The 72,089-nt window shown below is 46.2% G+C and overlaps 1 protein-coding gene across 1 annotated transcript; it reads left to right on the forward strand.

Moving 5' to 3' along the window:
• The first annotated feature begins 16,374 nt into the window (after positions 1 to 16,374).
• Positions 16,375 to 58,819, forward strand: LOC8043228 (homeobox protein Nkx-6.2). Its single transcript, XM_029971359.4, has 3 exons — positions 16,375 to 16,962; positions 53,552 to 53,721; positions 56,502 to 58,819. The coding sequence occupies exons 1-3, from the start codon at positions 16,440 to 16,442 to the stop codon at positions 56,730 to 56,732; spliced, it is 924 nt and encodes a 307-aa protein (XP_029827219.1). The 5' UTR covers positions 16,375 to 16,439; the 3' UTR covers positions 56,733 to 58,819.
• The last annotated feature ends 13,270 nt before the right edge of the window (positions 58,820 to 72,089 follow it).

Genomic DNA, 72,089 nt, shown 5'->3' on the forward strand with positions numbered 1-72,089 from the left:
GTTGCGCACGACTGAAGTAACGCGGTGAACCGCGGGAGAGAACTGCTGGGCCACTCGGGCCCGTCCAAACTCGGCGAATTTCCGTCCGGTCGGCAGTTATGACAGTGTGCCGAAACTTGTCCCATCCAATCGAGGGATAAAACCACCCTCGTCAGGAGGCCAAAAGGTCAGCTCCCAAGGACAGGTCCCACGGCTAGAGCTCAAACATTGAGACATAAGCTCTGTTTGTTTATGGTCGGAGAAAGTAAACGGCCGGACTCCGATGATTCTAGCTACAATCGCCAGGATGTGCCTCATGGGGAAAACCGTCCCGCAGAGTGTGAGCATTAGGTGCCTTAAACCCAATAGATAAACGGAAAGCGCAGCGAAAGATCACGCCGGATTCCAAGAATACGGGAACCACCCCGAGGGTTCACCCGATGCTGCGTCTACGTCTCTGCGTAAACCTCTGTCGCGTTCGGGACCCCCTCAGGCAGTCCCCACAACCACTGGAACTTAACCCGCGGTCTTCGCCGGTGCGGCCTAGGCCCGAGATCCACGCGCGGCCACGGCACTTCGTCTAGTTTATGAAACGGTCTGCCCGTTGACAAGTGCACTTGGGGGTTATGCTGGCCGTGTAGGTTTGTGTGTCAGGAGGCAACGGCCCTTGGGTTAGAGGGAAGACTTGCGGGCAATGGCCTGCCGTGGGAAAGAAACAACCTCACCGTTGGTGGAAAAAAATGTTATGTTCAACACGTACCGGAACGTATAAACACATTCTTTAAAATGATGCTGAACCAAAATCTGAATTCCACAAAGCACGGCGGCAAAAGCGTGCAACGGGATGCTACAAACATCAAAACATCACTCATACAACGATATATCGAACAGATTACCGTATTTTTTTTTTTTTTTTGAAAAAAAAAGGAGTCGCATTTGTCAGATATGTTTACGTATTGCTTCTCCGAGGAGGAGAGGGAACGGCCTCGCGTCTTTTCCGCCTCACCGCCTTGAGGGGGCGAAACGAAAAGAGAGGAGGAAACGAGATATCTTGACGTCACGCGCCTTGTCGGCCTCGTTCAATCTCAACCTCTTTTTCCAAAAATACTGCCAGCCATTCGAGATATCGCCTTACGAGCACTTTTGTAGAGATCGTAGCGTCCCGCCTACAGCTCCTGCATTGTTTTCCGAAATCCAAGCTTCGGGTCACCATCCCTTTAAACAAAACGGCGTACCGGCGGCGCGCAAAAATGCGACCACGTCTACAGTCCCCTTAGCCGAAACGTTTGTAGGCCCCTGGCTCAAAATATTAGATAGCATAAGGCCGTGTCAAAATGACTCAAGTCGGGACGTTCGAACGACTTTTCATTTCGATATCGCCGTCATAAAAGAAAGAGGATGAGGAACGGGGAGAGCAAAATACGACGGCGCGGCAATCATCTAAGCGCGATTCCGAGGCACCAAAGCGGGCAAGGGCACGCCGGGGTTCGAACCCTGCCGAGGGCTCCGACGAAGACCCGTCCCAAGCCAGCGGCAGCCAGGGAGACCCAGTGCCATCCCTAATAGTCGTCTCCCGCGGCTTGTCACGCTCGAGGAAAGGTTACGCGGGGAGCCGCCACCAGCCCCTCGGGAACGCGACTCGACCAAGCCGCGAGCCCCAATAAAGATAAGTGGATGGCTAATGAAGCGTGCCTGAACATCTCTTTAGCTTCTCGGGGGACGCCGCTCGGAGGAGCACATTTCCCGTCATGTAGGGAGAAGCGGGGAAACCGCCGCACTCATGTCAGGGATCCGTATACCCGAGGCGTCCGGGAATAGAGACACTGAGGCCCAAGTGTTCGGGGCTCGCGATGCGGCGTTGTGTGTGGTACGCGAAGGCAGTTTTCTGCGGGTGTTTAGCCTCTAACATTATGGATGTTGAGTACACGTCTTTAGCGAAACTTTTTTAATGAAAGAACTGATATACATCAGCCAAAAGTTTAGCCTTTCGTGTCATAGCGAATATTGGGTCAACAAAACAGATCTCGCCCCCCCGCCCCCTCCCCTCCCCAAGCACGACCCATAAATCCGCCCCTGGAGTGAAGCAAGGCGTTGGTGGGCAGAGCCTTCCAGTTTCCTTGCCGTCTCAAAGAAGAACCAAGAGAGAATAGACGGCTCTCTGGGGACTGATGCGGTCTGTAACACGATGAGCTGGCATGATGACAGAGTTCTCAACTGTGTGTGATAAAATTTGTGGAAATGACAAAGTCTCAACTATTTGCGTCGTAATTTAATATTTCGTAGATTAGCTCGAGATTTAGGTTCAGTGACGTCGCTACGCTATGAGTATAGTCAGAGTATAGATGAGCCTTGCTGCCCGATTTCGAACAAGTTCGAGAGTTCTACAGATATAAGATTATCTCATTTATATAATTATGTTGCTTGTTCGTATTATTATGCTCAATGGTATAATTCCGAGGCAGGCCTAAGTCCAATCGATGAACCTTAGAATTCGTTTATGCATATATTGATACGGCTTAGGTCTGTTTCGTACTAGCTGATTAAAATTTTACTAATGGAGCTATTGCGATCCTGGATTTTTGCGACGACAGCGTAGCCTCACATGTTTTGCAAGTATTTCGTGGCCATATTTCGAATGTCCCAAACTTCCTCATATAAAAAAAGAAACGGAGAAGAAAAAAACGTAAACCGGCTCATGTCGCTTAAAATGGCCCCAGACTTTTCACTTAGGCGTACTTGGGAGTGCGTGAGCATTCGTACGGCATCCAAAGGGGGAGGGAGCGACGTCAACTCGCCGAGGAAGCGAACGCGTTTCAGCCAAGTCGAATCGTTCATCTGCACACGTTTCTCGGCGAGCCCATCGCGCATGTAAATAAAGCGCAAAGTCCGCGATAACAAAAGAAAAGAAAACCCTTCTTCCCGTCCAGAGTTCCGAGCTCACATCCCCCCCAAAACTCAAGCGCGCAATTCCACTTTCTTTTGTTTTCTTTTCAGGCACACATTAAACGTCACCCGAAACAAAGCTCAAAGACCATCGCTCGGTTAAAAAAAGAAAGGGGTGAAAAAAAATATATATATGAATACGATATGTCGGCTTTTAAGCGCCCTTTTTGCTACACCGCTTAAAAACTCGGGCAACGTCCCTGGAGAGGCAAAACAATCGCGAGGAAGCCTCGAGCAAAACGCATCAGGGATTCGCATTATTATGCCCCTTTTTGACGCTTTCCGCAAGGCGCCGTCCTTTTCTTCCTGTTTCTTTTTTCCTTGGGCGAGGGCTGCACCCGTTCCCCGTCGTCCGCAAGGCACCGGCGTTTCCTTCTGCCTGTCATCTCGGGCGCTGGGCCCGCGCGGATCCGCTAAAAGCATGGCGCGGCTCTTGTCATCTGTCACGGCTACAGCGGCGTTATGATTTGCTGCCGTCCCGCCGAGACCCAACGGGTAAATGTATCCGGCACCCTTTTGAACCCTTGATGGCGTTTAAACCCTATCTGGAGTGGAGTTAAAATGCTCTCTAGCGCGCCAGCGGCCCGGCCACGCTTGAAGGGAGCGCCGAGAAATGGCGGCGTCCATGCGGAGCTGCTTCCGTCATGCATGCTGATGCCCGCAGGCTCGTCCACGAGCTTTCAGGCTGGCGACGAGGCGAGCAGGGCTGCGCTGAACGGCGTCAAGGGGGGGGGGGGGGGGGGACGTCCTTCCTCAAACGCCGTCCATTTCGGAGGTGTGGCAGGACCGTTTGGAATCATTGTTTTAGTTAGGGAATGGCAACTTCTATCATGATGCTGGGCCGACGTCTTCCTAAAGCTTTTCCTGCCGTGTCTTTTTTTTTTTTTTTTTTTGCCTTTTGAGAACAATTGGGGAGGACCTTAGGTATAAAAATAATAGTTCGATTAAGTTGGCCACAGGAGTCATTTTATGAGCGATACGACGTCCCAAGCTAAATTTATTCAACTTAATTTCAAAGCTTATCAAGTTGAAACAAGTTGGGGTGCATGTAGCATTTACACGCTCGTAGGGTATACCCACGCATTAAGCCTAAATTTCTCCCAAACGCCCGCTATGTTCGTCCGCATGGCGAAAACATTTGGCACACTGTTCCTCGCCAAATGTATTCTAAGCTCTGGACTAAATATTCATTCTGTCATCCATGAATAACACAAAATATGCCGTTCATATTAAACCGAAAGCAAAATCAACGATCGCACCTGGTGTTTGCTGAAGCAGTGTCTGTTAGTATAACCGGTGTACGTTCATTCTCTTCCCCCCATATCAATACGACAGCTTCCATAAGGAATTTCACTAACAACTGCGCCGTAAGAGTTTTATGAATTTACTGTGGTACTGTCATCTGTTACATCTGCAATATTTATTTTAGTTACTTTTTCCTTTCGTGTCTCTTAGCACCTCCTATATCATAACAACTCGCGTTTCCTATATATATATATATATATATATATATATATATATATATATATATATATATATATATATATATATATATATATATTAATTTCAAGTTCTGAAGTAAGAATGTCGACCTCATATGGTTGAATGAGCCTGCAGAAAAAAAAAAGATTGTTTATCAGTAGGCTTTTTGGCGGACCTCACTTCAGATCACAGAACGTCGTGAAACTTCTAGACTGCATCATGAACCACCTAGGCCAACAACAAGTTTTAATAGATCACAGAACGTCGTGAAAATAGGGTAAACTATGCTAACAACCAGCGGACCACACACACACACACACACAAAAAAAACATACACACACAAAAAAAAACGTTGCACTCATTACTACTGTTTTTTTTTTTTTTTTTTAAATAAAGCAAACCCGGGAGTGCGACGAACCTCGGCTTGTAACCACTCTCCACAAAACACCCAGGCCAAACAAGACGTTTCGGAGTCACCTTGGGGCTTTAAATCCGGCGCTTCAGCAGTTCCTTCACGGCCCGACTGATTTAGAGTCATTTCCCTCGTACACAATAACGTGTCGACCGGCGCCAATAGCCCATGCAACGCAGCAGTCTCGGCAGCAGCACGATATAACGCAGCGCGAAAGCCACGGCCCCAACCAAAACGCAAGGTGACCGACCGTACCACCGAGAGCTCAGATCGGAAACTGAGAACACCGTAAATACCTCGGGCGTATCGACGCACCGAACCTGGCAGGGGAGAGAATGGGGTTCGCTCCCCGTTACAGCCCGGGGTCGCCAATATCGGGGCCAACTCGGACACCGGAGCTGCCGCCGGTTGCCGCCATAAAGCGGACCGGGCTCGGACGACGGGTTCGGCCGGCCCAGGGTCCTTAGCCTCGGCCGTGGGAGACGCCAAGCGTCCCGCGAGGGTGCTGCCGGGAGCTCGTAAAGAGGGCGTTCGCTGACCAGCAATATCGAGTCTCCCGACAGGATTGATCCGATACGCACCTGGCGCGCCACTGGCTGTAAAATACAATGGAGGGGTCTCCACGTCCGCACTTTCGCGCCGAGTCCTTCCAATGTGCCTTTTGTTTTGTTGCTGTTGTTTCTCTTGTTTTCGCGAGGCCGCAACCAATGTTTCCTCCTTGTTTTTACGCCCGCTCCGCTGTTGTATACGTGTCAGACCCGCAGGGTAACTGCGATAGCACGGGAAAAGGAGGGCTGTTTTCGCGCCGGGATCGGGACTGTAAACTATACTGCCCGAAGACTGCGCGCGGTGGCCCTATCCAAGTGCGAGTCGAGTCCTAGTATTGATACCGCTGTCGATGGCGTGGTTTTCGTGCAACTTTAAGACTTAGGTCTCGCAGAGCATGTCCCGTACCCGAGTTCTTCCTTCAATGCGTGTTGGCCTCAAAATTGAGGTCGATTCGGATGCTTCGACTCGGCAAGCAGTAGGAAATCACAAACATATTATTTATTATTATTTTTTTTTTTTTTTTTTACAAAGCGGAGGGCAATTGTTTTGTCCCTAAACTGCCACTTATACAAGACCAATCAACTCTGCTATAGCTTTCCAAGGCACCAATATACCGACAGTAGGTGTTACCGTTTTTTAACATTATTTCCATGACTTTGTCAAACTATTGCAACGGGTGTGGCACTGCGAACTTTTCTTACCTATCCTTATCACTTAAATTATGTTTCTTAAACTCGCAGTTTCGAAGGCGATATGCATGAGATTTGTGTTTTCTCTTTAGAGTATTAAGGGTAGAACATGTTTTGAAATCACATTTGTACTTCGCTACTACACCTGATGGCATTCGAAAACTTTTAAATGGTGCGTGCGACTAAGTTTGAGCTTGTGGTCGCGTCTGAGTGCGTCAAGTCGGGTGGCGTCTCACTTAGGATTTAGGTTCTGGTTTTTGTCCGTCGCCTCAGGCTTGAGAGGGCCTTGGCTTCGATCGGACATTCGATTTATCTCGTGAGAAAATGTCGGAAGTACCTAGAAGATGCCTCAGAGGAACCGTACATCCAACGAAGAAGGAGTGTCCGAGGTCAGATAGGCAAACTGTAACGAATTATCGCTTCATTTCTGCACTGGTCAATATATTGCAAGAAATTACAGCTGAATTTTATGGGTTCATTCTTATATATAATATCTCACACTGCGCTCTTTCACAACGTGTCCCGCTAATACCTCTTTTTCGGGTAACCCTTGTTACCAGAGTTCCTATAAAAAAATAGGAGCACATGGTTTCTGTTTTAACGAAGGATCAATTTTCCGAATCTTCAAGAAGGCAACTTTAACTCTTTTGCAGCCTCCCACAGATTAAAAACACAACGTGTGCTTAGTCCCTATTATCTAATTATTGCTTTCTAGCTAACGAGATTGCGTCATTAGATGATAAGAAAGTCGAACAACAAATTAAAATTGCTCGTTCTAATTCGTGAAATATAATGCAGGCAACTACCGTAAAATTAATAGCCGCGAAGTAAAACTCCCTCGGTTGGTTTAATATTAGTCAAGTAATTCTGGGGTTTTACACGAAATCCGGGAAAGCGAAAATTTCTGAAGTCAAACGTACAAAAACAAATCGGGCTTCTAACTCGCTGACCGAAGCAACCAAACCCTGCTATAGAACCTAAGAGGTATACAACCGAATGTTCCGTCCACCCCGCGGGATCCTTTTAAAACCTCGGTAAAGTGGAGGTGAGCTGAAACATTATGCGAAAATAAGCTTCCCTATAGTGCCCAAACATTTTGTGTGTGTGTGTGTGTGTGTGCCATGGGGGCAGCAACGTCGACAATACCATCAAAGCATCGTGACAGAGTGCACAAAGGCGCATAAGCGCCCGAATGGATACCAGCGTAACCTTTCCCTCGCCGATGAAAGCGGCGGCGGGAGATTTGCTGCTTGAGAAAGTGCGGGCACAAAAGAACACGCTCAGAACTTGAGTCGCCAACACACACACACACAAAGGCAGAGAGCTGCAGCGCGCGCGGACCCCGACGCTCGGAGTCCGCGCGGCAAGGATTACAGGCCCGATGGGCAAACATCTCGGCCGCTGCGCATTGTGAGCGAGGGACCACTTTGTCTGGTTTAAAAAGTCTGCGGACACAATGGGCACGGCCGTATATATATATATGTACAGATGCACTCCCTCCCTCCATCGCTTCGGAGCCGAGACAGCCCAATGTATCCCTGCAAAATTGGGATTTAGGGCCCGAATCGCTTCCAAAAATGACGAAAAAAAAAAGAAGAGACAACGTCGCACAGTTGCGCTCGCTACGAGCCCTGCAGGCGAGCAGTGTGAAAGCACGCGTGAATGTGCGCGCATTAAAACGCTCCGTCTATAAAGCTGTATATATTGGGGAACATAATAACGGAGCCAACAATCACCATAATAGGCTAGGCGCCGGCGAGCATGATCGGTAAACAGAGTTCTTTTGGAGGGGGGCGGGGGGGAGAGGCGAAGGCCCGGCGAATATACTTCCCGCAAGCCATGGCGGCGAATGAAACTGACTCTATACCGCCGTGCTTCCCAGGGACACGGTTAACTCGGGCGACGCGCCTTCCATCACGTTGCGCTGCATGCGCGGCTGGGTGACTCGCCTGCGCGGTGGGCTTTCCCGAAGCACACACGCACACACGCCGAGCGTGTCGCCACCAGTTATCGCCGACGCAGTGCCTGCATGTGGCAGGGGCCCACCCCGCTGTGCGGACCGTGAGCAAACAGCGCCCGTGAAAAATGGTTCAGCTTTGCCGCGACGTTTATGACGGCTTCATTTACCCTCGGCTGATGGCGGTTAATGAAATCTTCGAGCCGATCTGGACGATTCCTCAGGTGCCGAAACGGCTGCAAGTGTTCGGCAGGCCGGAGAAGGTGTCATGCAGTTCACCTGCGCGGATACGACCGCATTGGGAAGCGAATTCGTGAGCGAATGTCCTTGGGTGTGTGTGTGTGTGTGTGTGCGTGCATATGTACCTGACTGTCTTTGTTCGTACGCCTTTTGGTGTTTTTTAGGTGTAAGAAATCTACACAAAACAAAAACAAGAAAAGAAGGAAAATGAAAAGCACGATGTATAGTCTTGATTGCAATGAGTTTGTGTTCGTAATATAGGTAGGGACCTTCGTTTACGGGTAAAACTGGATATCTCCCTGCTAGTTACACCCCGGGTTCAATCGGGTTCAACCAACACCACCTAGAGTAATCAAAGCCCGTGCATTAGAATTCTGACGTCATCCGAGTGAGATCGAGCGAAGACGCAGATTGGACACGAATGTTGCGTCAGTGCTCGGCTGACACTCGTGTCCAATGAACGCGTTGAAGGACGCTCGGCTTCGGGCTCGGGTCCAATTTCCGAGTTGGCGCCACCCGACTGCGATGACGTTCCACGGAGGTAGACGGTGGGGCGTTCGGAGGCCTTCATTATTCTGGGTGGTGTTGGTGAAACATGAATTTTTTTTTTTTTTTTTCGAAATTTAGAAACTAGGTTTAACCATGTTTCCTAATCACTCTCCTCAGAAAATATTCTCTAGGAAGCAAAGGGTTGGTAGGAACAGGAGCGTTAGCTCCAGACCTCGGAAACGAACCTTTAGAATCTGCTGGCCTCAAGATCGAGCAGGTATGGATGCTTCGACTCGGCAAGCAGTAGGAAATCACGATTATTTTTATTTGTTTGTTTTTTCATTTGCAAAGCAGCGGACAATTTTCTTGTTCCTAAACTGCACGTATACAGAACCAAACGACTCTGCTATAGCCTTCCGAGGCACCGATATACCATGTTACCGTTTCGGGGAACTGCAGTGACCATAGATTGAGCCCCAAAATGTCGCTTTTTACGTCTAATGTGATGTATCCTTTGCCATTCTTTTATTTCCCTTTCAACCACCGAATATTTAAAAAAAAAGGTTGATAAACATTTTTCCAAGCTTCGTTTCGAAGGAACAGCGGATATTTTGTTCCCGTCGAACTGAAGGGATATTGTTGTGCATTACAAATGTACGCGTAACCTGTGATGTTGAGATTCTGTTCTCTCAATTCAGATATGTCCAAAGACCGGACGGGACGAGAGAAGTGCTGCGCATGTAGAAGATAATGTAAGAAACTCGGATTATGAAAGATATAAAAGATCGGGTGAGCCCTTATGCCACATTCTAATGCTATAGTAAGAGAAGTGCTGCGCATGTAGAAGATAATGTAAGAAACTCGGATTATGAAAGATATAAAAGATCGGGTGAGCCCTTATGCCACATTCTAATGCTATAGTATGTACCTTAATGACTTATTTGTGCAAAGAAATCCTTCCTTTATTGAAACCGATAATTGCTCTTTATTGTTAATTATACCTATATATTTTTAAACACATAAAAAACCTGAATCCTAGAATAACGCTTTGAAAACTCTGATTTCTCCCCGATTACCAGCTTGGAAAAAAGTGCTCCATTTTTACCCCCCGATTTTTGAAAAATATAAAAACCCGAAAAACGAAACCTTTACAAAAATAAAAAAATAATGTTTTTAACAATGTATGTCTAAACTTTGAGATAAATACCTATTTTTTGTGGAAAGCTCTTCAAAATTATAGGCACTTCAGAAAAAAACAGCTCTCGGCGTTGCTTACTTTTTCCAAACTATATTTTTTAAACTCTGCCAGTTAACAAGTACGGTAAAGAAGCACATACACACATATTGCGTGTTTTAGAGTGCAAGCACGCACACAATCTCGCAACACCGCCGTCTACCTCCTCAGATTGTAGTTATTAGTTTCTTTGGGTGACCACTCACCACAGGACAACAAAGCGTCAACTGAATAATCGCATGAGCAACTCAAACATTTAAACATCAAACACCCGACGCTAATTCCTCAGCACCTTGTACGCTACCTTAAACGCAGGCACGCCGCCGGCAAAGCCGAGAAGTAGCTCGAGAAAACCATTTCGTTAATATGCTTGGAAGTCTTGACCGAAACTGATGAATCATACAAGACGCCTGTTATTTCGACTCTTCTATAAGAAATATATTAAAAAAAAAAACAAAAAAAAAACAGAGGTTCTAACAGATGTTCGCAAATCCAACTTATAATCAAACGAATTTTTTAAGCATGAAAGAATAATTCCACGCAATTTTCGAAAAAAAAGGAAAAAGAACAGGTTTAGCTATTTATGGTACACAAATCGAAACTTCTTTTAGCAAAACCATATGTGCAATTTAGAAACACTAAATGCCCTCGTTGAAAAAAAAAAAAAAATAATAAAGACGCACAACGATTTTGGCATCTTCACAATTTCGCAACATTTTCGCCTGTTCTTTTTTTTTTTTTTTTTTGTTCCCATTTACACGTCTGAAAGTCCCCCCCCCCCCCCCCCCCCCCCCCCATTTTGCTCGTAAAATAATATTATTGTGGAACCCGTTGCCTTTTTAGCTCAGCAATGATCCATCCCGTCACCCCAATTCACAATTAAGTTACAGGTGCCGTGTAGTCGGAGTGTATGTACTCAAGTAGACAAATAAGGGGCGAACGCGATCAACATTTGAGGACGGAAACGAAACGTCTACCACATTACATACGTGTTTCCCTCGTCGCTCAGAAAAAAAAAAAGAAGTCGTTGCATTTGCCGCCACGTAATGATGTTGTTTAACCAACACGCCCCACTTATTCCAGCCATACTTGTTTACCGACGTTCGCACTCCTCCACCGGAAGAGAAATAGTGTCGCGCGGAGCGCGTCTCAGCAGCACTCCGAATACAGATGGACTGTCGGGGCGGCGCACTCCTAAGCACCGCCAGGATGAAGACGCCCGCGGCTGGACCGATTGTCCGCGAATGAATCTTATTTATTCGCGCCAGTGGCGCTCGACCGAAGCCAGGGCGCCGCCGTATCGACACCGAGGAGCCCGTGGCGCGCGCGGTGTGTCAGAGCCTGCGGACGGGTTTGGCCGTGAGCAGCGCTGCACCATTAGTCAGAGCAATCCCCCTCCTCAGTCAGCGCTTCCTAATGTCCGTCCTTCCCGTGATTGCCGCCAATGCCCTACGACGCGACTGATTGACCAGAAAATCGGATTTAGCAGTCCATCCGACGGCCGCGGCTTTGCGTCGCGGAGAGATGCAGCACCGCGTGGACGTCTTCGCGGACGGATGCGTCTCGTCCGCGAGAAGAACGGCCCTTCTCGGAGCGCCTGATTTGGTTTGCGGCTAAACCAAATCAGGGGCCCATCAGCCGTCGGGTCGCCGATGAGTCCCTTTGAGTTGGGAATGGTTTGGAATAGTTGCGTGACTCGCAATGCGCGGTGGCCGCCCGGGGCTTACTGGATGGGAAGGTATATGTGTTGTGAGGGCCGACGTCTCCCAATTGTTGCGGCGAGAAATCGAAGAAGTCTATGTTTTTGGGGGTACTGTCGTATGCACTCCACCTCTCGGTTAAAGCCTGCGACTTTCACGCCAAAATCGGTTATTCAAACTAGGAAAGAGTGGATGCTAGAAGCTTGCTAAAAAAGTGCGCTTCATCGCTTAACTGTAGGACAGTGAGCCAGAAGAGACGTAGAGAGGAGATACGAAGGGGGTCGCCTCGTTTTTTCAAGCAAAAATAGAAAATTGCAGTTGTTCGGAAAATGACACTGCGCATTCTTCTGGTTCCCTGATTCGAGCTTAGCGTTTGCCACCAGCTCTAAAAAACAAACAAAAAAACAAACAAAAAAAAAACGATTGCGAGTGAATTCTCCGCAGAATACGGAGACAACCAGTCACGGTTGTCTTTTTAGTTGTATTCTGAGCTATACGGCATTCAATACATTTCTTACTTTCTTTTTTTTTTTTTTTTGTGCCGTGATTGACTGCTTTTGTATTCTTCAGGAAAGTGAACCTAGTCAACCCACAGGTTTTTGTTTTAGAGTGTCCGCTCCTTTGTTTTTAATGGCAGTGAGGCAGTTTACATTTCTGGAGTCTAAGGCATAGGCTTTAGTCGTATAGTGGAGGCTAGAATACTGTGCAGAAATTTAAACCCGGAGATGTCATAAATAAAATTCCGTAGCACTTCTTTTTATAATAAACGTAGTTTTTAGGGGCCAATGCAAACTTCTTTCTTTCTCTAATCCCTAGCTTCCCTTCCCTATTCCAAATCGATGGCGAACTGTTTTGGAAGAAGGAACCCTCAAAACAGCGATTTGGATTAACCCACATCAGGCCGGATGCTGTGCTTTACGGCCATTGGTGAACGAGGAAGATATATTTGCTCTCGTTTACCGAGAGATTGAAAGGAAAACAACCGGAAAACAGCCCGTGCATGAGCACGTGCGCACAACGTCCAAAGAAAAGTTCTGCTTACACTTTGCGTTTCTCACAAGTGCCAGCAAATCATTTTGCGTCAAAACAACGTGAGACGAGCGAGTTCTCGAAAAACAACATGACATCTCCATAGCTTAGATCAACGTCGCGCTATACACGCTTTGCAGCAGGTGTGCATGGGCGCCGCCATAACTGACCTTCAGTTTTTGTTTCCTCTTATTGCGTTTACTTCACTTCATCACTACCCTAGCAGGGCAGGTCATTGCCATTTTAGATTTTACCGTGTCCTCCTCCCTAGCATTGGCGTTGGTGGAGGCTCGTCAACGCTCACTTCAGTGGCTCGGCATCTGGCTAAGACAAGAGAAGGTCAGCAATGGCGGCCTCTAATTTGGAGCGTGTGCAAAGCGTCCTATACCATGGTCTCTGAACTCGCGCACGGAGCACAAACCTCGTGCACTGGCACACTTGTCACCTACAAAGAAATGGATAAAAGAGGCGTGGGACCGGTGGAGCAACTCATGGAAGGCGCCAGATGCTGCCGCGATTCCGATAGCCTGGTGCACGTGCGCCGACCTTATATGTCCGCAAAGATAGGCATGCCCCCTCCCGTGGAAACACGTAAATCGCCTGTTCCGTAAGGAACAACAAATAGGTGCACTGAACAGTGTCTGCGCAGTACAATACCATTTAAGTTTACCTCATTTCGTGTGTATGTATTTGGAGGTGCTTTGTTCCTTTTTGTTGTTGCTTTCTTGTTGCACATTCGTGTTTCATTATTCGCCGAGGAGTGAGTTGTTTTTATTGAATATTTTGAATTGTTTATTGTGTGGTCACTTTTTCTCGACTCGTTCAAGTGATTTAAGGTGTTTTTTTTCGTTTATTTTACTAAATTTGGGCTAAATCAGTATTTAGTGTTTGTACAAAATTAAAGCCGGAACATATGTGAGAAAAACGAACATAAAACAGCACGAAAATCGGAACATGAAAAAACAGACCCACCCTATTTCTTTATATTAGTTTTTTTCTCCCTAAAGAACAGCGCCCGGGTATTTATGTAACACATACAGCAAATGATGTTTTTTTGTTTTTTTTTTCGTTTCTGAGCTTGCCATCCGAAGGGTACTACCGAAACAACATTATGGGTGCTTAGGCAACTTACAGGTACATTGTCTCTCGAACGACACCAAGTCGGGCAGTCCAACAGCGCAACCACCACGGAAAGCTTTCATGGGTTGCATCCTTTCCATATGAAGGGGAACATAATATTCAAACGCTTGCCCATCTCATCTAAAAGCTGCTGCATGATTCACAGGAAAGAACTCGGGTTAGCTGTCGTACTCTGCGCTGGCCAAACTGCCCCTCCGCAGGCGAGACATTAAACGCCATTTTAAATGCATGCAGGCTATAAGGTCCCATACTATCTGAAAGGCTATACCGCAGATTTAACTTAAAAGCATACCAGGTAAAATGTCGTGCTACAGAGAGGCTAAACGTACGCAAGAAACAAAATGGTCCTGGTAAATTTTGGTTACTCATGTACATCGTTGGCTTTCACACGGCCATCTGCAGAACTGAAGAAGGGAGGCTCATTTTGGGCCTCTGTCTCTGTCTCCCCCCCCCCCCCCTTGCCTCCCAGTTTTCCTTTCTTATTGTAAAAAAACAAGCAAAAGAACTAAGATTATTTAATTAAACCAGAAGTCACGTTTAAACATCGCCAAGCGTTAGCGAGGCGCAAAAGTTCCTTAGAAAGAAAAGAAAAAAAAAATGAAAAAAAAGAACGATGAAACCTTATTTTGAGACATACCCGTAACACGCTCATATGCGATTAAAAAAAGTGTAAAAAAAAAATTCTGAAACGCTGAGGCCAAGAAAGCTCCCAAAAAGTTCTACTAAGATGGCTATACACGCACAAAAAAAAGAAAGAAGATAAGAAATATGTGAGTTCACCTTTTTGCAGAACACGCAGACAGACAGTCAATCAATGAAAACAATGGACGGATCCTAGTGAATGACGACGTTCAGAATATTAGACCGGAAAGTTACTTATTTTTACCCTCAGAGATTGGGGGGGGGGGGGGGGGGGGGGGGGCTGACCCAGTATGCCAGTACTTGGAAACGTCAAAGAAGTCAGCAATGATGTTCCTCAAGTCTCCGAGAAAGGAAAAAGAAAAGCCTCAAGAAAGGAAAAGTTTTCTTTTTTCTTTTTTTCGTTGTCTATTGAATGTGCAATGACCATTCAAGCTTTAGTATGTTTTCGGGCCTAGCCAAACTCGCTCCAGAAAGAAACAAGTGCGACACCCGCGGAAACTCTCATCTTTATGGTTAGCTTCGCTTCAATGCTCGGTTGAAAAGTGGAGAAGCAAAATGCTCTTTGCAGGGCACCTGTAATCTTTTATGTTCAGGGGTTGAAGACAGCAAAACAATGGCAACTTTGGAAACAAAGGAACAAAAAGATAAATGGTAAATCGTTGGTTAGTATTTGAGTAGTGAAACATGAACTTCTTCCTCAGATTTGATATATTTGCTTGACTTCTATTGCATTGTTAGAGGTCAGATAGCTTACTATTTATTTATTGATCATTTTCTAGCTTAAATGACTACCCCTATAGAGAATGATGCGTTAATTAACCAACTTCCGAAAGGGAATACGAACACTTGTGTAGCGAGCGCCACGGGAGAATCTCGTGGATGGATGATCCTCTTGGCTCACGTGGGATTTAAATTAATTTGAGAATTACTCATGGTCAGAGTTCGAAACGCACGTTGGCCGCGGTGGTGACGATTTCCGCCGTAACAAAAAAATCGCCAGCTGGCTTTTTCCTTTTTTTTTTTTAGCTTTAAGCCCAGATTTTTTGTCTCGGTTAATTATTTTGAGTGCAACAACACGCTCGATTGACCGTTTCATTAACTAGCACTATAAATACAAAATCAATGTACGAAAATAAATGTTACTAGTTCTTTGTGAATGACAGTTTAATAAGTAACATAAAAAAAACAGCAGCGAAAGAGGTATTTTCAGAGCGCATCAAAAATGGTTCAATAAAAAAAAAATTAAAAATTTATGACGTTCTTTTCTTTCTTTGCGTTTGATGTTTTCATGAGGAACTGGTTGAAGTTTATAATACCTTTGCTCTCCCTCGTGCTACGAGAATGGGCCGAATCTCGCAAAATAATGGAGCACCAACGAAACCACTTTCAAGAGAAAGCACTTACTGATCACTGGATAAGGCACTCTGGGAATCGTGGTACGAGCTCGGCCCCCCGCATTCTAGCTTCCGCAGCGACGCGTACACGGCGGAAGCATGAATGCCAGTCGATCGTCGCCGATTGCCGTCGGAACAACGACAGAGTTGAAGGCATAAACGCGATGAGAAGACGGAGTACGCCGAGGAAAAAAAAAAAAACCAGCCTCCCTTCTTTTCCCAGTCGGGACTCGGCGGGGGCTTCCCCGGTGTTCAAACCGTGCTGCCGGAAGCGCACACACTCTCGATGGAGCCGCCGAGGAGCGTGTGCATTCTGCGAGCAGCTGACGTCGTAGATATCGGGTCGGCGGCGGGCCTCCGATTGGCTCCCGTGCACGGCGGGGCGGAGCCCGACGGATGAGTGGCAGCGGCCGGGCCCGCCCGTTTCCGCCCCCGTGGCCCCCGAGGTCTCCCCGACGTGGCGGCGGGGCGCCCGAGGGGTCCTCTGGGCGGCACTCGACGTGCGGCGACGTCCAGCAGAGGTCGCATGCCGTGGCCCTAGGCAGAGCGGTCGGCGTGCCATGCTCGAGTTGGGCGGCGGCGCCTCGTCCACGCAGCCGGCGACCAGCGCCTCGTGCATGCTTTCCATGCTGAACATGGAGTCCTCGCGGTCCAACGCCTTCCTGCTGGGCAACCCTCCGCTGGCCGCGCTGCACTCGATGGCCGACCTGCGCGCCACGGCGAGCCAGGCGTCGCACGTTTACCAGGGCGGCGCGCAGCCGCTCAAGGCGGCGCAGGCCTCGATGGGGCTGTCGTGCGCCTACTCCACAGCGTCGGGCACGCCGCACGGCATCAACGACATCCTGGGCCGACCCGTGGGCCAGGCGGCCGTGGGCGCCGCGGGCGCCGTGGGCGCGACGGGGCTCGGAGCCATCGGCCTGCCTCGCTTCGGGCTCGGAGTCGGCGCGGGCGTCTACTTCAACCCGGCCAACGGGGCGCTGCACAAGATGGGCCTGGCCGACCTGCCCGGCAGGCCGCACCTCTACTGGCCCAGCGTCGTGCAGAACCCCGCGCTCTGGAGAGACCGCCTCGCCTCGGCATCCGGTGAGTCTCCGCCAGGACTATATACACGCGGGCGCCAACGTCCGCCGACTCCGCGCAAACCGCCCCACGCGGCGGGTGCTCCGAGCCGTCCCGCTCACCCCCTGTCATAGGCTCACTCGGACACTCAGACAGCCCGTAACCAGCGCGCAAGGAAACCCGATTCGAAGGCCAATCTTGGGTGGCTCAAAAGTGGATGCCTTTCCCGTTGACAACGGAGCAGGCAAAATGCCAATCAGATGCGCGTGCGACGAATACACAGACGATCTCCCGCTGAATCTGTAGCTCAGTGCATCATACTGCGGCGTTCATGAAATGATTGGTGTCGAATAATTGAGCGGTCAAAGATTGCAATCTCTATGCATTACCAGCGAGCGCGGTGTATGTTCCAATCGCTTGCAATGGCGCTGTGCGAACGCGCTGGTGCAATGTATTGGAGCGTGCAATCGAGCTCGAACCCCGCAAACAGGTGACAACGCTAACATCCCAAAAACGGATTCTCGGTTGGGGGCGTCTGAATGCCTGCGCGTCAAACGAAAGACGAGTACATGCGATACGGCGGTCAGGTTCAATGGCGGTTCAGACTGATGCGATTCATAAGACGATTTGCAATATGTTCCCTGTCTCTTCGCTTTGAACATGCATATTCGAACTGAAGCCCGTACGCGTAGCAGCAAGACTAATGCTACGCTGAAAGCGTAAGAATTCAAAGTCATATTCGACGAAATGTGTTAGAAGTCCGTTTTCAGGTGAGATCGAATAACCATGTCCGGAGGTTTTGGCGGTTACCGCCGCCAAACTCCCGTCCCAATAAAGAAAGGGACAAGTGTAAGGGAGCCTCTTGATCTCGTTCCCACACCGGCTTTTTGTAAACAAAAGAGAGAGGGAGAGGTTCGCAGAATCGAGAAATCGGTACAGTATTTTTATTGTTCACTTGTGTTTTGTTATCAACTTGTGTTTTGTTATCAACTTGTGTTTTGTTATCAACTGAAATATTTTCTAAGAACAGTTAATTTTTGACAAAATCCTGCCACAGTATACAGTCTGCTGACAGACTTGTTATATTTTTTTTTAGGCCACTTTCTTGCCCTTGCTTGAAACCGGCCACGTCTTATCTTTCTGTACTCCAATAACGGCAGTTCGGCTAATTCGGTCCCATTAAGTGCGCCGTAAATGGCAAAATTTAAAAAAATATATATATATATTGCAATATGTTTTTAAAGCGCCCAATATGGCAGAAAAAAACTTGATTTTCGAAAATTAAAACAAGATTGAAGATTGTCTTTTTTTTATGATTTTCAAACTAATACAAAATGGGTAACCTAACTACGTTTAACTAATTAAAAAAAGATGCGCGTTTTTAATTTAAATGAAAAATCATACGAACGTTAAACACGTATTCCGAATTAAAATATATTTTTTATAGTTTCGGATACTCTTTTAATACGGAGTTACAACGCTGTAAATTTGGGAAAAATTTTATATTATATGTTACGTTTGTACTTTTTTTTACGAAATAAAAAAAATGCTTTGTAGTCAACGAGAAATGTTTAACTCGTGATCCCGTATGTCCAGTCTCTGCCCAAAATATAATAAGCCCACAGCGACAATAGTTTATGTTTTAAAACTATTCAAAATGACGGCTTCGGGCAAGGCACGAAACGCACACATGACCTACAGCGACTTTGTATTTCTGTTCCAGAAAATATATTTTATTTTTCACACACACACCAAAAAAAGTTTGAAGACATTTTCCCGCTTGCACAAGCAACCAATTTTCTTTTCTTTTTTTTTTTTTAGAATTAAAAATATCGACAGGGACATGGTTGTTTGATGTTATCTGAAAACGCCCAGAAGAACCTTCATAATCCAATGCATGAAAATGCGCGACTTTCCAACAGTAATTTCGTGCAGGGGTTCGTACAAATATGTGGCTGCAAGAATTAAAACTTGATAGTCAACGGTGTTTCCTCACGTTAGTGTTCGAGGTATTTAATACTATAGAGGTGTACTCGTATAGTCATTCGAACCGAATATCGCTGCCTCATCCATAGCTATCATAGTGAAACATCTGTAATGCGTTAGATATTAGAGTGTATTTGTCGCCAGAACTGACATTCACCGGTTGTTAGCCACGTGAACTGAATTGAGCTGTTGAATTGTGAACATTTGTGATCTCGTTGTGGTCGGACATATAAAAATAACAGTGTTATTGCGCAAATAAAAGAAAGAAGTCTGGAATTAATTTTACGTACGCAACTTGAGGTTTTTAATATTTTGTATATTTAAGGTTTGCATATTTACTTTATGCCACGCTGCATTACTGGCAGAATATTCATAGGGAACCCGTCCTATTATTATTTGTGCTTATTTTTATGCTGATTAGATAAATACGTAGCTGGTACGCGTATTTTATTTGAGTATAATAACCAATGCATGGGGCTATAGATACAAAATTAAGTACAAATGACCAAAAGCGTCAGCTGAAAAACGGCCCGCAACGACATTTCTTTGTGAAGGGTTTTGGTGAGGATGTGTTTCAGTGGCTACCGTCCATGTTTTATGCCTGTTACATCTCGTCACGTATCTCGCTATCACGGCAAGTAACTGGTGATGGTGAGGAACAGCTAGGTTAGTTGACGGCAATCGAGCATGTTAAAAGTGAATGAGATCATATGCCTTGGCGTCACAGAGAGTTTTGCCTTGGAGAGAAGAAGGAAGCTGTAGATATACCAACTACAATCTCGAATCCCGCCCTAGTTTCCTTATACATGTATGCTTAACGCAATAACAGCCAAAACTGGGTAAAAAAAAAAGAAGTCACGTTATTTTGTATGGTTTAAGGTCTATGCGATGGTGCCTGGAAACAAGTGTGGGTCAGCAGTGGAAGCCAATATTACAAATTTACTGAACATAAATTATACATACGTCCTATGATGGAGGTACAAATAATTATAAACATTTAGCCGGTCCTCGGTTATACGTTTTTCGTGTAGAAGCAGCGCAACATGACCATTAAAACGCTATTCAAAACATATTTTAATTAGAAGGGTAAGGAAAGGGATCGCGACTCTCGAAATCACTATAAAGATGGATAATGTGTCTGCAGTGATTCGATACGAGGCGCAACACTGCTGAAAATATTAGAGAGGCCCGACAACTCCAAAGGCAGATTGAACAGATATCCGCCTGCCACTTTATATACTAGCAGGTTAAAAATTAAAGTGCTCTTATCTGGACATCATTTTCGGAAGGAATGTGCTCACGCCAGTCTTTCTGTTCGACTCAGCTTCAGAGAAACAGTCCACTAACCGGTCTGCAGGAATTGACCTGTGTCAAAACCAATCTGCAATTTCCCACAATGCGCTAATGGAAAATGTTTTTCTCCTTATTAAAAAAAAATGATTTCAGTTCTTGAGTCGTGGGTGCCAGTTCCTGAGAAGTCATAGATAATTGTCGGACAAAAACAATGACTTAACTTTATATTCCGAAACCGCGTTTTCTTCGGAGACACTCTGAAAAGTATAAAAAAAACAGAATTCGGAAAGCAATAATTTAGGAACTGAGATAAATTGCACGACTGAGCAAAGGGAGGTCCTTGTACCACTCTTAAAAACGTGTCATGTGCGAACAAATATCGACACAATTCCCAATCGTTTCAATTGATGTTTCCAAGGGCTCACTTCACGAATACGTGTTATGGATAAGATTCCGATTTCTGTTTTACGGCTTAACAAAAAGGAATATAAGTATGACGATGTTGTTAGAGCTGTTGTTGAGCATTTGAGCATCAAAGCATTGACTCCACCGAGTGTTGCGATTGAGTTTGTTTTTAATACGCCACCAGGCTCACACACTTGGAAAAAAAACAAAAAAAACTATCCGATCTGTAACGTGCACTGGGGGGAGCCACGGAAACATCTCCGAGATAAAGATAACACTTTGTCGTTCCTTGTAGGATAATAAGAACACACCATGTACATTACCTCGGGAAGTCCGCTGACAAGTGATCGGAGATGAAATAGTTCGAAATGCATGATAGGAAATTGAAAAGTATTCGTGCATTCTTGGCATTCATGTATATGCTAAAAAAAAAAACTGTTTTAATGGCGACAAGAAAGAAAAAAAAAAAAAACTTAAACAATATGAGAATGTAGAACATGCTTAATTCATTTATTACGCAAACTCAGGCTTACTACCTGTAAAATGACATCCAAGGTCCCGAAAACAGTTTCGTTTAATGTGCTCAATGGATGGAGAGCTAAACAAATAAGGGCGCGTGTGCGTGAAGGCACACGCGCCGATTTGAGAAGAGATAACAGTTCTTTGTCATTAACCTGAATCCCGCTTGTTCACATTCATAAAAATGCACAATGAGCAACTTTTGTTTTGCCAATGGTTGGCAAAGCAAAGACAAAGAGACAAGGGCAAAGCGCGTGCTCATGAGATTCTTAGGTGGGGGTAATTTGTGGCATACGGTAGTGAAAGAACCCAAACCTGGACTGAGAATCTGCCAAAAACGAACTATCTTCACTTTGAAGTAAAAATGGCCCAAAGGTGAGATTTACTAACGTGGCTCGGCTCTCCTTCTATGGGAATACAAAAGGACACGTGAAAGATGGATGATGTGCTTATCGTAATAGATTTGTATATCTATTTCAAGTCGAGACAAAAGTTATCCTACCTTTTTTTTTTCTATGTTCATTATAAACATTAGTACATATATTCAACACTTACACATAAAGCGGAAATTCAGAATCCTAAATTTAATTTAAATCCGCTTACTAGGACAAAGGCAATGACGAAAAATCACATAACAAGTAGATATTTTTTTAAGGTGATTTATTCTTGAAGAAGGTTTTAGTTATGCATATCAAGCTCGGGGAATTTTAATATATGTGTAACAACTAAATGGGCAAAAAAAAAAATGATAGCACGAATTTTTTTATCTTCCACTCATCGCCGATAAAAGTAGAAAAAAAAAGTATTTTAGAGTACAGCCCACTCATTTCTAACAATAATGAAAAAAAAAGAGAAACACATGCTATATATAGTTTAATGAAAATTCATTAATGAGAACATAAAGCGAAGAGGTGGGGCTTATTATTATTTCTTTCCTGATCATGTTAGTGTACATAAGTGAGATTGCCACAGCTTGTAATCTCATATTGTATACGCACAAGCTAATACGGCACACACATTAAAAAGAAGAAACCCCAATGCTTGAAATTCTAGGTTAACGTATGTTACCTACCAAAGTTATTATTTTTATTTCAATACCATGTGGATAAAGGAAAAAAAATACGATTAAGAGTAAGCTTATTGCATGAAAAAGTAACTTAGTTGATTGAATGTAATGGTTACAATAGAAGAAAAGTAACAAAACGATCACAAAATTCATATAAAATATAATTTATTAGAAGAGTTGCCACATGTGTAATGTTTGTCTAACAATTCTGATTGGAATATAAAAAATAGTGAGTTTTAGCATTGCGTGTAGGGGCGAACGTAAACGCTGTGGGTTTGCGTTAGCGTTGCGTGTTACACACTGCGCACGCGCGTCGTCGTCGTCATGCGCCTATCCAAGACCGTAGATGTTGCTCCGCTCATGCGAAGTGTAGAACACGCAACGCTAACGCACCGTGCTTGCGTTCGCTCCTATACGCAATGCTAAAACTCACTATTATTTTAAATAAGGTACTGCGTTGTCCCATGTGCTAACTGTTGTATGGTTCTCGAACTTCAGCCTTTGGATTATAAAGATACCAAATCGGCGATAAAAACAATATATATATATATATATATATATATATTGTTTTTTTGTCGCTTTAAGATTTAGGACGCCGAACAGAGCCTCGTGAACAAGTGGAAATGGAATACCTATGTGATTATCGCGCACATTCTGGTGTCCTCTGTTTCCACTCACGGCCCACCCCCGCGCTCCTGTAAACGAACAGTTATAATGCTCTCTAGTTGATAGCGAGTGTATACAGCGAGCTCTTATCATCGTCCCGGGATCATTCTCATTTCTCGGGGAATATCTGGCGCTTTTCAGTGGAACGCATCGATTCACCTGTCGAATGAGTCGTTCTTCCGCTACATTGTGTATCATTGAGAATGAAATTAAATTAGAATAGAATAAATTTGGACGGAGAGCTTACATTCGTCACCGACAGCTTCGGAAAGGTGCATGCAGGGCTCTGGCTTCTCTTCGTGGTTTCTGATTCGTGATTCGCTTTTCGGGGTTTTCGTCGGTTAATGACACAATCTCATTGGCTGCGCCCCAATAACAAGATGCTTGGCACCCGCCGAACCCTGCTTTCTTAAGCTGTCGCTGGTTATAGAGCCCATTCATGCCTCCTCGCGACCACGATCCTCAAGCACAGCGAGGCTTAATGGCATATAAAAGTCGCCGTTGTCTAAAACCTTAATAAGAGCGCGCCGTGCACAAGACTAAATTAGACTTGCCGGCACATGCACGACTCATACCAGTAAGAAGCTACGTTGCGCCACTAACGAGCCATTCCACCAATGCGAACAATTCATGCGGCGGTAAGTCCCATTAAATGGGACTTACCGCCGTATGAATGGGACTCTGCTCTAAGACATGGACATAACATCTTGTTGGCGATAGTTTATGACTCTTACTGCATCGGCACACAAGCGCAGCCCAAAAATATACTGGTGAGCAGGAGGTATTAGTGCGGAAAGAACGCCGCCTGAGGCACTTTATACAATCACCGACCGCTCAAGAAACGCATAGCACCTTATCATCACATAGCACCTTATCATCGCTTCTCAGCCGATAACATTGCGGCATTAGCCAACACGAATATCTAAGAACAAATCCCGAAGCAAGAAGTGGTCCGTCTCTATATCCTTTCCAATAATTGTCTTCTGTGTGTCGCCGTTTTTGTCGATTGGGCAGCGTAACGCGTTCTGGCCATGCACAGGAGCTCTCTTTTGTGGAATATAAGACAGAACTGACCGCACGTACGTCCAAGAGCGACGCATGCTAGCTTTCCGGTTCACCGAACAACAGCGGAAGCTGCTCGAGGATCCGTTGAAGGAAACTTCCGTTTTTGGCAAACAGAGTGCTTCGCTTATCGGCGAGGAATGAGGCGCTATCGGGCGGCCCCCCGCGGCTTCGCAGCGCGCTAATCTCCCCAGCAATAAATCAATCATCGACGCGAAGCACAATAAACACATCGCCCCATAAAAATTAAATAAGGAGGATAGACGCGATACGCTTGCACGGAGTGATCCTCCGCATGCATAATCAGAAACGAATCGTAAGGTTTCTCCGCGGAGATCATGTTCGCGGTGAGAAGCTTGCCAGGGGCGCTGCTGTTTTCCTCACTATATACGTGTAGTGCGCACCCACGCGTTTATGTTTTCATTTTCATAGTGCAGAGAAGTTTGGCGTTGCACGTGCTTGCACCAGCAAAGGGAGTTAAAGTATCCTCACTCTGGGTTGTGAAAAACTTCAACCAGGCTGCGATACTTAAACTTCTCGCTTCGAATTAGGAAGGGAAACAATCCAACTCGAACACAAAATTTCAAGCCTCACCTCTGCCCGTTTCGATATGGACGAGAATCGTACCGGCGTGCGGTCGTGTATCACTACACTGCGTGATGCACTTTAAAGACCCCGCATTAGCGGTGGTACTGCACTAGCTAGATATCTCACCTACAGCGTAAACCAGTGTTGCTGCGCCTCAAAGGCACATTAACCTTACACTGTATAAACACGAACGTCTAATTTCGTTTGATTTTTGGTTTGGGGGGCTTACGTTCTTGCTCAAATTTCTTATTTATAATCTCCTTTTCTTTTATTTTCTTTATTTTTAAGATTGTCGTGTAGTTTTTACGGTTAACGAATTCATAAAATACTGAAAAAAAATGGCAGGAAAAAACATATTTTTTTTTCTGCATCTTGAAAATAAATTACGCATTGCCGAAAACCCAGACTCTGACAGAATATAGCGATGTACACAGTTGGTACCAGGTTCCTCAGAACTTGGCATTATCTACTTCAAAAGTTACTAAGCGATTTTGGACATTTTTAATATGAAAATGGGGCCCGTTCCCGGCAGAAGACGCTATTCATCCTCATGTATATCGGATGGGGCTACGTTGTCCGCCATTTTCTCATTAAAATTAAATTTAAAAAAAAAATCGCTTTTTTTTTTAAATTACGGCGGGTTTTACACGTTTTTCACCTTATCCGAACCGCTAGAGCTATAGTTCGAACGGAAACTGAACGGTCGACTACACGTTGTTTGTTTTTACGAGGCAAAAAACGCCTTCGCTCTTACTCACACATGTCACGAAGAAAATGTACCTAATTAGAAAAGGGCCAGTAAATTCAGCTATTATGAAACTATACCGGCAGTGAAATTATAATATTCACAAAGTCATCGGGGACTATATAGGGAAGAGAGTGCTGGTTCCTGGACTACCTTTTGCAATGGGGTACCCTGATTCAGGTCGGAGGTTTAGTATGGTTTGGAAATACGACAAAGGAGTGTGGCCAGATTGGCACTGGAAGGGAGGGGGGGGGGGGGGGGGGGGGTTAGGGGGGGACTTGGGTTGGTCGTTCATTGAGAGCAGTGGGGCAATTAATAAACTGAAATAGGAACAAAGGTTAAACTTAGTCAAGGATACGTGGTAAACACGGAAAGTATACGAGCAATTATACATTCAAAAATTGATCACAGAATAAGCGAACCGAACCCAAAACCTGACTTTCAAATACCTACGCACTAGTGATGTAGCAGAGCGTACTACTTCCGTGGGAGGGAGAGCTAAATAAACAGAAAGGAAAATGTAGGAAGAAATAATGCAACACAAATCAGCTGTAACAAAGTACAGGTCATAAAATAAAAACAAAACAAAAAAACCAGGACCTACGAAAAGGAACAGGTGTTTGCTAATCCACGGGGAAACTGTTGATGCCAGAACATGAGTGTTAAGGTCGAAGACATATGGGGCTAAATTTTAAGAGATAGAAACATATGTGCCGTATGCCATAATGATAGCGAGACGCTCTACATGTGGCTTTGAGTGCACGGGGCTTCGTCTTACCTTCCCTAAAGGGGCAAGAGGTTTGGCGAGCGCGCTGGGTGAATGCAAGCGTGACGTTTTGCATTGCTTAATGTCGCAACTCAGACTGCGTTTTTTTGGTCTAAACATATGTTTCGGCATCGTCATTCGCTGAGCTACCTCCGTAAGCCGCGGTGATTGGATCTCAGAGTGTTGTGCGTGAAAGTAGACGCACAGACTTTTTTTTAGAGTGTATATATCACTCTAAAAAAAGCCCGTGCGTCTACTTTCCCGCACAACACTCGGAGAGCCAATCAGCACGACTTACGGAGGCAGCTCAGCGAATGACGATGCCGAAACATATGTCTGGACCAAAAAACGCAGTCTGAGTTGTGACATTAAGCAATGCAAAACGTCACGCTCGCATTGCTTAATGTCACAACTCAGACTGCGTTTTTTGGTCTAGACATATGTTTCGCCATCGTCATTCGCTGAGCTGCCTCCCGTAAGTTGCGCTGATTGGCTCTCCGAGTGTTTTGCGGGAAAGTAGATGCACGGGTTTTTTTTTTTTAGAGTGTAGGGTGGCGCTTTCACCCATCTATATGATAGAAAACATGCGCTCGTTGGACGTGTTCTGGTCGCTTTCACAACGCCTCGCAAGAGAACAGTGTTTGGTTAGGGACACAGAAGCAAGGTAAGCTCGTTCTGCTACATTCAAAGGCTAAGGGAGTCACGAGGTTCATCGCAAAATGAAATTATCGGAATATGACCCTCATAGGGGAAAAAAACACGTCGAAATGTAATTGTGTTTCGACGTATTCTGCAGAGAAGCGCTGCATAAACATTCCTTTTTCCTCTGTTTGTCTTTAACGCACGAGCGAAACCAATCACCAACAATCAATGGCACACACATGTACCACGAGACTGCGACCCTGAAAACAAAGCAATCCGCGGAGTTCAAACGTCGCCGCATCGCGGTGGTCGTGACGGTGCCACGAACGGAAGCAAGGGCCCGTCGAGCCCGACTAAATTAAGCTCGTACAAGCCTCGCCCCAGCTCTCTTTTCTCCATTCCTACGCAAGCCTGCCAGATGGCCGAACAGGGCCACTTACTGGGGCTAACCGCGCACCACTTAACCCCGAGGTGCAAGCAGCAAATCTTCGCCTATCAGCCGCGCCGAGCCCGCGCACCGCCACCGGTAACAGCGGGGGTACACTGAGCTCCTTCCGACCTCCCATTCCAGCCCCCTTATTACGGCCTTGGGTGCGTGTTCTTTCGCCGCCGGCGGACCAAATGAAGTCGTTCCTGAGCGACGCGAGAGGACTCGGCTCGTCACGTGAGCCGGCTGCCGGTTACTGATTGGTCCAAGCTGGTCGCTCATTTGGGACGGAATATGGAAATTGCGCAGAGTGGGCGAGGATCGGCGAGAGCCGTGGAGGAGCGAGAGCGCCGGGCCCGCATGGAGCCGACTTAATGAACGAAGCGATTTGGGGCGCCCTGCGCGGGCGCACTTAAGTTTAATGAAAGGCCCATGACGAGGGACAAATGAGTCGCCGAGAAGCCGGCCCTGGCCCTCGCAGCAACTTTACATATCTCGGATGGCCACTGACGCCTCCGTTTAAACTTCCTCCCCCGGGAGTTTTCGGGTCGCGACGAATTACAAGTTGCCCCCGGCGGAAAATTGCGTCGCAATTTCTTCGCTCCATCCTTGAGAAAGCCCGAAGCACCATATGGGTACCAAAGCCGTGTGCGTATTTTTTTTTAACCCTCTCGTTCCTTCATCTTTCCCCCTCCCCCCCTGTCCGGCTCTCCTATCGCTGGCTTAGTGAATTATAGCCTGTTTCCTGCGCCGCGCAAGTTGTTTTCAAACATGCGCCCCGTGTACCACCCACAACCAACATCTCGAACAGAAGATCATCGGCCTTTGTCGGACGAAAGAAATGAAGGCGCGCTCCGAGCAAACGCGTTAACGTATAGACGCATCGGTCCACATCCGAAATTCTCTCGCCATCACAGGGCCATAAATATCGCTGGAGCATCCCAAGCCGGCGACGTGATCGAACGCGAGTGCCGCCTTCGCTCGTCAGCCAATTTTACGGTCCCGGTCGTTACTGCTAATAACGGGGCTATGAAACGGGGCGTTTAAGGGCCGCCCAACCGGTGCTAGTGCTTTCACACGGGACGTGTAAACCCCCAGAGTATAAAGCACGGTGCCGAACCACTCGCTCCATTGTCATTGGATGGCGCTGTGAGCGTAAAGGTCCCTTCACACACTCACTCACTCGTTAAGCACGTATTATAATACTCGTCGAGGGAGACCGTATATTTGCGCGTTTTTATACGGGTCCCCACAAATAACGGCTGTACAGTACAAGATATCGCATGTATAGAGGGTACACGAACTGCCAGGTAGTTTACGTATACAGTATGTCTCTATGTCATTGCTCCCGAGCCGGTAATGACTCACCGATACGTATTCGAAAATAGGTCGACCTCTTTATGAGCAGTGCCTGCGCGTGTACTTCTCTGAACACTGAAAAAGAGCCAATCGTTGCGATTTACGGAAGAGGCCCCGCGAGTGACGTGGCACCAATAACGTCGGAGCGCAGAAATGAGATTTGTATGGGTGGCGTTTTTTTTTTTTTTTTCATTCCAAACGTTATCTCTGTTTCGCCATTTGCCGGCTCCTCCCGTAAGTCTTAGTGATTTGTCTCAACCAGTTCTGGGTGAAAGTAGGCACACACGTGTGTCTTCATAAAAACAAAGGTCGACCTATTTCAGAATGAATTCGATCTTGTTTGGAGAGGGGCCAAATTTTCATTAGGAAAGACGTTGCTCCCGAAATCCATCAACTCGATCAAGTATGGTGGCTAAGTAAGAACGGCTCTTAGATTATCTCTTCTCGTGCGAGAGTTAAGAGCCTTAAAAAAAAAACGCCGTGTAAATGATCTTGAACCCGAAGATCCCTGGCGTTTTCGTGCCGCTTTCTCGGGAGCGGTTCGTAATTCAAGCGTATTGGCGACGTGAGCGATCGAAAGCGTCGCTGTGGTCGGCCCACCACAATTGGCCGAATGCTGACAATGACGTCAGCAAAGGGTGTCTCATCAACGGAAATAAGAGGGATGTAAGAACTTCAATTTTGACGGTGTTGGCAGCGTTGGTTTGAGAGCGCTATGATTTCAGGCTTCCACCATGCCCATTACAAACACCATCGAACTTGTTGAACACAAAGTAATGACGTCACGAAAGGTAAAAAACGAGGTCGTCACCGGAGCATCTCGTCGCTAATAGGGTCCCACTCTCGTGCATTAAAGGTTCTTTACAGTGACGCCGTACTGGATGTAGGTTATTTCAAAATTTGAGGTAAATCATCCTCATTAATCATGTATGAACTTACGTATGAAAAACCTGCAGCAGCCAAAACTTCCGACTCCGAAAAATCAAAAATGTAAAATCTCAATATAAGTAAAAGGCAGTGTCTCCTTCTTTTCCCACTCCCCCGCCTTTTTTTTTTTTTTTACATTTTACGAACATGTTTAAGTGTCCGGTTTTAACTTTCTAAGATCAGGTTCAGTTGTGTGCATGACGTTCCCAGAAACCACACATTTCAGGAACAGGTTCCTTTAGGAGAAACCAAAAAACTGCTCCGGTTGACTTAGGCTGCATAAATGGGACTTACGTTCCAACTCGTTACATGTCCCAAAGGCCAAGCGGGACGACGATTAGTTGTCTGATATCGAATATGCTAAGCAGTTTTTATATATTTCGTTTTAACACTAGCACGCACGTGCAAACGAATTCCTCTTTAAGGATCAACTCTGTTCATTTTTAGATGCCATGAGTGGTTCGAAAACATACACCCTATTGCCGCTTTTCCATTTTCACCCCCAACATCGCTTTCCTTCCTTCTTTCCCTGCGCGTTGTCTGTGTTGCCCATTTGTAGGCGTGCCCCGCCTTGCGTTCCCATGCGCCGAAGGCGTGTTTTCTAATGCCCGAGTCTCACTAGAGCGTCAAACAGAAAACAACCGACACCGACGAGCCTCGTGCACGTGAGGCATGCACGCGAAGGTACTACCTTTGGCAGGCTCGCAGTCTCTTGGCGCTCGTGAAGTAAGCACGAGAGATTGCGAGCCTGCCAAAATAATACCTTGGCGTGCTTGCTGTACTTACTGGCGCGGCTTGTCGGTGAGAGCTGTTTCAGTTTGTCTCTCTAGTGGGACCCGGCCGGCCATAACACTTGCTCGCAGTATTGCCTATTGTCTTAGAACACTTTGGAACGAGGCCTTACTCCAAAAGTAATAAACGAAAACCAAAACGTTTTCTTTTGTTGGTTTTTAGAAGAAGAACGTTTACAACAGTGGTCATGGTCTATTATTTTTGGTTAGTGGAGGAAAGGGGCGTTATCTGTCACTCCTTATGCTACACACGGAAAGTTGGTAACGCATGCGAAGGAAAACAAAAATTACACCTGCAGACTATTTCAATAATCGCCTCCTGCGCGCTGCAGTCTTTGTCAAATTGGTTGTGGAACGCGTTCCGACCCATGCGCAGTCTACACTCTAAAAAAGGCCTGCGCGTCCCCTTACCCGCAAAACACTCAAAGAGCCAATCTCTGCAATCTACGAAATCAGCTCAGCGAATGATGAGGCGTAACATCTGTTGAGACCTAAAAATGAAGTCTGCGCTGTGGCATTGCACAATGCAAAGCGTGCAAAACGTCATGCTTGCATTGCGTAATGCCACAGCGCAGACTTAATTTTAAGGTCTAAACAGTTGTTCTGCCTCATTACTCGCTGAGCTGAATTCGTTGATCGCAAAGATTGGCTTTTCGAATGTTTTGCGGGTAAGTAGACATGCAGTCCTTTTTAAGGGAGTAGCTCTCTTCTCTGCTGGACGCCGCGCATGCATCTGCAGTTCAGTGCCCCGACATTTTTACTCCCGCAAAATAGCTGTTAAGGTGTTAAGCAATAGCAACGCTTAACACCTTCTTTAACGCTTGACAGCTTAAAGAAACGGAGGGCGTGGCGGGTCCCGAACATCTCATTATCGTTTTCACAGCCAATCAGATTGCGACACTGGCCGATAAGAACGCCCAAAATCCAATCACAAAGCGCGAACGTAACGGGTACCCGGCGTTTCTTCGGCTATCGGCGACCACCGAGCCGCACGCGAATCCGTAAAGACTAAAAGAAGGACGAAATCATTAGTATGTCGAGCACCGTTGCAGCGCATCCGCCGCAAGTTGTCCTTACACACTCGTCGACAGCGGCGCATTGCCTCGGAAGCCGGCACCCCCGCTGCGCCCATATCTCGCTCCCGAACGCCCTCCCACACGGCTCTCCCCATCTCTCGGCCGCGTTGCCTGGGGCAACCGCCTGGGGATAAATTAATCCGAGCCAGAGACAAAAAGACGAGAGGCGGTACACAAGAAGAAGAGCCTCGCGGCGGGAAAGAAGAGCGACTGAAAAAAAAATAAAGAGCCCACTCCGTGGAGGACGGCCGTTCGCCGGGCTGGAGGGAGATCAGTAAAGGAGACGCCTGCAATGCAGAGCGGCCCTGTCGTCCTCTGTATAATACGACGGTTCTCCTGTTCGGCCCGCGGCGAGTGCGTTGTTTCCGCGTCCTGGCAGCTGCCCGTCCGCTCTCGGACACGCCGTCGAACACGAAACAAGCGAGAGGCTCCGCCGGGACGAGGATTTACGTCCGCTCGCCGCGCGTCGCCGCAGCCAGTCGGTCACGTGTCGCCGGCCTTCCGTCGGCGCTCCAGACATCTTTCTGCGTCGCGCGCGGGCGGCCCCTTCGCAATGGAATGAAGTCCGTCGGGTACACCGAGCCAACGAAAAAGAAATAAAAAATAAAAATAAGGAAAAAAAAATGGGGGTGGAGTTAATACATCGTAGCGCGTGGAGTTTGTCTCTCGGGAAATGGGTTTCGGCGTCTCACATGCTGTAAGATAGGAGCGCGGGGCTGGGAGGCTCTAAAATCGCTGATCGAATTTCTTTTTTTTTTCTTTCTTTATCGGGCACAACGCAGTATACTGCATTATATGCAGTATACTGCGTGCATTCTTCGGCAACGTTGAAAACAGTTGTCGCTGGGTGACGCCTATTTCGAAAAAGATCTGCTGTGTTCAATGAAATCAAGAACACTTCTCAAGGCTGAATTTGGAAAATTATTTATAACCAATGGTAGTTCTTGGTGGGGAAGGGCTCTATCGAAAATACGTTTTCATCCGATTTTGCCTGCAGCTGACTAGAATGGCATAGTCTCGTCAGTAAGCGATTGTAATGTGTTTGTGTGTGTGTGCGCTCGTGTATGGAAGTGGACGGACAGTGTTTCCCCAAAAATCTTGACCATGCGAAATTATTTTAATCCACATCAGACAAAACATACATTCGCGATCACGATAAATAAGAAGCGTCGACATAACTCGTTTGCTTTATAGTGTGTGTCCGTTACTGTCGGGCTTTATGATTGTAAACTGACAAAAATCGATTTGCCACCGTTTGATTCTTAAAGGCATGCTTAACACAGAAAGTAATAAGTTGAGCAAAAATGTGTCCTTCGCTGATGTAATTTTTGTTTTCGCGTCGTAATTAAATTTTATATGGAAAAAGTGGGTTACCTATAATGAATTACAAGCACCTGTAACATAAATAATTAAGCGATCGGTGTTTTTTTTTTTTTTAAGTATCGCGCGGCGAACATTGAAGTGCGATATACAACATACCATTATATATATATATATATAAATTCAACCCTTTATGAAAACGGTAAAAGAGTCGATGTCGCGGGTCTCGTAAAGGATTCAATAACGGAGCGCCGGAGTCCAAGTGGCGGAGATGCGGTCCCCAGAAACGCAGGTTCGCATTAATGACCGTTTCATGGGGCGGCAGAAGGAGGAGGGTGGCCATTATTCGGCTCCTATTTGTTTCCGCTCGACGAGACTCCCAGCCAACCCGCCAGCCACCGTCTCCACACGCCTTGGCGAGCACGCTTTTCGAACCCCCCACCACTCCGTGCCTCACAGCGCTTGGCCACAGCTCCAGTCCGGCTCGAAGCACGGTGCCGCCAACGCGTGCACATTTGAATGATGGGTGAGGAAGCCGGGGAGGGGAGGGGGGGGGGGGGGGGGGGGCGCTCATTAAGCAGTTGCGAACTGCCGGAACAAACTATGGATTCATCTCTGCGAATCAGTAATGGCACACAGGGCTCCGGAGGGGGTGCGCTTTCAAATGGCCCCTCAGTCGGCTTCGCCCATATATTTGAATTTTGAAACCCTCGGTGCTAGTTGTGTTCTCCCACTCGCCGAGATCGTTCGAATGTTGAACCAGGGCGGTTGATATGGCCGCATGTTGCGTTCACTTACCGTTCAAAGGAGACTTCACGGAATTTTTGTTTTATTTGTTTATCATTAAAGACTGGAAGGCTCCTGCTTGGACTCATTCGAGTCCAAGCAGGAGCTCTAAACTCGTCGAACACAAAGTTGGGGCCGAAGTTCAGGGAGCGCACTGATAGGGCTATCCCGACAATGACTTGGCGTGTTTTTTTTTTTTTTCGCCGGCGTCCAGTCGGCGCGTTCGGCGAGCTTTCGGCTCTAACTTTGTGTTTGACAAGTTTAGGGTCCCGGGAGTTGTCTAGCGAAAAAGAAACTGTAAAGGACGTGCAGTTCATGAGGGATTCCAACCCATTTGACTTGGGAAATAGAAAATTATTAGCGAAATGAGGCTATTGTTAGTAATTTACAGACTTGGTATTTCTTAATACAATTAAGTTAGTATTCGCTAAAACGCCTCTGCGGAAACTGACGTGTTTGAAAGGATACCGCTATGCAGGTAATACACAAATATAGCACTCTCAAAAAACAAGGGTGTATTCTTACACTTTTTGTCCCATATTAGACACCCCAAAACTTCAGTTCGACGTACAGCGCACTGATGTCGATCTGACGGTAGCAACTTTCACGGGAGGCTTGATAGCCGTGGGGTACAACCAACGTTAATAAAACACTCAGTTGGGAAACTCGCCGTCGAAACCTGGGCCGCTGGCGTCCACCGAGACCGAGCTAAATGCGACAACAGCGCCACTCTGTATCGTTTGTCTGTACTCTGGTCACCTTGAGCTTTTTGAAAGCCTGTTTTTGCGTAAAAACAAACGACAAAGACTCTTTTTGTATGAAATTTATTGGAGTTTAGTACAAAAAGAGGGGCGCGTTATGTTTTTAAAATCTTTAGTTTGCAGGGTTTTGCGGCACAATTAATATTGTTTTTATACAACCATGCCTCAGCGGGGCTTTCAGGTAGCGCGTCCCGACCTAGGTGCATTTTAACTTCGGTAGTTCGACGCCTCGCGTCCGCCGGGGAGTGGGGTGGCACCCCTGTAACCTCTTCCGCTGTATCTGTTCTTAGAGCCAAAATAGAAGTCACGCGCAGTTCCTCGAGTGGCCGCTGCGGGAGAAATGATGGCGTTGTGTTCGTCATTAGCTCGGTGCTCGGAGACAGATTGGGGCCACTTTTTCAAAGCTGTCTCTATGGGAGGTTCCCAACCCAGTGTTTTAGTAACGTTGGGTACAACTTATTAGAATAGCTAATGTACGTGTTACTGACTACAAAAAGAAATAATCAGGGTTTTCTTAGCTTTACTGCAAAACCTCAGTGTTTTCTTTCTGTGGTCTTTGGTACGTACTTAAGTTATTTAAAAAGTTATATCGCACCGTTATCAAGCCCCTCGTAAAATTGCGGGTCGTCTATTCGACTATAGTGCACTGTTCGTCGTACTGATACTTTGGGGTGCATTATATGGGACAAAGTGATGTAAGGTTAACCATAGTTTTGTTTAACCCGAGACTGGGGTATTTCGGAAAAGGGACGAGAAGAAAAGAGGCCACAAGGAGGCGACGTCTCAAATGATACCCTTTTTCTTTAGAGTGTTGGTATCTACACTGCATGTACGAGCGTGTGATTTTCAACTGGCACTTGTCAAAGCAGACAGGTAATGTAATAGCGGCGCCCCTTAGAACTTTGTGATTCTGATCGAAAACACCGGACATAGTCACTACGTTTTTCCAATTATCGTTCAAAAATATTTTTGAATGATCGTGACTCTCAAGGCTATAAGCCTGTCAAAATAAACTTCACTGAAGAGGGAAAAAGTGTCGCTATTATTTGAGAAGTTGGGTGGTCACGTGTTGATTCAACTGAATTGTGCCTTGTTTCTAAACAAGGCTCGCGCATCTGTACACTTAGGTTGAAAACACATACGCCGATCAACATGTTTTGTACGTAACCAACCGGTCCAGGCAGTGAGACCCGCGTAATTCGAGACGTCATTAGACACTTCATGTATTGCATTTTCACGCAAAAACTTGTCTCTGCTTCGTTCTTCATAGTTGTCCTGCGTAGATGGCATCGATTGGCTGTATGCGTGCTCTGCAGGAAAGTAGACGAAGGGCCTCGTTCATAAGAAGTGCGGCTATTACTCAAGCAATTACGGTACACATGCACCGCGGAAAAACTGGTCGCAAGGACCTAGCTTGTTCATAGAAACTTTGTAAAGCGGTTTTAGGTGTTTACAACACAAACCATGCACCAAGTAGTCCCAATTATTGTCGATTCCACCGACACTGACGGAACTTAGGGGCTAGAATGGAAAGATGCGGCGGCGTGCATGGTTCGCTCGCCAGCCTTCACGAGCGAATCAAATATGCACAGCGCCTGGTGGTCTAAGGACAAAGTCGTGAAAGTAGAGGCTCAAAAACATGTGGTGAGACTCGCCAATAGGGTGGCGAGCGCTCAATTTTGAAGCACCTGCTACCACGCGAGCGCTGTGTATTGCCACGTGAACTTGCCCAAGTATACAGCACCCCAGCCACTTTCTTTCAGCGTCGTGGACTTCGATCGAATGTCCTGGGAGGGAGCATTTCATCGATCTGAGTCGGCCTACTTCGGTTCCCTCTAAACTTGCTGCTGCCAGCGCGCCAAAAGCCAGAAACTGAAAACGAGCCAAGCGTACGCGAGTATAGAGACCATCTTAATCAGTGCGGCGCGTCACTGCAGAAAGATGACCTCGTGTGGGCAGCATTAATTCCGGCCCCGAATTAATTCCTCGGGCGCGGGAAGAAGCGGGCCACTTTGGAGGCGGCAACCCTTCTCGACGCTCACCGGACACGGTCAGTCCCTCTCAAAATTTACTCCGAGCGACGGGCTCCGTTCGGCGACAATTAATCACCGATGGTACACGGCAGAGGAGGGCGACGCTGGCCGGCCATCCATCCACGCCCCTCCATTTGTCCTTGCGGTTAACGGTTTCCTCCGAGACGGGCAAGAAGAGAAACGAACGGCGTTCCTTTCGGCACGCCGCGTTGGGTGGACAGTCGTCTGTCGCCCGTCTCAGACATTCTTTCTAAACATTCGTCATTGGTGCTGCGAAGGTACTGAGCATTCTGACGTTCACTCAAGGTCCACCTTAAAACGCGTGCCTGCATCAGTAATCAAGTTGGAAAATTGGCAACTTTCGTGGCCTATGGGGGGCGCGCTACTTCCTATCAAAACGGCTGTCATCTGGATGATGATCGTCGTAGAACAGCTGTGCGAGTTTGGGCCTGCGACGCGTAAGTAATTATAAATTTGTGAAATACGAGCGATATAAGAGTCTTACCTGATACTTACACATCAGGATGAGGTAAGCAAGAACATCTATTCGGAAGCCGATCGTCCAGGAGCTAGGGTGCGCGATTCTCCCATTGCGGTACCACCATCGCTAAAAGTTGCGACACAACGAGCCTTAGCACTTGATAAAGGTTGCGTATGCGCGTTACTGGTTACCTTACTTGCTTTAATTACTATAATAAAATGAGCAGTCCCTGTGCGACGTTATTAGAGTAGCTCAGTAACGGAACTGCTCATAGACGCTGCATGCACGAGCAGTATACACCCCGTCACTCACCACGACTCGCCTCCCGTCGTTCGACGCGCCGGACGGCTGCTATGGTATTCTAAGGATATTCTAAGGAATACGTACGTTTCGAAGCACAGCGTCTAGATGGCGTTCCAGCTCTGCTTATGGAACACAAAGTTATGAAACGAAAATCTAGATGGCGCTTCAAATAACGGGAGGCGGACTGAAGTGAGTGAGGGGGGGGGGGGGGGGGTACTTCCTCCCGCGGGAGTTCCACAACTGAGGCAATTTAGTAACGTTGTCCCTGTGTTAATCTACAGTATAACGTCACATCGATAACTGCGACCCGTCACAGCGAAGTCGATGGCTCAATCGTCTTTGTTCTCACGAGTACTCACCTCACAGTTCTCTTTGCGGCGAACGGCGAGACGCCACCGCGTCTTTCAGCGTTTCACCACAAGAGCGTCGCTAACACGCGGTGACGCCAAGACACCCGCGTCTGACGCTTTGCGCCGTACTCTCGTCCAGTGTCGGCAGGTTTGCCGCTTGGGGCCGCTCAGGAATCCACTGACACAGAGCCGCATATGTAGAGAGTTTGGTCATCAATTTGTTAGAATAGGGCGAAGATAAGGGCACGTCATTGGCCGAAATCGTTTCAATGACCTTGGGCGCCTTGATTGCCAGCTCTTGTGACCAACTACAATAGCCACGAACGTTCTCCTAGCGGAGGCAACGAACTTAACAAACACCCTCCAAGCACAATGTTCAGACAAGGATGAATATTTTATTTCATCACGCTTGAGTCGAAACTTGCGACTCTTCGTAGCTGAAAGGGCAACGCACGCGACGTTGACGTCACGGGGATGTTTAAAATACGTTACTCCGTGGCAACGACCGAGAGACCGGTTAAATCCATGAGCACGACTCCGTAGGAATTTTGACCCTGACCCAGAACGCGCACCCCGTGCTCGCAGCTCCGCCTCATCTTTCAGAAAACTTTTCTCGTCAATGTCACCTTTTCTGGCTCAGTAAACGCGCTTAGCACCTTGAAACTCCCTATTTCCACCAATCCTTTACAATTACCCATTCACGTGATTTCGGCCTCGTCCAGAAACAAAGAAAAAAATATCTGCGCTTCAAGGTCATCTCAGCTTTATTTTGCTTCGCAGGATCATCACGGCGCTGGCAGCGGCGACGCTTTCGACGCTCCACCCCGGCTCTCGCCAGTTCCTCCCATTGACCAAACTCTCCCAATGTACGGGTCTGCACCTCTGCACCGCTCTGCACTAATAATGACGTAATGCGGAAGCCCTCTTTCTAGGTGATATTGGATGGATGGATACGGCGAACCCTTTTAATCGGGCGGCGGCTTGCGTCACCTAGCCCGGAAGCTTTTTAATGTCAACAATTGATTCCGATCAAATTTAGAATAAATTAAGAATGAACAAGATTTTTTGTTATCGCGACGTCACGGCAATTGTGGCCATCTAGCGAGTAGTACTCGAGACTCGTACTCACGTTTGTTGCCCAAAACTGTAACAAAACGGACTGCAAATGCTGTGGCGTACTCGACTGTGGCGTAGCTCGGAGTTCGAAGACGACGACAACGACCTGAACGGCCGCGCTGAAAAGGAGCTTTGTCGAGGAAATCCTCAACGGATAAGCCTAGCCGGAAATCTTCCGAAAATAACGAACACGTCTGCTTCTGCCCACTCTGCAACACGTACGCAAGAAGACAAGATTCTCCTGCCATCTCCACCCAACAGTAACCTACATTCCCTTGTTCTTCACGGCGGTCCGATAGCCCGGTCACGCCGCATTGACGATTTCGGTCCCGCTTCAAAATAATATAAGGAACCCAAACGAGAAATGAGCTGACATCGCTTGGCCGGAGCTTTTCAGTACAACCATGTGGGGTTGTTCACACCGCGCTCTGCGAAGGAAAAAAGAAAAGCTGCTGTAACTTCAACATTTGCAAGTGAAAGGAAAAAAGTGGTTGATCATCGACGCGAGCAAGACCGCGTCTCCATGAAGTATACACTGGATTCCGATCAGTATTGAGAATGGAAATTTTGCAAGCGTATTATCTGCATTGGAAAAAAAAAATCAAATGCATCGTTCGAGGCAAGTATCATCTCGAATGAACCGGATAATGGGGTGACTGCGGACAGCTTGCCACACCTGCTTAAGATTCTGGGAACGAATATTCTAGGTAGTTTCTGTGCCTGCTAGAGCTCCGAAATGTCTGCGCTGCGAGCAGATGGGACATGCACGAGGCCGGTGTCGCGTTCCTTGGTGCAACACACGCCGGAGATTTCGTCACGAGTCAGAAGACTGCATTTCAATGTAAGCCAGTCGAACGAACGCGTCTCTTCAGGTCCCCGAAGAGGATTTGATGGTCACAGAAGGGACTGCCCAAACAAAGGTCTCAGCGGAGGACAGCAACGTTCTAAGTCAACGCCGCACTCAGCAACTACACCGGTTGGGGTAAACAAAGACAAGACAACATTGCCAAGCTCTAAAACAAAGGAGAAAGTGCACGATGGGGTTAACGCCACGTCATTCCCAGCTCCTCTTCCTTACCAGCAAGATGAAGAAAGACACAAAGAAGTCAGTGAGGCATCAAAAATGGAGAAAGCCTACGGGCAGTAAGCACTCGGAAAGGGAAAAGTAGATCAAGTACAAGACCAACTCGAAACTGGCTCCCCTGCTTCATGAATGAACGTGGAAACAAAGAAGAAAAAGATAAAAAAAAAAATAGAACGAAATTTTATTTTTATGTTTCGTCTCAACCTTGGCATGGACTAACCGCCAAGGCTGTGCTAGCGCGAGACACTGGCCTTGACCGCCCTGACCGGCGCTCGTGCGGCACGAGCGCTCGCGCAGCCGCCGAGGCACCGTGCAGAGCAATTCGCTCGCGATTTTAGCACGTCCGGCCAACAGCAGTCCATGCTTAGCTGAGACGAAGTATAAAAGCTTCCGGCATAGAACAGGATTCCACCCTGTCCATGCTCGAGTATGTGAAAAGCCTCTAAATTACTCCAAGAGACGCTCTGGCCAACGATCACAAAGTTTCACTTGTTTCAGAAAAGCTGTATGCTGAGCTCGCGCGGTTCTTGCTTTAGTATAGTATATTCTTTCAATGGCTGCACCATATATCCATATATCCGTTATATTGGTTGATGCGTTTGTTCTAACCTTTACATAATCTATTCTAAGTGATTTATTTCTGGCGTGTGCTGCTGTAATGTATGTTGGTTCATATTTCGCAATATAAAAATGTGTACATACTTCAATCATATCCATTCAACCGTCGCACTCTAAAAAGAAGTTTGCGCGCCTACTTTCCCGCACAACACTCGGAGAGCCAATCACCGCAACTTACGGAAGCAGCTCAGCGAATGACAATGCCGAAACATATGTTTAGACCAAAAAACGCAGTCTGAGTTGTGACATTAAGCAATGCAAAACGTCACGCTTGCATTGCTTAATGTCACAACTCAGAGTGCGTTTTTTGGTCTAAACATATATGTTTTGTCATTGTCATTCGCTGAGCTTCCTCCATAAGTTGCGGTGATTGGCTCTCCGAGTGTTGTGCGGGAAAGCAGACTCACGGGCTTTTTTTAGAGTGCGTGTCTCCAAACCAAATAAGCAAATGTGAAAAAAAAAATGAAAAAAACTGGCGTAGTTTTGTGATAAAGCGTCCGCTTCACACACAACGAACCCAGACTCGGTTCAGGGAGCGGCAGGCGATATTTTCTTTCGAGCAGTTGTCAATATCGCGATGGACGCCGTACGCCCTATTACGCAAACTACAACATCAACAACTCCTACAAGGACAACGGACGTCATTTCCAGTGCAGTGGGAAGAGCCCATAACAGCTATCGCTGTGAAAAAATGCTAAACACAATTGACGTCACTCGGCTCTGCATCTAAGCTCCTCTACGCTCGCGTGCACAGAGGTTTCATTTATTATCACAACTTTTCACGACAGCTTAGTTTGACGAATGGGCATTGGAAGCGTTGGTGAACTTGCGTGACGAATGGAGCTCGCGCTTTCCAGCTACACGCGAGCTCCTGATCGTATAATATGCAAATTATAAATGAAAAAAATGGCATCGGAAATTAGACGTTGGGTATAATTTTTTTTTAAATTTATTTGATCATTTACTTTGTTACGCATGATCAGTCGTGACCAGTCTCATACAGTGAAACCGGTTTAGAACGAACCCATGAACAACGAATTATTGTCGATATCGAACGCACGGAAAATTTAAATAAAAATGTATGTAAAAAGTTTTTTTTATAACGAACAACATATTGGCTATATCGAACTTTTTCCCCCGGGAAGGCTTCCAAAAACGCGCAAACAAACGTCTTCCAGTCTGTGCCTTTCCCCCTCCCCCCCCCCCGCCCCAAAAAAAAAAAAAGAAAAAGAAAGTAGGAAAGAAAACAAATTCCAAAAGCTCACGCCGCGAACAAAATTGAGTGAAGAGAAGCAGTTCAGAAGGGGAGAAAGCTAAAGAAAACACTCTGCACGCACGCACAGAAAAAGAAATTCCTCTCAAAGCGGTAGTCCACGAAGATAAGAGATTTGAAAGAACAGATAAGCTAAAAAAACAAACTCTGCACGAGCGCAAAAAAAAAAAAAGATCATAAAAGTAATTTTGCGCGGGGGTTACAAGGCAGAAGCGAAGAGATGAGAAAAAAAAAATAGAAGCTCTCACCTTACAACGAACGAATCGTGGAAGTTCGTTGTAAATGGTTTTTGCTATATCGAACTATTTGCTATATCGAACTGATCGTGGCGTTTCCTGCTATTCGTTATAAACGGGTTTGACTGTAGCTCAAACCACAGCGTTGGCTCAGCGACGACCGGTATACGCGAACCCCCCGTTTTCAACCGCCAATTCCCAGCCCGCATGGATCCTTGCACTGTTTCGCTAGATAGAAGGAGTACCGCTAAAAAACGGCGCCTTAAAGGCTGATATAGAACAAGAAAAAAAATAAAAAAGATACGCTAGAATAGCATATACCTCTGATTCGTACCTCGCTGATTGTTGACCCTAAAGCCGACACACAAAAAGACACGCGCCATTCGCTGCAGACATACTGATCTGCGGACATGCTTCGGGCCTATTCGAGTCATATTTGCTTCATACATACTTCGAACATGTCTGACAGAGTGTTCTTTGTACGACCAATCTGACCGTCGTCCAAGGAAGACTACACTTCTCGAACAGTAGGGAGTTTTAGGGAACCGTTTTGGCACACCGGATACGGTATACGATGGGCCCTCCGGTACGAACTGCGCATATGCGAGTCTTCTGAGGTAGCGCACGCGCAGTTCGTACCGGAGGGCCCTCCGTACCGTATCCGGTGTGCGAAATCGGTTCCCTAAAACTCCCCAGTGTCTGTACACTGTCTTTCGTACGCTGTGTTAGCTGTGTGACCAGGGCTTTGGGGCATTGGAAGCTTTCTAAAACAGTTCGGACCGGAAAGAGCCTAGAGCAGTGATATCGCTACTATCGATTACGCTCGTATATTTGCATTTGGTCTATACGCAAAAGTGAGGGCACTCACAAGTTAGTTTAAAATCCGCATTAATCCTGCTCAATACTTCACTACGTTCTCGCAGCATGCGTGATGCGCGTTAAAGGGACACTGACAGCCCCCCCCCCCCCCCCTCAATTTTTTTTCTATTTTTGCTAGGCGATTTATACTGGCGTGAGAAGTATACTCAGTCAATATTTTGCTACAGTGTTACGTATATATTTAATGAAGTCAAAAAACGCGACTGCTCAAAACCGAAACCGAAACTGGACTTAAGAGGGAGAAGAAATATAGAGGATACCTTCGATGACCCACGACTTTGATTATCTTTGGTGGTTGCGTCTAAAGCATAGAAAACGGCACGTGACCACGGAGAAGAGAGTGAGCGTAACTCAACCCGGCTAGTTCTCGATCGGTGGTTTTCGAGCGGAAGGACAACGAATTTACCGCCGCAAATTGTGTTCAGGATAATATGTCATGTACAAATAAAAACCTTGGCGAGCATAAATACCCTGTCAGTGTCCCTTTAAAGACCCTATAAATAAAAAATTGTAATCGTAATCGGGAAAATGTACCTCCGTAGCGCACAAATATAAGACGCCATTTCACGGTCTTCCCGCGGTTCAGTCATCCGTACGACAAATCTGACCTTATTTGTGCAACGAAACAACTGACACGAAGCTTCCCCACTAGGCAGGTAGCATGGCGGGGAAGCTCTATAAGTGGCAAGTCGTGGTGCTCCAAGCTTGTTTATTTTGCTGTTGTCCGATTCGTAGATTAAACAACATGGCACCTTTTGTATTTCCGCTTCGTGCTTTAATTCTGATTATCTAAAAAAAAATTCAATCGGTATTTTTGTTTATAAAGAAATAAAATAGACGGATCCGGCTGAGAAGCAGGCCCTTCAATACGTTATTGAATTGTATTGAAGCACAAAAAAAAAACAGGACTGCGTGCTTTCGGTGGTGACTTTTTATACTCATATTTCAGAAGAGCATGGCACTAAAAAGCTTAATTATAGGGTAAAAAGGTGTACTCAAACGTTCTAAGTCCGATAACATGAACTTTCAAACTTTTTGCATAATAAACCAACCAAGTATACCCAATCTTCAAGCGCCAACGTTAAACCATTAATCGGTTAAATGTATTTTCTGTTTCGCACATTTCTACCCAATATCCTCTGGGATTGTCTCGTTTCAATTATTTGTACTTCTAAAACCTTAGTATCACATATTTACCGCGGAAGCAGTCCCGCGTGTGAAGTAGTCCTTCGATGCATCTGGACTTTTATTTATTGCCTTCATTTTTCACCTTAATTTTTAAAATACGGTGCAGAGTACGAGATGATACCCATGCACAAGCTATCGCGCAGTCTTACATTTCTGCAGTTAACTCACGTCACATCTAGCTGCGTTTAAACCGATAACTAACCGAGAGAGGCGAACGGCAATAGGGGGGAGAAGACGGCAATCACAATTTCCAAAATCCTCAAAGGTAACCGTCTACCGCTTTCCAACATTCAAAGACGGACGCCCGGGGTTGCCCGCATAAACGATATACGCTCCTTTGCCGTTTTTAAATTGCACCCAATAAGACGCCGGCGAGGCAAGAATCAGAATCACGGCCGAGAAAAACACCTCCCGACGCGGCTATTAAAATGCGTTGAACTGCTTTCAATCATCGGCCCGCGCTCCCAAGGCAGCAGCGAAAGCGCTTCCAGGTATACCCTGAAAAACAAGAAGCCCGGGCGCGCAGATGCCAGCGTTGCCGGAGCCCTACTTTCACATCTCCATCCCAAACAGCTCAATACGTCAGGCCCGAGAGAAAATAATTCCAGTCACCTCTGACGCCCGCATCCACTTATCGCGAAAAACACGTGTCTATAGCAACCACGCCAAAAAAAAACACACACACAGACACCCGCCTCAGAAGCCGAGCCAAGCAAGTGCAGAAACGGCGGCAGCAGCGCAGGGAAACCGCAGCCCTCGGGCAGCCACAATTCGTGTAAGAGAAAAGAGCAGCTCCCTCCCGTTATCGCGCTCGGGGTTCCCCGCACGGACAGACGTGTCCATATCATATATTTGACGACGCCGCTCGACGCGCACCCCACATTGACTTATGGCGGCGCTGGGGCGGCGGCCTGTCACAAAATCGCTCCGGCCGATGCGCGTGTACATTAGGACAAGAGTTGGTTTATGGCGTCCGCCGATTCGCGACCCAATATCGAGCAGCCCCCGCACAGCCAGTGCGTCGCCGGCGATCCGTTAGGAAAGCAGCTGCGCCCGGGCAGCTCTCCCCACAGCGGCGGTGCGCCGGCAAAGCGCGCGCGCCAGCACGCCTGGGATCCGTTTGTGGCCAATTCTCTTCCAGCGGAAAATCATCGCTCAAAATGTCCTTTTGCCGCCGCGTCTCCCCCGCCTCCTCCCCTCCCTGGCCCCGACACTCGCGCAGGGCGCCCCGTACCTTCCCTCGCGTTTTCAAAACACGTGCGTCAACCTCGAGGTCGGACGAAATTAAGTCGAGGTGCGTGTAGACAAACTGCGCCGGCGTGTCGACTCACTTTGGCGGGCAATATGGGGCTTGTATTTCCGCGATTGCTTGATTTGCGCTCAAATAACTGCCTCCCAGCTCTCCTTTTAGACGCGTTTCCTTTTTTTTTTTTTGCTAGAGACAGTTTTGTGCGCGCCAACAAAGAGCTGTTTTGGCAGGCATGGGCAGAGGGGAAAGCGGCTCGCCTATAAGTCCGTGTGGGCAAGAATAGCGAGAGAATATATGCAAAGCAAAGAAAGCGAAAGTTTTTGTGCCTATCCAAGTTGACCATGTGTTATATCTCGAAAAGATTGTATAGGTTCGTGACATACTCTCATGAAATTTCAGATTTTCCATCGCCACGTAATATGTTTGGAGTGTGCCACGACAATACTTTTTCCCCCGTGCCTTGTGACAATGTAAGATATACACCTAAGCATTAGGCGTAATTCGTGATGATTTCGAGAGATGTTTGTTTGTGTCTTTGCCCTTACAGTAGTTAATACCTCTCTTCAGCCCAGTTTAAATTGTCTGCGTATAGGCAGGTGCATTCCATACACAATGTTCCGTTCATGAAGGCGGCATTGCAGTTTTGTGCACAAAAAGTGGCCTGTTTCAAATATTTAGCTTACTTTCGCTGACTCCGAGTGAATCCGTCTTACTTTTGGGGATGAGATTACATAATATGCCTTCTAGCAGCGTATAAGCCACCTTTCACAATCACAAGAATATTTTTTTTTTAAGAATTTGCAAGGCATGTTGATGACTTGAGTTTGCACGGTCAGTTATGCATCGTGGAAAATTTTAATATCGATGTCGATTCAGATTCGTTCACTCTACAAGACGGTGTCTTGAACTGGGCTTAATTACTTTTCTTTCTAAAAAAAAAACTTAATTGTTATGTTTATTACCTTTCCAGTCTTGCGCCGGTTTCGTTGTTTTAATATAGTGACGACACTGTTATTTTATCTACTAAAACCACACTTGTACGTATTTTAACTACTCTACTCAAGTTACTGTAGTTTAACTACTTTTCTGAGTAGTTTAGTAATTTTCAATTACATTTCTATTTTGATAATTAGTAGTTTACTTTAATTACTCTTTCCGAGTAACTTCTATTTAAATTACAAATTACTTCTGAATTTTAGTGGTAGGTTTGCTGGTCAACAAACATTCCTGCACAAAAATAGATGAGACGTTGGAAGATCAGCAGATATTTGCAAGAAGGGGGAAGCATGTGGCGTAGGCTGAGGGGGAGTGGTTTGGAGGGTCTGAAATCCTCTAAAATTTTCACGAGCCCGCCGCTGCAACAACCATGCTACGAGGCGCGGGGAGCGGACAAACACGTCGCAAGTGAGGACCATGTAAATGCGAGATTAGCGCGGAAGACTGGCATTTCTTTGCGTCCCGAAGCTCAAGGAGACTTGACGCATTGAAAGAAAGGGTTTGTTTCCGCTTCTCCCCAACGCAGGAACTCTCGCCCACTACAGGAGGTGTATACACATGGAATTCTTGTTTGAGGAACAACAATGACAAACTATTTGAAAACTATCATGCTAATGTTCGCGATTTTCAAAGTAGCACATATTTTACAAAGCACGAAACCAGATTTATTACTTCAAACTTACGCAAATAATTTACGAACAGAAGCTTTACCAAATAGATAAAGTCTTACAAAGCACTATAAATTAAGAAATAAAAAGCGAAAAATGCCGAATGTAAGAAGAAATTACAGAAAACAAAAATTAAACATCGAGCTCTTCCACTGTTGAACATTTTTGACGAACATGCCATGCCGACTTTTCATTATCATTTCCCAGTACAAGAACGAAATAAAGAAACACCCTCATGCACGACGAAATAGGTTTTGGGAAGCAGGATTTTCAACTCTCGTGATGTCAAAGGTTTACACTGAGAATATGTCTAATGCTTTAGTGCATGCATTAAGATTTTTTTAATATATATATTGTTTTAATAGATTTTTGGGGGGTGTCAGCGTGTCTAAACAGACTTTCTGTCTCAATAATGTGACCAGTGTTTTTTTTTTGTTTGTTTTTCTTTTTGTGTTCCTGTGATATGCCAAATAATTATTTTGAATTCCGAAATTGTTTCTTCAACATGACATTTTTTTCAATTATTGTGGAATTATTCCTTTGCGACCTGTGTTTTAAAGATGCAAAAATGTGACGATTACTTTTTGTTAAGCAGGTTTTTTTTTATGAATTGTCGATATTTAGTACGCATGAATGTGCCAAGTGTTTTTTTTTCTTTTTTTTCTGTATGTAGGTTTTTCCCCCTCTATAATTGTGTGTACTTGCTGGAAACTATGGGGGGTAGACGGCTCAGTCAGGCAAAAATGCTTTTTGCCTCTGCCTCCCTACCGGACTTGGCCCGTGAAAATCCAAATATACTTCAATTCAATTCAGTTCAATTACATAAACAGTTTGGCGAGTCACAAAATAGAGTACACTCGGAAGAGCTTTTCTCTGTTTTTAATGCGATTTGAGCAGCATATAGCAAGCAGCATCACCGATCAATCTCAAGCACGTGCTAAACACAGGCGCACCACAAAGTTGTTTTGTCACCTCTTTTGTTTAATACGTTCGTTAACGACAACACCTTCCCGGTGCCCAGGTGCAAACTTTTACCAGTACGCCGACAATGCTGTAATTATGCGTAACGTAAAAATAACGTGAATTTCATCCGCCAGTAGTAATTCCGTATAAAAAGAACCATGAACTAATTTTATAACAGCCTTATCACTGTTAACTTGAAGAGATAAAAAAAACGAATGTGCTTCAATAATCCACTGAAAACAGTAAATCCTAACTCTCACATTTATTTTATACTCTTCCACTAATAATCAGTGCACGCGCACTCCTTTAGAGTAAGTACGCAGATAATATTAAATATCTTAACAGTGGTCTCAAATGACATATTAGTTTTAACATATATTTTTAAAAAAATGTGAGAAGCATTGAGACGGTTAGTTAGGCCGTCTGGTTTTTCTTCCGATAGGACACGACAAATGTCGGCACGAGAACGACAGGAGACTGCGTATGTCCCGTCCTGTCGTCCTCTTCTGTTATATTCGCGTTTGTTTGTTTTTTTTTTTCGTATTACTTAAAAGATTTGAAACACCATCTGTCTTTTTTTATAGTTTTGAAGTTTGTATACCCCTTGAGTTCGAACAACGATTTCCGGTTTCATTGCATAATGTGTTTCACAATACGTCATAGATGTTTTTAATAATTCTTCCGCTTCGTGAAAAGCTAAAGTTATGCCGCCAACTTTTTGAAGTATTCTTAATTGCCTAACTTTCTAAAGCTATGCATTCGTTCAGTTGTGCGGCGGCATTTTCGGAGTGTTGAATGAATGAATAAATGAATTGGTTTTATGTAGACAATAGGTCTAGGGTAACAGGGCAAACGGCAGATTAACTCTGCCTAACGTGGCCTCATCACATGTTTACAATGCTCAAACGACGAAAACAAAAACAGTAAACATTAAAGAAGAACAAGAAGGTACAATAGCACATCAACAACAATCAACGCAGCATATTTTGTACACAACTTATACAATTGTTAGTGCACTTCTTAACACTTTGGAAATAAAGGAACCAGGTAATACAACTCATGCGCAATTAAAACTTCAATCTAAAAGTATTTACTCAACGTGACATGACAGAAGGTACTGCTTTATACTAATTTTAAAGCTGTGTTTTGATGCACAATCTTAGATTATTTCCCTGACGGCTTGATGCTTATTTAAGAAATCAGGTATCAAGTATGCTAATTGATTATGTCCATAATTCGTCCTAGACCAAGGTATTATGTAGGAGCCGTGTCGACGATTGTATCGCGTATTACTAGAAAGAAGTGCGTAAGAAATGGGTGGGGTCACTAATTATTTCGTTATAGAAATGCATTGAAAGTTTAAGAATGAATATTTGACTGATGGTAAGAAAACCGTGTTTAAAATGGACTGTGGTATGTGGTCAGTACGCTAAAAGTTTTCTTACAACGCAATGCTTTTTTTGCAAAAGAAACAACCTATTAATATTTGCTTCAGTTGTTGAACCCCAAACTAATAAAGAGTAAAGGAGATGAGAGTACACTAAAATGTAGTACAACTAACGTTTTAACCAGCATGGAACCAGCAATCTAATTCTGTATAAAATATCAATAGATCCCAAAATGTTTGCATGCATTTTATTTATATGAGGTGTCCAGCTTAGATTTAAAAAAAAAGAACTCCTAAAAATTTATAAACGTTGACACGCTCGATCATAATGTCTTGGAATTTTAAACGAATTTCGCAGTCGTCGGGTTTACTTCGTGGTTTAAAACTTACATATTTTGTTTTCGTAACATTTAACTGAAGTTGAGTAGAGTCAAGCCAGTTCGATAACTCTTTGAGCCACGTGTTAGCCCTAACTTCAAAATCACGTAAAAATGGACCAGAGAAAAAAACTTGCATTGCCGGCATACAAGAGTATTTCAGGAGTGTTTGGTATACGTACAATATCATTAATATAAATGATAAAAAACAGACGACCTAAAATAGACCCCTCTGGAACCCCATGCGAAATTTGTTCTGGCTTGGACCGGTATCCATTAAAGCACGTATATTGTGACCGACAAGATAAGTAACTACGTACCAAATCTAAAGCAATACCTCGATTTTCATAAAACGGTAGTTTATAAAACAATATATCATGTTTAATGGAATCAAGCGCTTTTCTAAAGTCTAGAAATATTCCAGTGGTTAATAGTTTATTTTCAAAATTATTGATTAATTTTTTTTTTGATACCAAGTAGGATACTGAATAGAGAACATTAACATCACCCTCTCGTGCCATTCCTTACACCTATATTTTAAGATACCCCTTGTTCGTACTTTAAATGTAAAAGTGCGTGAACTCATTATTTTCCTCGGGTCTTCTCTGAACTATCTCCTCAGTTTTTGAACCTATACTTCGCAGACATAAATAAGGAAAGTGCTCAGAAGTTTTTAATTTCTAATTAGTGTCTTCTGTAGGCTCTTTATTGAGTGTCTGTCTATTATTTGTTTCTTAAGAGGTGTCATTTCTGGACATCTTCGTACGTGCGCTTGAGTCAGTGTGTAGTATATTTATATTTGTCAGAGCCAGGTGTGACTTCTTTTTTTTTTTTACTATAAGGTTTCGTGTTTTTTTTTTCAACAGTACGCGAAACCTTTTTATTTTTGTGCAGGGGATTTTTCGTTCCTTTTTTCGGATGCTTGCTTTTGTTGATTGCGGGGGTTTATGGCGCAAACATTTGCTTTTTTTATCAGTGCATGCACTCTTGGCGTAGCTTGTATGCGATATACGTATAAGGTGTGCCTTATACGTCTGTATGGTTGTTTTTATTTTTCTGCCCAAGGTTATGCTTTACTTTTCACTGGAGGATGCCATCCCACAAGCCTCTTGCTGGCTTTGTTTCAGTCGTTTCTCTAAACAAGTCCCGTGTTTATAACAATAAATTATTATTACTCTTATTATTAGTATTACTTTGGCTTTGACGGGCACAAAAATATCGGGAACAAATATGAAAACGGAATAGATATATGTATACATAGAGAGAGAGAGTTTTATGATTAACCCGAAGATCATTTACGTCTGCTGTTCTCAGTTTAATAAACATTTAATCTGAACTCAGTCAGTAGTTAAGTGACCTTGAAGATAAGAGGGTGCTTTATAACTATATTATTCAAACTGGTATCTGATGTTTTTCCTAGCAAGCAAATCTATAGGGCACCAGCTTTGTGTGACCTCCGTCTTAAAAGTGTTAATGAGCACAGCGAGGACCAACATAGGCCGAGTAAGCCCTTGGCGTTCTGTTCTCCTTGCGGATCTTTGAACTGCTCTAGATCCCCGTTGTTTCCACGTGATAGTTCAATAATAATAACAATCAATCAATCAGTCAATGTTTGTTATAGTGCCCAGGAACAACTTTATGGTCATGGTACTGGCACACTGGATGGAAATGAATACATAAAATATACAAATGCAGAAGAGCAATGCACTATAGTAACTGAATATAATCATACGAGACATACACTGAGCTGAATTATAACAAAATACAATTTCTAGGTATTGAGTACAATGATGACAAATTGCAGTAATGTAAAAACAAGTTTCAGAGACACTCCAAACGAATAATATACGAAGCAGCAGCACAAGCACAGACTCAAAAATGTCTGTGCTCTCCGAAATCACTCTTAAATGAACCACAATCATCATCCACCCGCCGGACAGATCTTCAACAGAAATGAAAAATGCCCTGTAGCACGAGTTAAAAATATAGAGTTTCTCAGAGTACTGGTTATAACACTCAGTCAATGGAATAATTGGGCTTAAAAGACAAAAATGTTTGTAGATATAAAATGATGGTTGATTCCGAATAGACACACGTGCAACCCTAAGGCACACTTCAGACAAGAGGCTTGGTGAATTAATCCAACCATGCAACGTTTTACTGGTTATAACACTCAGTCAATGAAATAATTGGGCTTAAAAGACAAAAATGTTTGTAGATATAAAATGATGGTTGATTCCGAATAGACACACGTGCAACACTAAGGCACACTTCAGACAAGAGGCTTGGTGAATTAATCCAACCATGCAACGTTTTAAACAAAAACAATTGGTCCGCCTTCTGCCGACGCCGGTGCAGACTTGGCAAGTCAACACGCTCTAACGTTGCGTCATAAGTTGAACAATGAACATCCTTCATAAGGTAGCGATGTTGAATGATGGAAATAAACTTTTTCTGAACTCGTTCGATTTTCCATGAGTTAGTTTTAGAGATTTGAATCCACACAACTGAGGCATACTCTAACTGGGGCATGCATAACGAGCGGTACAACGTGAGAAACGCGGAAGGATGCTTGAAGCCCTTCGTTAAGCGAGAGGCAACACCCAGCATGCGCAGAGACGAGTTAACGAGCCTAGTTACGTGACTAGACAATCGCAGGCTAGGATCGGACATAACTCCGAGATCTTTCTTCACACGTACCCGGGACAGGGGTTCCCCATGAATAGTATATGCAAAAAAAGTATTATGTGCCTTCCGAGTAAATGTCATAACCTTGGTTTTATCGGGGTTTAAGAGAAGATTAGTGGCTGTGCACCGCCTAAAGAAAGAACATGCATCTTCCTGAAGCCTAGCGCAATCATCTTAAGTAACTATTTCTTTGTAAATTTTAATGTCATCAACGTATTGCAGGAACGAAGAATTCGAAATAGCATCAGAGACGTCATTTACAAAAATTGTGAACAGGAGCGGTCCTAGGACGGATCCGTGAGGAACGCCAGAACTTTCCCCGTACAATGAAGAGTTCCTATTGTTGACTCGAACGTACGCTTTCCTGTTTGACAAATAGCTTTGAAACTAGCCGTATTCTGTGCCACAAACCCCTTAGGCGGAGAGCTTTGATAACAGGATATGATTTACAACGTCAAATGCCTTGCTTAGGTCAAAGTAGACCACGTCTAACTGACCTAGGTTAATAATAATAATAAATCTTTATTTTTGTTGGGTGTTCAAAAACAGCAAAGGGCGTAGATAGTGGTACACCGCTCGTCAACAAGAATAAATGCAGGCAACAAACAAGGTCATAACTATGTACACATAATTGACTCAAGCCTATGTCGAAAGACAATCAGATCGCTAAAAATGTTTACAACAGATACATCCAACTTCTTGATTTCAAGATGCATTCTAAATCATGAGGAAATCTTATGCTTTTGATTGATTTTAGTTTATTCAGTAGTTCTATGGAAAACAATCGCATTCTACCATATAGTACACGCATATATAGAGCTCATTATCAGTTTCTACTCCGTAAACGTTTCACTCGTGGAAGTAAGAATGCCTAAAATCGTTTATGTTACGCGTTTACTACATTAAAAAAAAAAAGTATTCATGTTCAGTCGTTACCCAAAAAAGAAGAAGGGACTTCTTTTTTTTTTTTTTTTCTCAATATTGCAACCAAGCACTGGTAACACTAGGCATGTTGCGCTCCCAAGCATAACAACGATGATGATTCGGTAGCACGCTCAATCGTGCATCATGTCACTGCCAAAGTTCGTCTGCCGTGTTCGTGATGCTCCGCACAACTTGCCGATAAGACTTCATCATAAAATTGTGAAATTAAATACCGATAACATTTTGTAAAAACGCGCATAAAAGAAAAGTGAAAAAGAAAACTGCACAATGAGCATATTGTGTTTTCATACGAGCTAACTAATCTTTACATTAACTCGCATATATTATTCCCAATTCATGAATTGAGATTTGTTTAGACCCCCGAATCATTCCTATCTTGGTGGGGGTTGATGAGTTAGAACTCAGTTTCTGGTAACAAAACAACTGATTAGATTTTCTTCTTTTAGCATGGGTGCTGTGAGGGTTGGTCCAAGTTTCATTGCTCACCGTTGCAGAATTTTTAGCACGTCATTCTGACGATGATACATTGGGTGCTAAGCCGTATCAAAGAAGGCCTTTCACTAAGGGCGCCTGTCGTTCTCTACTTGTGCGCAGTGGCTCAGAACTGCCTGGACAAGGACGGAAAGAAGAAGCACACCCGGCCCACCTTCTCCGGACACCAGATCTACGTTTTAGAGAAGACCTTCGAGCAGACCAAGTATCTCGCAGGACCCGAGAGAGCAAAACTTGCCTACGCCCTTGGCATGTCCGAAAGTCAAGTAAAAGTAAGCCGCTCCTCTCATTCTTTTCTCCATTCGATTGATTCCTATAAATGCGGCGCGTGTGCATCTGCGTGGGCCGTACTCTAAAAAAAAAAGAGTCATGGAGTTCATTTTTCTACAAAACGCGGAGACATGTTTGAGTGGGCACATGTGTGAACCCCACGCTCTGAACGTGTTGGCACAATCCCACGTGTCCGATGACCGTTCATGCGTACTCTGTGTGAAATCGCTTATACGTATGTTTCACAGCTTCCAATGTTATTCAAACGTCCGCAGTTTGCTTTGAAATACGTGACCGCTAAAGCTCATAACAGGAACCGAAAATAAACAAGTGGGCGCTATCGAAACAGTGTTTCTTACTTTACTATCGCTCGAATGGAGATAATCAGGAAATTCCTCAAACCGTAGCGCACTCAGACTTTACGAGGGAACCTGACCTCGATCCCTCTTAGATTCTGAGCACGCTGCGCCAAGGACTCTAAGACCAAGAATAGTTAACCATTACATTATTTTGTTTATGTAGATATATAAATTTTGTTTGACTTTAGAACTTCCTTCTTAACGGGAAGCATCTGCTGTCAGATCACTCGCCGAAACATCAGAAATAGTAAACTTGCGGGACGTAAACGAGGGCGTTGGGATCTTTCCGTCTGAAGGCCGCACGCGCGTCCATCTTCATTCGGGCATGCCAACCCTCTACAAAATCTCCGACCACTCAACTCCCACACAAAAAGATGCTACGTGCAACGCAGTCCGTGGCCAAGCAAAAGACAACCGTATACAGAGATCGCTGTGCTCGTAAACGTTGATCGGCCGAGCTTGACCTTCCACGCCGTTACAATGCAACCCGGGACAAGACGACAAAGAATGAAAGCCAGACCGCCCGCCAAACGTTCCATTGACCACCGGTGGCAGACATTCCGCTCATCTGGCAACCACGGGGAGCCACTCAAATCGCAATAAGAGGTGCTTTCGACATGCACGTTGTTCCCTGAATAGGCGTGAAATTGGCACTCTCCGCGCGGCCTTAACGACGCGCTATCAGCGAAAGAATGGCCTTTCTCTCGGAAACGAGGACCACATTGATGGAGCTTGTCTCCTTTCTCTCCTGGGAATGACAATTTGGGTCTCTCAGAGGCGGCCGCAGCGCCGTGGCCGACCGTCGCTCATAGTGCAAGCAGCGGGCGGCCCCCATTTGTCTCACGGTGCTGCGGGGACGGCGGTGGCCGCCGCGTGGAGGGGGCAGGTCCAATCGGAAGGACGATCAACAGATGCCGGCCCCGGAAGTGGCTTTCATTAGCAACCAACTGGCCCGTGCTATGGACCTACAACGCTTCGTCCTGTCCAAACTAGAATTTTTTTTTTATTTGTATTTGCGCGCAGGTTTATACTCCCGAAGGTGGAAATTTCCGCGACGATTTTTATATGTTGGAGTTATCGCCGCCACTTGAGGGAAGTATTTGAGGAGGCGGTTAGATTTCGCTTCCGGAGGTCAGGTTTGACCAACTCTGTGCCAAAGACTCAAAGATGTACTAATGTGAGCACCAAAAGGCTGGAGGGTTCAGAAGCTGTATCTAAGTTGTTCGCTTCATAACTTCAAATGTCAAAAGACCGGAAGTGCGCAGGCGAGCTGGCGGTAGCTAATCATGTCGTTTAACACCTGAGACTGTGGTGCAAAAAAGGGGGGAAAATTTTTAGTGGAAGGAACAAACGCAGAGGGGAACGTGTCAAACTCAGCTAACTGGTTTATTTCTCAAACATCCTTTGTATAACCACACAACCGCTCTCAACCACCTTCAACGCAAATATCTCCGTTCATGTCAAGGTTTTTTTTTCTATTTTTTATATGCCGTGCGTTACGTGTCGACTAATGGCAAATGGTCTCGACGTTATTTAACCCATGGAGTCTGATGATTTTCCGACACCTGCACCATTTAAAAGTAATTGCTGTATTGGTAGCTTTAGTTTGATTTTAAAAACTTTTTACTTTCTTATAGGGCTATAGTACTCAAGGTCTCAAGAGCGGCACTGGCGGAAATGATTGTAAAGTGATGCGCAGTCGCTCAAAAGGTCAAAATATATTCTAGAAAAAGTCTGATATCTTTCAATTGGCCAGCAGTCCAAAAGTGAGTTTTTTTTTATTAGACTACTGACATTGAATTAGGGCAGGGAACAATTGCCTAGAGTTGTTCACGTGCACTTAATCAATGTTTTACGCACTTCCCTGGCCCCGACAACGTCGTTCTATGTCAAACTAAAAAAGATTAGTGTTTGTTGACGCTAGCATGCTTTTACGCTTTTGACCCTCTTTTTACAATACAATACTGACGAAACGGAAAACAGCGCACAGTAAACGGGGACTAAAGGAAGTGCAAACAGGACAAGCGCTTGTCCTGTTTGCACTTCCTTTAGTCCCCGTTTACTGGGCAGCGCTTGTCCTGTTTGCATTTCCTTTTGGTCCCCGTTTACTGTACGCTGTTTGCCTTTTCGTCAGTATGAACCAACTAACCCGGATCGCCACCCTTATACAATACAATACAATACAATACAATCTTCATTTGCTTCTTAAAATATATACCAAATTTAAATCCCACATAAGCCAATACTGGCTTGTGCGTGGAACCCCCTGGACAATATCATTTGTGTAAAATCGTCACCAACATTTTTCTAATGTGTTTTTTCTTTTCTTTTCTATGCGTACGTTTTTCGTTGTTGATGTTTTTTTTTGTTTTTTTTTTTTTGTATATTTTTACATTAGTCAACTTAACCTTTGTCCGTTGCAGGTGTGGTTCCAAAATCGGAGAACGAAATGGCGGAAAAAACACGCCGCCGAGATGGCGACGGCCAAGAAGAAGCACGACACCGAGGCCGAGCAGCTGCGACACGACGACGGTTCCGACCACGACGACCTGGACCCAAGCGACGTTAAGAAGTTGCGCCGGGACCAGGACGACGTCCTGCTGAGACATCACCACCGCGACGACCACAGGCCGGACAGCTTATCCTCCATCTAGGCTTCCCCAGGCGTCAGACCCGTGCACCAACGGCGTAGTGCAATACTCTCTCCACCTCCGTTCGTCGTCACCCACGCTCATCGGCGAGTACCTGTACATAGAAGAAAATCGAAAGCCAAAGAAACAAATTGTACATAGACGTGAACTGCGCGCCGCGCTGCCCCGGACCATGGTTGCCACGCGGAGTTGCCATCGCGTCGACGACGCGTTTCGACCAAGAAGGACACGCCGGGCGCCGCGACGCTTTGTGTTCGCTTGCCAGAGTTTCGAACGAACTCGTCTTCCATGCTTCCCCTGGGTTCGAGATTTGTGAAACGGTCGCGGACTATACGTGAATGTGCAACGCGGCCGCTGACCCAACGCGAAGGTGGCTTCACTTCCCCCTAGTCGACGCCCGAGAACGCCTCGAGTTCTGTTATTGCTCGTTTTATTTTCGTTTTAGGAATCCAGAGTGGACCGCTGCGCAGAGAGACGCCCCGCCCGCAAGCCGGGCACGCGGATGTGGGGTCGTGCATCGTGGCAGGCGGCAAACCAACTCTCTTTAGACACGTCGTCACCTGATCTCCTCCTCGCTCACCGAAGACACGAAGCAACACGCCTGCTACAAACCACAAACTTGCTCTACTACGCGGGTTCTGCCGTTCCACCGTTAAATGCAAATGCGGAAAAGAAGAAAAAAAAAACGAAATTGAACCCGCGCCGTTAATTAAAAAGAAACAGAAAAAAAAAACAATAACAAAGAAAGCATCGAAAGAGGGGGTACTCACCTTTTCTGTTTTCCTCTCTAAATCCACCCTTCTCTCATTTAAATTTAGGCCTCCTTCAGTTCCACGTCACTCGTGGCAACGTGGCGTAAATTACGCTTTCCCGTAAACCCGATCTGACAACTGATGTTGCCTTTGATGGATCGAGAAGCCAATTTCCAGTCGTTCCAAATCAGTGCTTTCTCGAAAAAGGCGCCTCTAAGGTGATTCCAGTAACATGATTCTTAATCAAACAGACAAGAAAGCAAGAAGCGCTGCGATGACAGGGCGTGAAATTTGCTTATCACGCGTCGCCTCATCATCCTTATAGAGAGTTCCTGGCGCGATAAACGCGGACACGAATGTTTCTGGGACTTAACCGAAATCCCGCAGGCATGAAGTATCAGGAATACTACGACGTTTCCTCTCATAGTCAATCTAAAACCGTATACATAGTCTTGCTCGTTCCTCCCACGATTGTGATTTTCGCCGAATCCAAGCGCGTTCAAACCAAAAATACGAATCAAAATCGAGTGTAGGTCGAATATTTCTCACCTGCTCTATCTCACGGTGCACCGGGTATAATCTCCGCAAATCAAGCACGGCGTGAAATATTAAACACGAATCGAAAGGTGCATGACCACGGAGATGTCATCCATATTCGTGCACCCCGTTTCCTGCACACGGGGGTCTTCCTGACGATACTTGAGAAAGGCGTATTGTGTGCGCGTATCGTCAACTGTATCACTCGTTCCTCTGAGTTCAGTGCGTTGGTACATGTATATAGATTTGTAAGTTAACCTGTATGCAAAGAGTTATTTGGTAGCGTGATAGGCAACCAAAGTACAGTGTCCATCGAGTCTTGTCTTTGAACCGAACTCCTGGTTACAGGAGTAAACGACGGCGACTGAACCAGAGGGCGGGGACCACCAGCCAATCTTTGCGCAAAATGATGTGAGGTTTTACGAAATTAGGAGTGGCATTTCTGCGCTCCGCTTTTGAAAAGACTCGTCTCCCAGACCTGTGTTACGTGAGCTCTACTCCCTAAATGCCAAAGACGTTTATCAAAGGACTAATGTTTGAATTCTATGAGAGCGGAAAAGAGTGATGCTAAGCTAAGTCAGTTTACAGCTGAAGTGAACATCGCATTGCTTGGTGTTTTCTAAAATGAATAGCGATTATTGGTCTGTTTCATCTCAAGTCCGTGGCTCGTGCTGTATTGCAGAGCAGGTTGCAATTCTCGACGTTTGTGTGCTCCGGCATGGCATTTCAAACTGCGCTGTCGCGTATTTATGATTGTGGTGGGCGACGATATTTGCTGAAGCAATAAAAAAATACAATTCACACGGAGTGTCGTATGACTATATCATATTTTCGCCTGGCTTCCGGTTGTCACTACTGAGGAAGTGACCGTGATAAGAAAAAAAAAAAAAAGAATAGCAGCATGCGGCGCTTCAAAGGTCTGTCACGGTGGTTTGGAGCATTGCTATTGTGTTTTTGTCGGAGCCGCATGCTTTTAGCTTGTGTAAAGGCGAATAAGTTGCAGGTGCCCCAATATGTTATGTAAAAAAAAAAATTAGTATCACTCAATATAATTGATCATGATGTAGAAAACCCGAGACTGGTAAAAGCTGGGAAACTTGGTCGAAGAAGAAAGACGGGGGAAAAGAACGTCTCAAACTCAGCTGCTGCGTTTATTTCCTCAATGTCTTATATATCCACAACCTAATCACCAACAACCAACGTCACAAGGTCAACCTTTGTTATCTATACAATCCTACCCACACTAGTCTTCACCTCAACCATAAACGGTGACCTCAATCCCAAAACTGAAAGCTTAGGACCTTGAACAAAACAAACACACAGACCCACTTCAGTAGCTGAGTTTGAGACGTTCTTTTCCCCTGTCGTTCTTCTTCGACCAAGGTTCCCAGCTTTTACCACAGTCTCGGGTTTCCTACATCATTATCAACATCCACCAGCTCGCCTGCGCACTCACTGTTTTTTCATCGATATAATTGTTTGTTTGTTTTTATTTCAAACAAAAAAAAGAAATCTAAAAGAGGTATATCTCAACAAGCGAGCCTTTATAGTTTGAGAGGCTAAAACAATTATGAAGTCTTTAAAGGAAAACAAACATGTGCTTAGGATTGAGGAGGAGCAGCAGGAATACATAAAGGTGCACAGCATACCTCCACGACATCCGTGCCTTAAAATGTTGTAAGACGTTTTAAGGCTCGGATGCATTAGTTATCACCAATAGATGAGTGGCCTTGTTGCATCAGCGATAAGTTAATCTGTATGGAAAGGGGCGATCGCTCTGTGCAAGGGAGAGCGAATATAGAGAACCCGCGGCCCTTCACTTTTCCTACTCGGACAGGTGGTGAACGTTGTGCGTTGCGGCGTGTGTTCTTAGCGCATCCTCCGCAGTTCCCAAGCTCTGAGTATCGCTTCCGCCGCAAACACAGTAACACAGCCTGCCTGTATTACAAATGATAAATATTTATGAGGAAGGGATAGCCTCGTAGGTTTGAAATGACGCAAATTGTTTATTAAAGGGACCATGAAGGCAGTTTCGAAGTTTTATTCGACGATTGAAATGGATGTCAGGCACGTCTCAGATACTGTTGACTAAGTTCTAGCCCGAACAGAAGTTTGCGTGCCGCACCAATCGAGCAAACTGGCGCGGTAATAATAGCGCCGGGAATGATGCCCGAGACCCCACCGAGGCTGCGGCAGAAAGGTGAACTAAAGTGCGCCGAACCGTGACGACAACGGGCTCCTCGTCTGGCGATTGGTTCAAATGATAGACGCGCTCTTGGTTTCGATTTCGGTGGTGAGATGTGATGAAAAAAGTTTATTTGAACGTTGGATAATATTTTGTAGGTTTCATACCGTGTATAAAAGCATAATCTGAAGTGATCCCTCCGTTTGTCACTGGTTGAACGCACCCCGCACTGCTACCTCGGGCGCGTAACAAGCATCGAGCAACCATGGACAAAAAAAAAAAGAAAAAGAGGTACGAGCGCCGGGGGCGGCGGACTTTTGGTTTTGGTTTCGTGCGTCGTCTTGTGTTCGCTTTGCGAACTGGTGTCTCACCAATCATGCCGCGTTTATGTGCAGTAGTAGGTTGCGCGAAAGGTCGGCTAAAGACGTGCGGTCGATCGGGCGACGTTAGTTTGCATAAACGGCCGACCGATGCAGCAATGCGCAGCATTGCTGCATCGGTCGCCAATCCAGAGTTCTGCGTCCTTAGCAGCATCTCCCGTTCAGTCGGCGTGAGGTCGCTGAACGGGAGCTCAAACTCGTTTGCGAGCGCCGGCGTTGTCGTCCATTTCTTCCAGGTTTTCTTCACAGACCGCCGTGCACTAGAGCGAACCACGGGAACCACACTGAGTGTGCACTAAATCCTACCGATGCCGACAGTGCTCCCTGATGTCACTTCTCTTTCCAGAGGCGAAAAAGGGGAGAAATCTGAATGTTTGTTTCGGTTTCGCAAATTTATTTGCAGGTACAGAAATAAGAGTCACAACGTTCTAGAAAAAATTGTGTGGCATGCCAGGACCCCAATGCTTGCGAAAATACCTTCTTTTTTGAAAAAAATTAAATTGCCTTCATGGTCCCTTTAAGCATCTTTTGTGACTATGGACTAACATAATATAGTATGGTTCACGGGTGCACAGTTATGCTATTTTTCAAAGCTAAATACAAGCTATGGGGAAAGTTGGAAGCTCACACACCATCAAAGTTGGGAGATCATATAGCTAGCCTTTGACAGAAATTCCCGGTCAGAACGAGAAGCCTAGGCACAGAGTGATATTTGTTGCTTCGTTCGAAGAAAAGGTGCGGCGGTTGGCAGCCTCACCTTGAAAGGTGAGAAAATAAGCTTTTATTAATTTACATTATAGGCATCTCGAGAGCATAACATGTGTTCTGTCAATACTACTTATGGATACAATTGCCGCTAAAGTTAATTACTACTGAATAATCGAGCATTTTCAATGGTTCCATCAGGCAACATTGGCGGCCGCCATTTCTCGGGAACGACGCCTGTGATTGGATCCGAGAGCTCGCCAAAGGCCGACGCAGCACTCGCGTAAAATCGCATGCCCAGAGTACGTGCGTATACAATGGCGGACATTCAAGGACGTAAAATTTTGAAAAAGGTCGATTAAGAAGTGAAGATAGCAACGCGTTTTGAGCGTGGTTGCATGGAACCTGAACGAACTCATTGTGTGTTCACTGCCAAAATATTAGGGCAAAATCCTTTTTTTTTTTTTTATTTCCGTTAGCAATGCGAGGAACAAGTCATCTGCTTCTCGCACATGAGTTGCGGTGACGTCAGAACGACGTCGAGCTCTGATTGGCTTTGATTGAAAGGATAGTGGGTACACCTCAATGCCAGATGCTTTGAGAGCTACCGCATTTTTTTTTCAATCAGCGAATAAGAATTTGGCATAGTGACATCATCGCAACCCCTATGCAAGAAGCAGACGAACTTGCGCTCCACATAGTTGCAAGTTTTTGTAAAATTACCTAAAATGTAAAATAAAAAACACGTTAAAATTTTGACTTTTTAAAGGGACAGCTAGAATCATCAAAAAATGCACGGGCAAAAAAAAAAAAAAGATCCGTGACACCTGGAAATATTTTTATATAAATGCACATTGACAGACAAGATTTGATATCTCAAGCAAAAGTATATCAGTCATTGCGACCTTCAAAGCGAACCCCTCAACACGTCATGAGTGCTAAACTGCGTAAAATACGATGTCTAGCGTGCAAAGAGTACTGGGTCAGAAACCTCGACCACAATGCAGCACAGCTCCGAGTGCAAACGTGTCAGCGAATGACTGGTTCGATAGTTAAAGTGCACTGACTGAGGTTAAAGTTTTGGTGCACCCTGTTTGATAGTCTTAGTTTTCTGAATAGTTTCCAGACCATACTAACCTTCCTAATCAACTGGACCTATTTTTAGTGCAGTGCTTGACAAAATATGGAAACTTCAGGGTAATCGGAATTCTCCGTTGACGTTAAGCGAATTAGAACCTTGCGTCAAGTCGAATAAACATCTAACTTTGCATCTCGTCTGCTACAGTGCACGCACCACATAAAATGAGACCCGTCCAATGATGTCTAATGTTGCTCGAACGCCCAGCTGTATTTCAACTGTCCTTCTTTATAATCGTGCACTTGTTTATATTTCCTAACCCTCTCATGCATGAATTAGAATCACCATATAAAACAAAAGGTATACTATGTTAAGATGTTTATCTATACCATATGCTAAGTAAATGATTAAAAAAATATTCCTCAAAAATATCATTTGCAAACGCAGAACTGACGTGAAACCAGTTAAGGACAACATGCATACCACTGGTCAGGTAACCTCATTTTTGGTGTTACGCAGTTATCTTTTCATCAAAATAGTTTTGTATTTGGGCTAGACATGTTAGCATTCTATAATATCTGTATTACACTACAGACCGAAATCCTGCGGAACTGGAAAATGAACGTGAACATCTCACAATGCACGAAACCCTTCAAAGTACTCGGGGAGAAGTGGGACATTGCAACGCCCACAGGTACGTCCCCCGTCTCACAAACCCTGCCATTCTTCAGCACTGCTGACGTCAAGGCCGTCTTCAGATTTATCAGCTATGTTTAAAACTGTGTCAGTTTCTTCTCTTGTGAAGATAACTTCTGTGTAGGGTTTTTCATTCCGCCGTAAGAATGCAGAGCGATACAAAACTCGCAAGAGCACGAGTCAACGTGTTTTGCGGGAAAAAGTCGAAAGCGCGCGAGCCAAATGAGGGCAGAGTTACTGCATAATGTCCCCATTTGAGGACAGACGCATCAGCACTCGTGGACTTCTGTCCACGAGTGCTGATGCGTCGTGGCCGTCGATAACAACGTTTAGGTTGTTGGGCACCGTTGCAGGACCGTCGTTGCGATACGTGGCGTCGGAAGAGTGGGAGCGCTGCGGCGTTTTGGGGCGCTCATTACATCGGTCTTCTTCGGCAACGCCACCTCCAGGTGTTGTCGCATTTAGTTTTCCCAACGAGAATTTGGCGTCAGGCTCTCACGACGAGGTCGGTGCATCGGCGAGGCTGGATGTCCTGGCGACGGCGACTGGGACCCGCGGCGAGGTGCAGGCGGAGGAGACTGAGGTCGTCGAAGATACTCTTCAATCTCCTGTGGTCGCTCACCGTAGCGTGGGCGTGGGTCGCTCGGGTGGAAGCCGCGCAGCCAAAGTCGACGGTAGGGGCAGCCGCGGTAGATGTGGTCGGCTTCCCGCCGTGGTAACAGAGCGGGCGTCGGTCGGCCGTTCGCCACGCGTCGGTCTTCCTCGGCGAGGGTCGCTCCGGGCGAACATCCTGGACTTGTCCTTTCTGGCGTCGAGGATACTGCGGCATCGGAGGGTCTCGTCGGGGTGGCGCCGTGGCCTGGTGGTTAGCTTGCGGCGGTCGTCGGGCCATGGCGGCGTAGCTCACAGTTGGTTCCTCTGGTGTCGTCGTGTTGATCGGAACCTCAGGTTGGAAGGCCCGGTGAACTTCCTCTCGGACGACCTCGGCAAGCGACAGGGAGGACGGGCGATCCGCAGCGGGGAGTATCTTGCGAAGTTCTTCCCGCACGACTTCACGGACGATCTCCCGAAGGTTGTCGACACCGCTGGTATTCAGGTCCAGAAGGGAAGCAGCGACAGTTGGAGCAGCAGGCGCGCTGGCGATTCGGTGGTAATGGCTTTCTCGGGCTGTCAGGTCGCGCTCGATATTGGTGGCTTTGGTTACAAAACCATTGCCAGTCGATGGGGGATTGGGTATCAATCCTCCGAAAATTTCACCCTTCACGCCACGCCTGAGAGCGCGAAGTTTCTTCTCCTCGGTGGCCTCCGGATTGGCCCGGGCACTAAGACGCAGGGCATCTTTGATAAAGCTTGTCGCGCTTTCTTTGGGGACCTGCACCCTTGTTCGAAGAAGGTCCTCCTCTCGCTGAAGACGGTGGTAGTTGATGAACGTCCGCTTCACTTCGGCGACACATGGCTCCCACGATGTAAAGGAGGCTTCGTGGTTCTCAAACCAGTGCCTCGCGGTGCCTTCAAGCGCGAAGTAGAGGTTCTGGAGGCGGTGCTCATCCGTCCATTCGTTGTGGCGGGCTACACGTTCATAATAATGCGGCCAGTCCTCTACGTCTTCATGAACTTCACCGTGAAAGGGCGTCGGAGTGCGGGGAGTGACGGGCAGGATGACGTCGGGTGGGGTAGTCATCGTCGCGGTCCGCCTCCTTGATTTCTGTGGCAGGGGTCCAAGCTCCAGAGGTAGGCCTTGGTTACGGCGACTTGACCGGGCCTCGGTCTGATCTGCGAAGGGTAGCCTCCCGGGGCTGAGCACGTCACTTGGCCGGCGTATCTTCGGAGGGGTACGGTCCACGGGAATAGAACGGAATTACCCCGCACCTACACCAAAATGTCACGAAGGAACAGCCAGAATAACTGGGGAAAACTGATACGTTTAATGGGGCGAACTTGTGGCCAAAAAAAAAAAAGGAAACTGAAGATAACAGGAGAGTGTTGCGGGCGTCGAAGTCGGCGTAACAGCAGAGTCGAACGCTGGGGCGAGACTGACTCAGGATCGCCATGCGGAGCCCCTTATGTACACGTGTTGCTTTCTGGAACAGTCGGCCTAGAAGTTTCGGCGACGAGAACATTCGCACCTCGAACAAGCAACAGGATTCTCGAGAATTGAATAGAACACTAAATTGCAAGGATAAACAAAATACGCGTCGCTCCCAGGAATCAAACCCGGGCACTTTGCGTGGGAGGCAGGCACAATAACCGTTGGGCCACGGCCGCGCTGCGCACTGCGCGAGAGCTAATATGGTTTAAACTGCATTGCCTGCTTGGGCGAGCTCAAGGTAATTAATATATCGCCCCCTCAAAAAAAAATTATAAACCCGTCGGTGTTGTTCCAAACTTCCATATTGGTAGATTCAAAAAGAACGCTGAGAGCCTCTTGCTGCACTTTTAAGATCTCCTCGGCACAAAGCTGGTGTCTCGCGCTTCAGTTTGGCAGAGCGGTTTTTCGAGCAACGGATTTCGGGCCCTATATCGCGTAACAAATTGAGTGCCAGATCCTCACAAAGGAGATTGACCACATAATCGAAATATCTCTCCAGCTCCAGTGCGTGTGCGTGTCCGCTCTTTCCCGAACGCGATCGCCTTTTCATCGGCTCCCTATCAACATCCTGCGCCACAAAGAAAGCAACCGGCGAGCATGCACTTGGGCGCTGATAAATCTCGCGCTCGAATCATTTACAAACGGCGAGATCCCCCTTCCTGCGGGCCGCCTGCCCGCCCCCCACCCAACTAATTGTCCCCGCTGCCTTTTATGCGGCACGCATTGTCGCCTTATAAACGCTACCGGAACAGAGCGCGTCGAGCCGGGGGGGAGGAATCGTTGTGCCCCCCCCCCCCCCCTTTCTGGCAAAAGGGGGGACAATTCGCGCTCTTTGAAAGGATCGCGTTGCCGTCTGGGGCCATTGTTGCCGACCGTGCATGCGTCCCCCTCCCGCGCACGCACACACACACACATACGAGTCTCCCCCCCTCCCCCATCCGCTTTGAAAAGCTTTAATCGCTGTCGCCTATGCTGACCGCCGCCCGGGGCCATTATATTTAAGGCCTATTAAGAGATGCCAGTGGTTTCGCGCTTGGGGGCCCTTTGTGAGCTCGCCTGACTTTTTGAGGGAGATCGAGGGACAGGCGCTCGCCCTTCAGCGGGCCGACTGGAACGCGGGGAACATCAAGTTTGCCCGGACGCGCTGTTGATATGAAGGGGCTTCTCGTGTGCGCGGCGCGGACGGCTCTCAAAAGGTGAGGTCCCTGCCAAAAAGGCCCGAGAGGGGCCGCGGAGAGCCGGGGACAAGCCGGGCCGATCCGAGAAGTGACGGGTCTCCAAACTTTTCTCACCTTGTCCCCCCCCCCCCCCCCCCTTTTCACCCACTCTCTCTCTGTCTCTCTGCGACACACACACGCACACACAATTTTTTTTCCCCTACGAGGACTTTCCATGGGTTTTCTCTCTCCCCTCGCGTCACGCTCGGGTCCATATGGCCGCACGAGGTTCTTCAAAAGCGAGCCCGAGTTAATACCGCAAAATTTGTACACACGGACTGGACCAAGCGGAGAGGGGCCCGGTTTGTTGTGATGCTCTCTGAGGTGGCTCTCGTGGAAGCGCAACATCTGGACACAGGTTGGGGCTCCGGTTTCGCTGGTAGCGGCAGCGATGGAGCGTCACGCGGTGCTTAAGGACTGCGCAGGTGACAGCGTGACGTTTGGCAATTTTTTTAAACCTGCACCTTTTTTCCTTCTCTTTACATGGGGGAAGCCGAGATTAGAGTAGGCTAGGAAAGTATTCGTTTACGTCTCATAAAAAAGTTTTAAAAAATATATTTTCTTTTTGGTGGTGCTGACCAGCTGACCAGCTCAAAACCTGAGGACCACTCCCGACTGGTGAACAGGGCCAGACTGGCAGCGCGGTACCATGGCATCCTGGACTGAGGAAGCCACCCACCTGGGGACGACCCACAAACTTTCGTCTGGTCATGTTGCAATAAAGTTTATTCCTCCTCCTCCTCCTCCTCCTGGTGGTGCGCTTTGCCATCAATGGTGATTTCGGACGAACTAAGGGTGGCTAGAGTAGATCTTACGCTGTAAAACAAGTCGAAAAAATCGGGGCCTGCACATAGAATGCACACACTTTCACTGAATGTGCGTTGAGGTGGTTGGTTTTACATTGTGAAATTTCCAAACGTAGTTTTTTCCTGCAAAACATTAGACCAACAAGCTTGTCATGATCAACGGCGGACATGTTCGCAGACGACCCAGTTAGCGAGGATTATTATTTGTAGCGCCATCTTCAGATAGGCGCAACAGGCAGAGAAAAATATTTAAAAAAATAGCACAAGGGTTATCACGGCACGGCAGAAAATAGAAATGCTTTAATGCTCTACAAAAAAAAAAGAAACTTAAAAATTAGAAGTTAACTTTTAATCTTCTTGCTTAAAAATCTACTGATTGCGTTAAAAATAGCTTTCTACCCACTGTGGCGTTACATCACTTTTTTTAACGGTGATAATCGCTAATTTATACTGATACTGGAGAAAACGGGAGAGCGATTTGCACGTACGAATTGCTTCTCATTTCGTTTCATAACTTCTCCTCTCCACGGTGGAATCTTTTTTCTTTTTTTTAAATATATATATAGGTAGCAAGGTAAAAAAGCGACATTCGTGCAATTTTTTTATTTGCGATTTAAACATAAAACAGGAAACATTCATATCGAACAAACAAGCGACAGTTAAGAATGAATACTGACTAACCCTGGTGCTTCATCATCTCCTCTTTTGCAAAAAAGAAAGAAAAACACGCTTCCACCGCCCACACACACGCACGCACAGATATGCACACACACGCTCGACAGAGCCCCCTCGTGACACGATCTCGTCGACAGCGTTCCACGCCCGGACGGCTGAAGCGCTCCATTCGGGGCCAGCCAAATGCGTAATGACAGCCACTTAACAAAGCGGCCACTTTTGAAAAGCCGAATAACAAAGAGCGCGCATACCGCGCTAAATGGGGCTCCGACAGCGCGCGGACCCCCGTCCCCGAGCGCTGCCCCGTCGCGCAATCCGGGCCAGGCGCAGCACCTTCCATTCAAACGAGTCAACATTATATTCCGATGGGCCGAAATACTCGATGACATTTCTGCCTTTTAGCTTGACAAACGACCGGTTCCCCGTCTTAATCCCTGGCCCGCGCGGGAGGGAGAGGGCACCCGCCGCCGTCGGAGGAGGGGGCGCGGGCATAAAGGCCCAGAAAAACGGTCCAGTCAGGCGTTCGATGAAACGAGACTGCGCAAACACACTGTATATATACACCCCGGCATAAGGGCGGCGGCCGAGGGCGAGCGACCTGAGGAAAGGCCCATTGAGCCGCGGGAGGGAATCACAACGGAGCGGCGCACCGTGGCTCTCAGCCGAGGTCTGATTTGCGCGGAGAAGTCAATGGGCCGGGCCTCCTCGGAGTGGGCCACCTTCCGAGAGGGTATCGATAGCGGGACCCTCGGGCGTTTCATGAAAATTTATTGACTTCCTTTGAGTCTCTGGATCGCATGTCACCACGGCCTCATTGTGGGCACCCCATCTGGACCCGGCGCTACTTGAAAGGCGCCGGGAGTTGCCGCGATCGTCGCTGTCACGCCGATTCCGTGTCCAACACGACGCGGCTTCGGCACCGAGCCGCGTACACGCACCGTCTGGTGAGGATGCCTTCGTGACAAGAGACTGCCGCCACCGTCCACCGGGTGGCGTAAACCGGGGCTTCGTGTCGGATCGACGCGTCTGCGTAGGGCCGCCAACATCGCAGGTTGTCGCTGTCGGGATATATCGTGAAATATCGCGGTTTCAACGCGGACAGACATCAGTCAAACATTCCCCCAGAGGAAGCCATTCGTTTCAACAATCACGGAATCGAGTTATGGACAAGGGAGTGTGGCGTCTATTTGTTATCCGAGAAACTTTTCGCCATTTCTTTCTTCACCTCCTTGCCTATCTGCACGCGGGGACAGTGTTCCAGAGTGTTGGCAGTCGTGAAAAAAAAAAAAAAAAAAGGGGGGGGGGGGGGGGGAGGGACGGGGGCCTCTTCGTGTTCATGTAGGCGGCGTTTCACGCCATAAAATATGTTCGCACATTCCGATTCATCTAGGGGTGCGCAACAGTGCTAGAAGCATTGTTATTAAAGTTCGAAATATACGAGGGCTGCTCCGCTTGGATTCAGGCAATGGGGTACAATCGTATTTGTTTTTCCTTCATTTTGTTTTTTTATGTGTTGTGGCGGGCACGAACGTCATCGGTTCATATTTGAACGTTCAGACATTATCAGTTTTATTTGTGTTGTGTGTATGTAGTTAGCCTCGCTGTGCGTCTGGTGGTTCAGCTGTAGACGAGAAATCTAGCCAACGCAGTACGACTGCTAGCCCAGGGTCCTGGGCCAGCAGTCGTAATGGGCAAGGGTGGATATTGAACCCAGGGCCCTGGGTTCTGCAGAACAAGCTTTCACTCCATGCGCATGATTAGTTTAAAAAAAATCCCAAAGGAGCGGATAAGGGCAACACCATCTAGAATAAGGAAGATCTTCAAACGCCCCGCCGTCTTCCTTCGTGGAACGACATCAGAGTCGGATGGCGCCAATTCAGCAATTGGACCCGAGTCCTTCGACGCGTTGATTGGACACGAGGTCCAGCCGAGCTTGACGCAGCGCTCGTATCCAATCTGTGTCTTCGCTCGGTCTCACTCGGATCACGTCAAAAGTCTAGTGCACAGGTTTTGATTATTCTGGGTGGTGTTGGTAAGGGCGACAGGGTTTTGACGAGTGACTTCTGTGACATAGTGATTCGCGCTCGATTTCAAACTTTTGCCCAGTGGAGGGAAAGGAGCACTCCGGCGGCGTCGCCTCTGTCGCCTATTGTTCGTATTGGAAGCCTAGATTGTAGAGAGGGTCCAATTCAAACCATGTGGAGCGTTTGCAGTTTAATGGCGGACGCCTACATCAAAGATCGGTCGCAAGTGTGCATGCGCTGCGTTTTCGCGCGGTTGGGAGGAAAGCAGGAGGAAAGGCGGAGACGCTCGCGGACGACTAACGCATCCGTCTCCTCTAGTTTGCATTGCAAACGCGGCCCATAAACCACGTGACCCCGATTGAGCAGTTGAAAATTCTTTGTACAAGCAGCTATTTGCCCAGCATCAACCCTCCCCCCCCCCCCTCCCCCCGCTGCGTTCACGCCGCTTTGCGGTGAAAGGCCTCGGCGACTCATTACAAAAATGTTAACTCACTTGGTCCACTCGTAAACGCTGCTTCGGGGCGGCCAAGCCTACCCGCTCGCGGAGCGATCAGCTTGACGTTTGACGAACCCAAATAACGCCAACCGACAAAACGCGAAGAAAGGGAAGGTCGCGTGGCCCTCACCTGCAGAGATCCGTGACGTAGGGAGGTGGCGCCACTGGAGTGTTACGCGACCCCGGTTGATGCTGTGGAGGTCGAAAATCCCTAGCGGTTGTAAACGCCTGCTCGTCGGGAAGCAATTCTCACGAATTGCGCGGGTGTGCCTCTCAATTACGACGGGATTTAAGGTCTTACAAATCCCGTTAGCTTTTTCCGTGGCGCAAAACTTGAGTGAACGCAATCTGATTCCAGCGGCTGAAAAGGACCTACTGATTAAAATTACATTTGCCGCTAGGGGCGCCCAGTGCCGGATTAAGGCCTTTGGGGGCCCTGGGCTGAGGCTGTTATGAGGCCTCTACCTATGATAATGGTGGTGGTGATGATGGAGATAGTGGAGGTAATGATGACGACGGGAATATGTATATTTTTGAACTTGTTAAATCTAAATATGTTTCATCGTATGATTATTGTCGAGCCTCGTTTAGATCCGTAGATTCAATGGAATTCAAGTTTTCCTTGCTGGCATTGAGGCGGATGAGATTGTTTAGAAGCCACTTCGCAAATAATCAACCCTCTAGCAATTTACAATACAGTAATTCCAAGGTACAAAAATGAAATCAAATAAACATTGCGGAAAATATTAGGATTTGCTGTTCACATCCAGCAACTTAACCACAAAACAAAACAAAAAAAAAAACAAAAAAAAAACACTAAATTGCTTCCGTTTAAAATGTTGACTCCGTTCATAAATTAATTTGACTAGAATTACAACTAGATTCATAGAGTACATGCCTGGGCCAGTTTATACAAATTGATCACTATGCCAACTTGTAGCACATGTGACCCTTTTGCTAACATGTCGAGTGACATCATTAATCACACACGAATTGAGTTATGCAGCAACCGAAGAGGTACCTGCGAAATTCCCGTTCTAATTTCGCTTCCCCTAAATGGCATGCCTCGCAAATCGTCGACTGCCACGAAAATCTAGATCCCTCATTCTTGTAATTGTTCCAAATTATTGGAAGTGTTTTAACTTCTAACTAGCCCTCTGTTAATTAATTACTGGTGTGAACAGTGAAGGAAGTGACATAGGCAAGAAAGCAATTTCGTTGGTTGAAGCAGTCTTTATCGGGATCAAACTACTTCGTAAACGCTCTTCTAAAACCTGAACCCTTGTTACGCAAACAAACACAGACTTCCACATTTAAAGCATAGGAGAAACTGCGTGCGATTCTAAGACATCGACCGCTGTCGTTCGGGCACATTTGCATTTGTAGAATTTATCATGAGAATCGAGATGTTTTCTTTTTGTATCTACACGCTGTCTTTTTGAATGCGGAAAATGTTTCGCATCAGATTTAGTACTAATCTTATTCATTTTAAATGCAGTAATTTAGACCTCGGCGGCCATTTTGTTCTGTGGCTCAACGTTAAAAAATAAGAGCTTATACCTCAGAGGTTGGTGAAACCATTGCAGTATTCGTATCAGACGCTGGAAGGAAGGGTGTTCAGTTGCACTGGCAGAGCAGATATCGGCTCTAGAGCACTTCCTTGCAGTCAGTACCCATCGAAAACTGTTGAGGTGCGTCTTAAGAGCTGGCTCCCTGAAAC

The sequence above is a fragment of the Ixodes scapularis genome, unplaced genomic scaffold (genome assembly GCF_016920785.2).
Source record: "Ixodes scapularis isolate PalLabHiFi unplaced genomic scaffold, ASM1692078v2 PGA_scaffold9__187_contigs__length_104089568, whole genome shotgun sequence".
NCBI lineage: Eukaryota > Metazoa > Arthropoda > Arachnida > Ixodida > Ixodidae > Ixodes > Ixodes scapularis.

Bases quoted from the DNA above. Each gene is read 5' to 3' on its own strand.
- LOC8043228 (XM_029971359.4), top strand. From the start codon at position 16,440: ATGCTCGAGTTGGGCGGCGGCGCCTCGTCCACGCAGCCGGCGACCAGC. The intron at 16,963-53,551 runs GTGAGTCTCCGC...ACTTGTGCGCAG, and splicing joins CCGCCTCGCCTCGGCATCCG to TGGCTCAGAACTGCCTGGAC. The intron at 53,722-56,501 runs GTAAGCCGCTCC...TGTCCGTTGCAG, and splicing joins TGTCCGAAAGTCAAGTAAAA to GTGTGGTTCCAAAATCGGAG.